The sequence below is a fragment of the Podarcis pityusensis genome, assembly GCF_964106645.2.
Source record: "Podarcis pityusensis genome assembly, chromosome: 10".
Taxonomy (NCBI): domain Eukaryota; kingdom Metazoa; phylum Chordata; class Lepidosauria; order Squamata; family Lacertidae; genus Podarcis; species Podarcis pityusensis.
The window spans coordinates 302,623-355,685 of NC_138035.1; the positions used below are offsets into that span (position 1 = coordinate 302,623).

Genomic DNA, 53,063 nt, shown 5'->3' on the forward strand with positions numbered 1-53,063 from the left:
TTTGGTTACAGCTGCACTGGCTGCCTGGCCCCTTCCAAGCCCAGTCCAAAGTGCTCTTTATGGCTCAGGACCCCGACACCTTCTGGAATGCCTCCCCAAATACATATCTGGGTGCCTAAACCTTCAGCTGAGGCCCCACTCCTTGCATCTTTAATATCTCGTTGGAAGCCGCGCAGAGTGGCTGGGGAAACCCAGCCAGATGGGCGGTGTATAAATAACAAATTATTATTATTATTATTATTATTATTATTATTATTATTATTATTGAAGAAGAAGAGAAGGGCCTTCTCAGTCACACCTCCTGCCTGTTTGATGCTCTCCCCAGTGAGGGCCACTTGACATATTTTTGGTGTCAGGTAAAAACTTACATTTCCCCCCAGGCTGCTGATGATCTTTTTGCTGTTGGTGTGCTGCCAAAACTTCCTGCTGCTGTTATGGTTTGTTTGTTTGTTTGAGTATATAAGCAGCGACCCATTTTAGTAAGCTTCTCCTAACCTAGGCTGACACTGAGTCCAACAGTTGAGGGTGCCTCACCTGGGAGTCAGCATCCTGAAGTCAGTGGGGTTTGCTGCAAAGCAGATGCATCCAGGACTCCAGACCGACAGCCGCCCCCCAGAGCACCTGCCCTCCCCTCCCCCTGACTAGTCTAAGCCTCTCCGTCTCCCGGGGGAATCTCGTAGAAATGAGCAGGCGTCGCCAATCTCTCAAGACTTTCTTTTGTCTGGCAGCTGGTTCTCTTCCAGTTGGATTGTGTGCAGAATGCAAGGCGGATTTGCAGCCAGCTCACCTGCCTCCTAACCCTTCAGCCGACAACACTGGGAGGCATCAAAGAACAGTGGCTGACTCAGTGTTGGCAGAAACAGAGAGGCTGGGAGCTCGATCTCGCCTGCCCTCCGTTCTTCTAAATCTGGCAAGTCGCCCTCCAGGAAGGGATCTGAAAGTGATCCAGGCTCTGGAAGGCAGCTGGCAAAAACGGAGACCCTCAGGTTGAAGCAAAGGCCAAGTTCCATAGAGACACATGGTTTTAGCCTTCCACCTTGCATATGTTGCAGTACGGAAAAGAGACACACTGAAAGCCTCGTAGTGTCAACACACATTTAGTATTCCTCACCCTCTGCTAACACTTTTGCATGTGGTCTTTTGTATTGATCCTGGACTTCTTGCCCTACTGCATGCAAAGGTTAAGTCTCTTTTGCAAGTCAGAGAGGATTTTAGGACAAAGCGTTCTAGGGCAACACTCGGAAGGAAAAGTTAAGTTGAGTTTTATGCCCCTCGCCCAGGACAACACTGGGCTTCTCCAGGCACTTCTGATCTCATTTAATTTGATTATGTACAAGGCTAAAGGCTAACTTTCTGGGGAGGGGGGCCCCTGGGGAATGTGCACATCTAGGTGCCCAACAGGAGACAGACCAGCAGAAAGGCCAGAGGGCCGGGGGGGCTGCTGCGAGGCTACAGAACTTGTGCAGCTGAATAGGTCACTTCAAGCCCAACTGCCTAAATCGGTGGGTCCTTGGGAAGTCTGAAACATCTGTCCTAATCCTGGCTCTCAAATGGCTACTGGTCCCGAGGGCCAGGCTCTGCCTCCCCAGTCAGAGGCAGCCGGGCTTCTGGTCACAAGGAGCTGGAAACCGCAGGAGGGGAGAGTTGCTGCTGCTGCTGCTGCTGCTGGGTTCCCCATTGGGCGTCTGGTTGGCACTGTGAGAACGGGATGCTGGACTAGATGGGCTCCATTGGACCTGATCCAGCAGCCAGGCTCATCTCATGTTCCTGACCACTTAGCGAACAGGCTCATTTTAAAGTGCCATGGGGAGGACTCAGGAATGTGACCAGCTGTGTACATGAAGCAAAGTGTTCCTGCACTTAAGCCTAGGTTGTTTATATACGTAATTCTTTGATAGCCAAATTGTAGTCTTTTGTCATTTTTTAATTCATTGGCGCGTTCTGTATTTTGCATTTTCCAATGCTGTGTATTTCAACGTTTGGGTGTGTGATGTAAGCTGCTTTGGGCACAGCCAGTGCCGGATTTACGTATAAGCTAAACAAGCTCTTGTTAGGGCCCCACTATGGGGGGGGGGGGAATTTAAAGGGACAAACAAAACTGGACGCACATTTCCAAAATATAAGATAAAAAACAAATAAAATCAAACCTCCATACAGCGTTTAGTGTTGTGTAGGCTCCTATGATGTCCATATTTTGTTATGTGCAAATGGCTTGAGATACCTATTAGGTCCATAGTATATATACAACGCAAAAAGCAGCGACCATTTCTTGTTGACAAAGCGCGGCTGGACATAGAAAGGGCTCCCTTACCTTCAGGAGCTGAGGGCCACATCCAAGCTCAATCCGGCCCTGCTCGACCGAGAGGGCGCAAGCTCCGGGAGGGAAGCGGGCGGGCAGAGAGACCCCGCGGACCCTCCGCCGCCTCCGCCGGAGGCCTAGTCTCCAAGAGAGCCGGCGGCGGAGGGACCCGGGGGCGGGCGGAGGAAGGAAGGGGCGGGCTCTGCCCCGCGGAGGGCCAATGGGCAGCCTCCCCGGCCGCCGGGCCCCGCGCATTGGCTGGCGGCGCCGGCGCCTGCTGGGGCGGCCGGGCTGGGTCGCATCCCGCCGCCCAGGCAAGATGGCGGCGGCGGCGGCGGCGGCGTCTGAGGAGGCGGCGGCGGCGGGAGGCGGCGCGGCCGGGCGGGGATGAGCCCCGGCGCCCTCGCGCCCCACGCCGCCCTCGCGCGCCTCGCCATGGCCCGCCTGGCCGACTACTTCGTGGTGGTGGCCTTCGCGCACGGGAAGCGCGGTGAGTCGGGGGGGGGAGCCGAGGCCCCGCGCGGGCAGACCGGGCCCGGCCCGCCAGGCTCCCGGGGCCCACAAGACCGGCGGGGAGGCCCGCTCGGAGCCCCCGGCCGGGACGGGAGCTGGGGAGGCTGGGGAGGGTGCCCCGGGGCCGCCGGGCGGGGCGGAAGGGCCTGCGCAGCGCCGCGCACCCGAGGGACGGAAGCGGCAGGCTCGGCCCCTCCTGGCCGCCTTCTCCTCGTGCCAATGAAGGCAAGCCAGCTGCCCGTCTCCTGGGAGCCGCCGCCTCGGGCCGGGAGGTTGGTTTGCTCGGCCCGCCGGACGGGGCCCCCCCCCGGGGCGGCAGCTGCACGCAGGTGCACGTGAGAACGCGAGGTTGGCAGGTGCACCGCCCACGTGGGAGCCTGCGCCGGATGCAGGTCACGGGAGAAGTCCCCCCAGCAGCTCCCGGTGCGCTGCGCGGATGTCTGGCGGGTTTGCATGGGAAGGGGCTGGGCGCCGAGGGGGAGATGCTCGGGGCAGGGATGGTGGAGCCCTTCTGGCAGAGGCGCTGCATCTCTACTTCTGCTTCCTGGTACCTGAGTCATCAGGTAGATCCTGGCCCGAGGAAGGCAGGTCTCTGCATGTCGAGCAGGTGAACCTGCTGCTTCTGGGTCTTGGGCTCCCTCCTCTGGGTGGCCCCGGGCCTCTCGCTGGGTCTTTCAGGGTCTCTTGCCTGCTTCCGCCTCTAGAATGCATTGCGTGGCAGCTGCAGAGGAGGGCTTTTCGCATTTAGGGTTCTGTTGCTGAAATTGCCTTGAGAGTTAGACGGAGGGGGTTTTTGTTGGGTTATTTTGGGCAACAGTCTCCTCCCACACGCCTGTTTCATACCGAAGGAAACGGGTTTCTGTGCTCTTCGGTCTTTCTGTGGCACAGTGATGTTTGACAGAGCTCCTTTTTGGAGGTATTCAAGGAAAGACTGAATCAACATCTTCCAGGGATGCTTCAGGTAAAGAGTCTGGAATTTCAGAGAGAAGGGCCTTGGAGGACCATTCATTGCAGCACATTTCCTTAGCAGGCAATCTTCTAGCTAAAACTTGATGTTTCAGTCTTCTCCCAGCTTCCTCTGGAAGCTTCCAAGGAAATATTTAAGTCAGTCTTTTACATTGCAATTCATACGTTTCTTAAACAGTTGCTATGACAATTAAATAGTAGTTACTAAGTACATTATTCAGCTGTGATTCCTGCTTTGGAGGGGATTGTAGATGATCCTTGGGGGTCCCTTCCAAGTCTATAATTCTGTGGAGCCTTTATAACATCTAGGAGTTTTATCCAGAGTCACTTGTATGAAGTTGGCTGTTTATTTTGAAATCAGTATTACAAAAAAACCCAAGTAAATAAAACCCATTCAAATTCTCCATAACATAAGCCACTCCAGCCTCAATCCAGCAGATGGGACAAAAATTACTCATGCAGCCCACGTGTGTTTTGCTCTATAGATATGTGTTAAGAAAGGGGAGCAATTGTGAAATCAAGGATTTCTGTTTGTCTCTTGGTACCCACGCAAGGACTTACTGCAAGATCGCTCACTGGAAGGCTGTCCAGAAATAAGAGCTGGTACTCACTGGCAGGAAAGAGAGAGGTGCGGTAGATGTGTGTGCTATTTGGCTGCCAGTGTCTAAATAGTCACAGTTTGCACATGGCATGGCATGTTTGTGATGCTTGACTTCAAAAGGTTTCCTCTTTTTGCCTCCATTTTTTTTTTAAGATAAGCAGATTCCATGGAAATGGATTCATTTGTAAGAGACGGACAGTGCAAGGGTTCGCTGATCTGCTTTTAGTCACAATTCAACACATTGGCCGTTACTTTTAAAGAATTGTGCGGCTGAGGTTTGTGAACAATTGGGGGTCTGCCTTCTCTGTGAGATCAGGAGGAAGCCCATCTCTGGTCCCGCCTGGGAGGGGGCCTGCTGCTCAGTGGCTGCACCTTGATGATGGGGCTCCTTGACCCTGGCAGTACGCCTGATCCCCTCCCTTATGAGGAACGGTTGAGGGAGCTGGGTATGTTTACTCTGGAAAAGAGACTGAGAGGAGATAGGGTAGCCACCTTCCAGTATCTGATGGGGCGTCACATGGAAGATGGAGGCAGCATATTTTCTCCTGCTCTGGAGGCGGCAGGATCCAAGTGAATGGCTTCAAGTGACAAAAAAGGAGACAAACAGCAGGAAGAACTTTCTGACAGTAAGAGCTATTCGACAGTGGAAAGGATTCCCTTGGTAGATGGTGCACTCTCCTTCCTTGGAGGTTTTTAAGAAGAGGTTGGATGGCCACCAGTAATCCAGTTTTCAGGCGCCATGTGGCACCTAAATTGTCTACCTGGCTTTCTAACACTGATCTACACCAGTTCCCAATTTGTTACGGGGCCAAGTTCAAGGTGTTACTATGGGTATATAAAGCCCTTAACAGAACAGCAATATATTCTCCAGAAAACTTTAATGGTTAGTTAAGCATGCTATCACTGAGTAAATTTTCATTTAATTATACACATCAAATTTAGATTCCCCCCAATATTTTCCCAGATTATTATAAGCTCTAGCCTTATTTCAGATGTCATGATATATCAAGATATCACAATGTTTAGCCGGCAATATATCATGATATTGAAAACCAGATATCGCCCAGCCCTAGAGTAGATGTGATCTTGTGGATGTAATCTTAGAGCCTCTGTCTATAACAGGGGTAGGCAACCTAAGGCCCGTGGGCCGGATGTGGCCCAATCGCCTTTTCAATCTGGTCCATGGACGGTCCAGGAATCAGCATGTTTTTACATGAGTAGAATGTGCCCTTTTATTTAAAATGCATCTCTGGGTTATTTGTGGGGCCTGCCTGGTGTTTTTACATGAGTAGAATGTGTGCTTTTATTTAAAATGCAACTCTGGGTTATTTGTGGGGCATAGGATTTCATCGTCGTCGTCCCCCCCCAGTATAGTCCAGCCATCACATGGTCTGAGGGACAGTGGACTGGCCCCCGGCTGAAAAAGGTTGCTGACCCCTGGTCTATAATCTTTGAGAATTCTTGGAAAACAGGTGAGGTCCTGTAGACTGGAGGCAGGCAAATGTTGTCCTCATCTTCAAAAAGGGGGAAATAGAAGATCCAGGTAACTACTGACTGGTGAGCTTGACAATGATATTGGGAAAGTTTCTGGAACAGATTATTAAAAAGATGGTCTGTGAGCACCTAGAAAAGGATGCTGTGATTACTCAGCATGGGGTTCCAAAAAACCAGTTATGCCAAACCAGTCTCATTATTTTTTGATGGAGTTGCAAGCTTGGTGGATCAGGGAAATGCGGTGGGTGTAGTGTGTCTCGATTTCAGTAAGGCTTTTGACAAAGTCCCCCATGATATTCTTGTGGCAAAGCTGGTAAAATCTGGGCTGGACGAAGTAACTGTTTGTAGCTGGTTGCCTGCCCAAAGCCAAAGAGTGGTCACTAATGATTCCTCATCATCCTGGAAAAAGTTGGGTGCCAAAGGTTTCTTTCCTGGGCCTGTTGTTGTAAGCAGGGTTCGAAATTATCAGGGTGCCAGGTGCATTTTGCATCTAAAGGTTCTCCATTTGCGAGCACCTCCAAAAGTCCGGGCGCCATTTTTTGCACCTGGTTGACACTCAAAGATTAGTGAAATGTATGTGCTTTGAAGGCTCGAAGTATATGTTAAGGATAGACTATATGTTACGGAGTTTTTAAATAAAGAGTAGAGTGCTTAGAAAACAGGAAGTATGGTATCAATATTTTTCAACACCGTTAAGCGTTCTGCTATAAATGTGATATTAACAATGTGTCACTTATGTGAATGCATATTAATTCATGCTTATCAAAATAATAAATAAAAAGTGTGACTAGACATTCTGTCCCAGAAGCCATTTGCCTCCTAACTTTTCTATCCCAGTGATTGTAAAGGATTTGGATGAAGGAATTGAGGTGATGCTCATATTTGCAGATGACACCAAACTGGGAGGGGCAGAAGACAGAATCAGGATTCACGATGACCGTAACGGATTGGAAAACTTGAATTTCAGTAGGCTGCTGTACTTGGACAGGAAGAACCAACTGCACAAATATAACATGGGGGACACGTGGCTTGCCAGTAGTACTTGTGAAAAGGACCTAGGGATCTAAGTGGACCACCAGCTTAACATGAGTCAACAGTGTGATGCAGCAGCGAAAAAAAGCTAAAACAATTCTAGGCTACATCAACAGAAGTCTAGTGTCCAGATCAAGGGAAATAATAGTACCACTCTGTTCTGCCTTAGTCACACCACACCTGGAGTACTACTGTGTCCAGTTCTGGGCACCACAATTTAAGAAGCATATTGACAATCTGGAATGTGTGCAGTGGAAGCTAAGCCTTAGGAGGAACAGTTGATGGAGTTGGGTATGTTTAGCCTGGAAAAAGGGAGACATGGGAGGAGATACGATAGCCATTTTCAAATATCTAAATATGGAAGGTGGAACAAGCTTGTTTTCTAATGCCCTGGAGGGGAGGACCCAAACCAATGGATTCAAGTTACAAGAAAGGTGATTCCAAGTGAACACCAGAAAGCACTGGGACAGTAGGAGCTGTTTGGCTGTGGAATGGTCTCCCTTAGGAGGTGGGGGTCTCCTCTTCCTTGGAGGTTTTTAAGCAGAAGTTGGGTGGCCATCTGTCATGGGTGCTTTAGCTGAGATTCCTGCATTGCAAGGGGTTGGACTAGATGACCCTTGGGATCCCATCCAACTCTACGGTTCTGTGATTGTAGACATTTACCGTACATGCTCATGTTCAGAGTTAATTTCAAAACTAGTTATTTTTAGAGACGCTTAATAACATTGGAAGTAAAAGGTAAAGGGGCCCCTGACCAATAGGTCCAGTCGTGACCGACTCTGGGGTTGCGGTGCTCATCTCGCTTTATTGGCTGAGGGAGCCGGCGTACAGTTTCCGGGTCATGTGGCCAGCATGACTAAGCTGCTTCTGGCGAACCAGAGCAGCACACGGAAACGCCGTTTACCTTCCCGCCGGAGTGGTACCTGTTTATCTACTTGCACTTTTGATGTGCTTTTGAACTGCTAGGTTGGCAGGAGCAGGGACCGAACAATGGGATCTCACCCCGTTGCGGGGATTTGAACCGCTGACCTTCTGATCGGCAAGTCCTAGGCTCTGTGGTTTAACCCACAGCGCCACCCACGTCCCTATTATTGGAAGTATACAATTTAAATAAAATTATTAGGGCTTTTTTTTCTTTTTACAAAACTGTACTTGTTTATTCATAACTGCCCGGATGCCACCCTTTTTAAATATGTAAATGACTCTTGTAGTTGGCATTTTATGAAGGTCTGACATCAGTGAGCCTTTTGCTGTGGAGGGCTCATGCCCTCTGCCTGTGTTTGGTGGTGTGAGCCTTAAGGAATTAGCAGCCCTTTGGCTCCTCACCTGTGGAGTAATTCAGGAAAGGCTGCCTTAGCCAGAGGCTTTGGTGAAACCAGCCTATGGAGGGCCAGGCCAATACTTCCGGCCAGGCTGTCTCCCTCGTGGGGTGGTGGGCTTGCTGGCATTATTCCTGCCCATAGCCACCCCTTCATTCCTGCCTTCTCATCCCCTCTTCCACCACATTGCTTTCTGCAGCATGTTCTGTTCTCTGCCCATAATGTTCCCGCGGCATTTATCCAAACTCCCCCACTTTCCTGGTCTGAGGGAAAATAACAGAGTAGCTCCTGGAAGCCACCTGCCTCCTGTCCCTTTGGTTCTTCCTCCTTGGCCACCCTGCCCTTTACTGGAGCATCCCTGAGCTTGCCAGCTCTGGCAATTTCGACTCCTGCAGCTTTCCCCAAGGCTTTTGTCGGTGCTTTTTCCAAATACGCTTCACATCACATCACATTATGCTTGTAATCCACAGTCTGGTACGTAGGAGGGCTTTATTTCATGTGGCAGGGCAGCCTTTGAGGTGGCAACTGTTCTATGGTATGTGTTTCTGATAGTAACTAGATCAGGGGTCAGCAACCTAAGGCCCATGGGCTGGAAGCGGCCTGCAGAGGTCGTTTGACCGGCCCACGAGCTGCCCCCGAACCGAGCTGCCTGCTCGTGCGCTGCGCTAAACTGGCACAGCATGGCGCGGGGCCTCGCTTCTGCAGTGCTGGAAATCACAGGTCCGCACACTCACAATCTGGCCCACGGAGGGATCGCTGTGGGACTGATCCGGCCCAGGCAAGATAAACCTTGCTAACCCCTGAACTAGATCGAGGCTGAAGGTGTTGATAGGGGATGCACACTTCCTGTTTTTTCCTCCTTGTTGGCTGATCAATCAACTTCTTGATGGGGCCCTGGCAGACAGAGCTTGCTCCCCGCCCCAATGAACTGGCAGCCCCCCACTTGTCCCAGGGGCCAGAGCATTGGGCATCAGGCCACCTCTTGTGCAGATGCCTGGATGTGTGGCTGTTCTGCACCAGGCAAAGGGGCACAGGGAAGCTTCCCCTGGGGGCATCCGGGCAGTAGACTTCCAAGGGGTGGGGTGGGGGGAGGCCTCAGTGTTGCTCTGACTCAGAGCGGGCTTTTGTACATTGAATGGAGCTGTGCCAAAGCAGCCACGTCTCTCTTTGGAAGAGCTGCCTTGTGGTTGAGGTTTGGCCTGCACTGTGTGGGAGTTTCTCAGTCAAATGTGTTCAATATGAGCATTTGGAGAAAAATGTCCTGCCAGTGTGTTCCTTACAGGGCTAGAGACCACGGTAGCCTGACTGCCTGGGAGCCTCAGCTCTCTGGAACCCCCTTGGTGGCCAGTTGCCCATTCCGCAGCAAGAGCTTGTTGGCCATTCAGAGTGGAGGGACTGGCCATGGCTCATAAGCCCAGGGTGTGTCCACGGGGAAGGGCAGGGGAGGGGTCGTCTGGCCAGGTGCCTGGCCTGAGTGTTCTGGAAAAGCGGAGCAGAAGGATCGGCTTGCAGCAGGCAGAGTCTGGAGGGCTCCACAGAGAGTTAGTCTGAGATCTGGTGCTGATCAGTGGTTCCCATGAAGTGCGACATTTCCCAAGTTCTGGGATGATGTGGATCCAGTGTGGGGTTGCCAGCAGACCCTTGGGGGAAGCACTTAAACATTCCAAAATGGCTTTCATAAGCCGGTGGTCCACAGGCCAGTGAAGTACGATGGGCTGAGGCTGGTGCTCTCTGCTTGCCTGCCTGCTTCCTCGGCGCTTGCAGCTGCAGCCTCCACGGCCTGAATCACAAGCAGCCTTTATGGGCAATTCTTCCTGTGCCACACAGTCAGGAGATGGCCTGGGCTTCCCTCCTCCTAGTGTCCTGATTTCTGCCAATTCTTGTGTGCCCTGCTGACTCTACGATACTATGGATGGCCTTCTGTCATGGATGCTTTAGCTGAGATTCCTGCCTTCCAGGGGTTGGACTAGATGACCCTCAGAGTCCATTCCAACTCTACTATTCTATGATAATACACAAGTCCAGTGTCATTTTGGGTTGTATTAGCAGGAATACTTTCCCAGTGGACAGTGCTGCTCTGCTCAGCACTGGTGCAGTTGGCCCTTTGGTAAACAGAGGCCAGGTTAGCCTCCCTGACCCAGGACCTCTATGTGCCCTTTCCCTGGGCATCAAGAGTCCTCTGACTCCATCTCGCCGGAGGTGCAGGTCAGCTCCTCTGATGCTCCTGCTAGTCTGGCTTGTGTATGGCCTTGCTGGGTGTCCTGGCGCTCACCATAGATGCCTTGCAAGGATGGGTCCAGGAGGCGCTGTGTTGAGGAGGCTCCAGCTGTTCTCGGAGGGCAGGTCCCAGAAGGTGGGGATGGTCATTTGCTTATGGGGTGCTGCACATTTCCACCTTGTTCTGCACTTGCTGATTGGTGTCAGGTGCCATAAGAAAGCTGCAGAGATAGCGCAGGATAGTACGCACCCCGGAAGTGATCTCTTTCAGCTTCTGCCTTCGGGAAGAAGGTATAAGGTTATAAAGACCAGGACTAGCTGCCTGAGAAACAGTTTCTACCCAAATGCAATTCTGGTTCTAAACGCAGTATAAGGAGTCTTTATAGTTTATTGTATTTTAAAATGGGGTTTCAGAGTTTTTAGGGGTTTTTGAATGTCTTATGTAGATTTTTCAATTTCATTGTTCAGTATGGGACAATGACAATAAAGATATTGTATCGTATTGTATTGTATCTTCCTGAGGAGCATGGGTGAGAAACAGGAATCCAATCCAGATTAGGGGGGAATGCTGTTAGCTGGGGATGGGGGGCAGGTGATCTTGGATTGGGAAAGTGGCCTGTCTCTCTCCGAGTCCTGAGGCTTACAGCTGGCAGAGCCTCTTCTTTGGGATGCTCTTGTCTGGGTTAAGGTTGCTTGTCTTTTTTTCTTTTTAAATTTATTTTTTATTGATTTTTCATTAATAACACTCAAATATGGCCCACATTATTACAATAGCAAATCATGCCAAATCATAATACAATTTATAAAGCCAATTATACATTCCAAATGAAACAAATTGGGGGACTTCCCGTGTTCTGATCATTTGGAGATAATTATTCCTAAATCCTGCACATAATCTCATATATAATCCAAATACAGCAATTCTGATCTTGATCCTTCTATTTTTGCAGCCACTGATGTAATGGTTGCTTTTCATGCTAGGCCCTCTGCTAGTGCGGAAAGAAGCAGCCGCTCACATTGCAGGCGGCCACTATGTGCAATGTTATTATGTGATAGTTGTACTCTAGCTCTGATGGTTGGTTTGCCATCTGAGTAACACACACACACAAAAGTGTAGACAGAACAGGATTGGGTCATGAAGTAGATGACAACTCAGAAGTCCTGGCTGCCTCTGGCCCTGATGCTGGCTCATCTGCATCAGCAACCTGGTTGCTCCTTGTGGTCTGGGTCACAACACAATTTCACAATTTTCTAGGAGCAGCCCCCACCCTAAGGGAGGTGTGGTGCTTCCAGCTGGATGGAGGCTTGGCTTCCTTATACCCTGTGTTAGGGGCTCAGATGTATAAGCTAGTTGCCAAATGGCACCTTCAATCTAGATAGAATTGCACCCTAAATCACAATAGAAATTCTAGGCGCCATTCTCTCCCTGTCCCCCTCAGTGGGATTTAGTAGTAGTATTTTTCTTTTCATTTCTATGAAAAAATCTCAAAGCAGTTAACAACACATTAAAACCCCAAACAAAACATTCCAGAATTAAACAAATTCAAGCTTCAAGGAAAATATTTCAGATCCTTCTCTGACTTTTGCTTGTATTTATCTACTTAATTTATATACAGTAGCTGCCCCATAACAGAAGCAGCGTTTGAAATTAGCCAGGCTTCAGGCACATTTTGCACCTGGCTTTCAACCCCTTGTGGTGCCTGACATCTCCACCATCTAGAGGTGCATGCCTGGGGATCCTTGGATTCTGGACTGTTTTCACACGCTAATACCCTATCCTGTAGAATTCTATCAGTTATATTTTATCTGCACAACCTGAATGAATTTCTGGAACCCACATGCTTTTCTGTGCAGCCTGAGCAGGAGCAGTCACCATTAAGAAAAAGAAGTCAGAGTAGGCCAATATATGTGCAGATTGTCCCTGGATTGTGTGACTTCTCTTCTTTCAGTTCTCAAAGCTCTTAACCTAGCTCAAGGTTGTCCTCTGAAGTAGCTAGATCTTTAACTGATAACCAACCACAGCCAGTCCATCATTTGAAAAATTAGAGCCATCTTGCCAAAAAATGGCAACTAGGCACCTCATTTTGGTGACTGAAACCTTGGCATAAGGAGTCATTTGGCATCTAGCTTATGTATCTGAGTTTCTGACACTGAACAGAAGTACTCCAGGAAGCCAGTGTGGTGGTGTGGTTAAAAGTGTTTGATTAGGACCTGGGAGATCAGAGTTCAAATCCACATCCAGTCATGAAGATGACTGAGTGACTCTGGGCCACTCACAGCCTCTTAATCCTTGCAATGACCCTGTGAGGTAGCTTCACCGCGGAGCTAGTGAACCATGTCTTCCTTGGAGAAAAAGGCGGGATATAAATGCTTCCCTGCTTAAGAAATCCGGAGGGGCCAACCAGATGGAGATGCCCGTTGCCAGCCTGGCACCCAGAGATCTCCCTGTGGTCACAGTTGGGGAATTTTGAACGCTGCATCACCACCACCATCTCCTCCTCAGTGATTTGCTGCAGAAAGCCAGCAATGAGCAGTGGGCAGCTCCTTCCTCCTGGAGGCCTCTGTCTGGGGCTGAGCTTAGAAGGCAGCCTTATACGAAACCACTGGTCCATCCAGCTCAGCATTTGCTACACTGACTGGCAGCAGTGGCTCTCCAGGGTTCCAGGCTCATGGTTTTCTTTCTTTCCCAGCCTGCCTGGAGCTGCTGTCAGGGGTTGAACCCGGGACCTTCTGCTCTGCCACGGGGCTTAGGTTACTTATGGAGTCTCTCTGCTGCACCCCCCCCCCCCGCCAAGCTGCTTTCAATCTCTGGAGCCTAAACTTGTCAGGACCTTGTTTTCTCTTGTGCTTCCTGGGGCCACGTCGACCTGCAGCCCCAGGAGTGGTGCTGCTCTGGGGGCCCCTCATTCCTTTGCTGGAGGCGGCAGACCTGCCTCAAGAGCAGCTGGGGGCTGAGCTGGTGTCAGTCTTGCCGTGCTGCTTGCCTGGCGCTGCCTTGCTGTCTTGCGGGGAGCAGGACGATCAGGAAGCTGAAGGGTTTTTGAGGCAGGCTTGGCGCATCAGTTTCTTCCTTATATAGAAGCAACATTTCGTACCTCCCTGGGCTGCGGTAATTGTGACTCACTTGGGATCTCAATGCTGCATTTTGGAAGGTCTGGATGCAAAAAGGGGTTTGGTTGCAGGTTCAGGAATTAGTTGTCAACTTTTTCAGACTTGGCGCCCGCCTTTAACCTCAACCGGCAACGCAGGACCCCCTCTTGACCTCAGGTGCCTGTTTTTATTCTTTCTCCCTCTGCCTGTGCATCTGCTCTTGGAAAAAATACTAGAAAATATCTGCACTACCCCAGTGAAGGGAAGGATCTTAGTGGAGAGCACTTGCATTGCATGCAAAAGGCCCCGGGTGCAATCTCAGTCAACTCAGGCTGGGAAAGGCTTCCTTCCTGCCAGTCAGTCTCATTGGACCAGTAGCCTCACTTGGTATAAGGGAGGTTCCCATATCACAGTAAGGGGGATCCATGAGGTGAAGGCCAGCGCTTTAGGAGGGTGTTGTGGTGAGCTTCCTGTCAAACCTGTGTGTCAACAGACTACCCCTTCCCCATGTCTGCATTCAGAGAAGTTTGAAGAAGTGAAACTGGCCCACTTCTTCACTTGCACAGTGATTCTGACAAGGGTCTTCAGAGTAATGTGCACATGAGAGAAAGGGACTTGCCCATACTGGGACGGGGAGCCCTTTTTAGGTTCACAAAGTCCGCATGCCATTATGGGCCATCTTCTGAGTGCTGCCGTGGGTGGGGCCAGAAGGGAGCAGAGCAGTGGGTGTGTGACCCTGGCCTTGGAACAGGAGGTTGCATTCTGGCCATGCAAAAGGTGGAGGTTTCCACACAGGCGAACACACCATCTATATCTCCGATCTCTTTCCAGGCAATGAGAGTTAGACCTTTTCCCGCCAGGCAAAAATCACTGCAGGTGGGAAGGAGTATGACTTGTGGACAGCCCTGAGGGCCAGATGGAGAGGCCTGGAGGGCCATATATACAGGGCCCTGCTCTATACTCTGCTTAGAAAACTGATCCTGCAGGCTCTGTGAGACCTGAATGGATGCTGTGGGGGTGGAAGGAAAGCAGTTCATGGTCCCCAGCTGCAGGGTTGTTCCATGTTTCTATTGTGTTACGTGAGCTTCGGAGAGCCTGGAAGGCTGAGTCTCCAGCGCTTTCTCTGGCAAGGGGCCCCCCTCTGATCTGTTTAGCATCTTGGAGAGTTGCAGCACGTTCAGCCCAGCTGCATCACTTGGGGGCCCTGAGATCACAGCTGGGGAGGGCGGGTGCTGCTGGGGTGGGAGGGCTCCAGGGTCAGTTGCATATTGAGCTGGCAGAAGGACCAGTGGCAAAGTTTGTGTTTCTTTAAAAATTATTTTTATTAAAGATTTTCTTGGTTTACAAAAGTATATGCCTTGTCTCTTTTTTTCAGGTTGCACAGTCTGTCTTACAAATTGGTTTCATTTGTTGTAAGACTTTATTGTTGGGTACATATAAGGTTGGGGAAGAAGTGGGGGAGAGGAGGAGGTGGGGAGGCTTATATTCCTTTGCATAGTGTCCTTGTGGGGTTTTGTGTCAGCATCAACTGGGTAGGTTCTCTTTTTGCTTATTACATTTCCTTGGTAGTGAGTGGTATGGTGGGGGCAGGTTGTCTGTGGTTGTCTGCAATGGGGTTTGTTGCATTTGTGAGGGGGTGGGAGTGCCTGTTGGGTCAGGTAAGCCAGATTGATTCATATGCTGCCAGTGGATTCTTCTTGTTGTCTTGTTGGGCTGGGCCAGTGGGAAAGTTGACTGCTAGCCCACGTCATGGGTGTCTGCTATGTTGCCTGGTCCTTAAGTCACTTATTTAAAGATTGTGTGTGTGCTGTGTCTTACAAGAGAATAAATAAGAGAAGAGTAACTCAAAGGAGGGAGGTAACCGGGTTGTGTAGTATATAGCAGGCACGTCCAACAGGTAGATCACCAGTGGATCACTGGCTGCCCCCGAAGAAGCACAACAACTTTGGCTCCCCTAAAACAAAAGCTCAACATTTTAGTCCTGCACCCCCCCCCCCCAAATAGGGCTTTCCTTCTCCCTAAAACTTTGACCTGAACCTCCAAAAAGGGGGTAGATCACTGCCAGTTTTTAACTCTGAGTAGATCACAGTCTCTTGGGAGTTGGCCACCCCTGGTATATAGATTAGTAACCAAATTCCTAGACTTACCATAGACTTATTTTAGGCTACGAGCTCCTGTCTCCAGGCAAGGATGCCTCAAGGGGAACTGCAGAACCATTGTTTCAGTTCACATGGTCAGACAATCCGGGGGTCAAGAATGCCGAGATCCGAGGTCCCATCATCCCTAGCTAACAGGACCAGTGGTCAGGGATGATGGGAACTGTAGTCCCAAAACAGCTGGAGGGCCAAGTTTGGCCATGCCTGGTTAAACTAACCATAGTTAATGTTAGCCACAGTTTATCAGGCTGGATGATACAACAGACCATGGTTAGCAAGACGCAGGAGTAGAGGCACATGAGGGAAGGAGGGGGCCTGACACTCGGTGTGGCTCATTCACATAATGCTATGCTAGGTGTGTTGCTTAAATGTGGCCTTGGTGTCAGTCAGCCTATGAACTGTGAAATCAGGGCCACTCCTTGTTGCTACACAGCGAAGGCCCTCCTTGTGTGTTTTGTGTTGGTCCTGCACCAAGAGGAAGGGGCAGAGCCTCTGCTTTGCTTGCAGAACATCCCAGGTTCAATCTCCAGCATCTCACAGCAGGACTGGAAGCTAATGCCTGTCTGAAATCCCAAAGAGCTGCTGCCAGTCAGTGTAGACACTACTGAGCTAGATGGACCAGTGGTCTGACTTGGCATAAGGCAGCTGCTTGTGTTGCCTTTCACCTCTCCTGCGCTGTTGAGCTGGTGGTAGGAGGCTGTCAGGATGGTGGGAGCTGCGTGAGCCACATTTCCTCTCTCAAAGCTGTCCTCGGTTGGGCAGATGGAGGGAAATGGACTCCTTGCCTACACTGGATTGGCAGAGCCTGTGGCTTGCTCTGCATCATCTGGCCTCCTTGGTAGCTGTGAGTGGAGGCGGTTGGTGTCATTTCAGCCTCTGTTTGTGTCAGGGCCTGTTTAGATTTCCAGCACCCAGAGAGACTGAAGCAGGCCGTGTGCTTCAGAGCATTTTGCGACCAGCTCTCTCGTCATGGTGGCTTATGAGTACTACTGGGTTCCCTCTTGAGACTCCCTCTTCCTGGGCTGAGAGCTCTGCTCAGCCTTCGCTTGAACTGTGCAGGCTGAAGCTGTTTGGCTGGTGGGATTTCTCCATGGACGTTGCAGCCTTTTGCATGTGTGTCTTCGGGGAGGAAGCTGAGTTGCACCAGTGCCCAGGGCCTGCAAGAAGTTCTGACCCTTTGTGGCAAACCACACCCACCTGTCAATCAATCATCTGCCACCATAAAACATCTGGCACCAAGATCTGCTGTCTTCATTTTAGAAAATGTTTTGCATTCAGAAAATACACTAGCAGAGTACAGAAACTGAACATATAAATAACACAGAACAGGATATTAAAGCAAAAACCCACAAGAATAAGACTGTAGAAATAAAATGGGCTCATTTTCAAAATGGCTGGGGAGAAACATTTGAACCTAGCACTTTTGGGGCATGCTTCACTCCTGTGGGAAGAGTGTGCCAGAGAGGGGAGGCTTGTGATCAGATCACAGCATGCTTTCCTGCAGGGGCACGTGGCACCGAGCCCTTATCAGCCTTTGGCAGTGACATGGACAATATGGGGGGGGCGCTGTTTGTGGCAGCTGCTTTGGCAGTAGACCCAGCCAATGATGTGAGCTTTATTCAGCTGAGAATTCCCACCTACCCTCCTCCTGGCCCTGGCAGCCAGCCTGATCTAGTATGAGGAACATACCCAGTGGTGGAAAGAACAGGAAATCTGTGTCACTTCTGTACAACCTCCCAGACACAATTCTCGAAAAATGCCAAATCATAGAATCGTGGAATATGATATTCAAATATCTAAAGGGCTGTCACGTGGAAAATGAAGCAAGCTTGTTTTCTCCTGCTCTGATGGATTCATCAAGTTACAAGAAAGGAGATTCCAGCTAAACACCAGGAAGAACTTTCTGACCATCAGAGCTGTTGGACAGTGGAATGGTCTCCCTTGGGAGGGGGTGGACTCCTCTTCCTGGGAGGTTTTTAAGCAGGCTTGGATGGCCATCTGCATGGATGCTTTAGCTGAGATTCCTGCACTGCTGGGGGTTGGATGACCCTTGGGGTTCCTTGCATCTCTATGATTCTCTTCAGAAGGTCCCAAGTTCAATCTGGAACGGCATCTCCAGGTAGATCTAGGGATGTTCCCTGCCTGAAACCCTGAAGAGGCTACCAGTCATTGGGCCAGGGGTAGTGAACTGGATCTGGCTGGTGGGCTGGATCTTTGTCTCCCCCATCCACTACCTGTCAATCGCTGTCTTTTGCTATGTGGATGGTCAGATGTTTTCCTCCATGAACTTCCCTTTGTCCCAGGGCTTGCAAAACATTGTGCCTGGGGCTTTTCAGGCGCTGCCCATCAGCTGATCAGGAGTGACAGTTGTAGGGCAGGGGTGTGTGGCTTAGTAAGGGCAAACTGGGGAGGCCTGGGAACCCTTAGTAGGGTCCCACTTCTGGGGCAGGCAGTGCTGGGCTAAGTGGAGAAGCTGGTTGAGTTGTTTTTAATTTAGTGATAGTATCCCTGTAATATTGGGTTGGGGCTGGGGTTGTTCTTTTTCTTTTGGTTATATATCTTGTGTTTTTATATTTTGATTTTGTTCTGTGAACCACCCTGAGACCTCTGGGTTTAGGGTGATATATAAATGGTGAGGATGAAGATAAATACAGTAAACCTCGGTTTTTGGACATCTTGGCTGTCGAATGTTTTGGAAGCCGAATGCTGAAAACCCCGGAGTGAATGCTTCCGTTTTCGAACATGCTTCGGAAGTTGAATGGCTTCCAAGGCGCACTTCTCTCTCTCTCTCTTTTTTTTTTTTAAATGATATTTATTGAGAATTTTTTAGAATTACAAAAAAGAAGAAAGCAAAAAAAGAAAGAGAAGAAAAAAGAAAAAAACAAAGAAAAAACAAACCACATCAAACAATACATATTCAAAAAACAAAAATACACAGCAAACACACAAAAACAAATCCATCATTCTCGAGTCCTCAACTTTCATTACCTTCTTTCTTTGACCTCCTCCTCCTCCCTTTTTTTGTATCCTAGTTGTGAATTGTCGCAGCAAATCCTTTCCATCTTTCATAATATTCTGTCATTACATTACCTTAATCTGTTTTCATCTTATCTTATAAAGAACCTTAAAGCTTAAAACTTAAATCTTATTTTTACCAACTTCTCATAACCATAATATTCTTACCTAATTCTTTAAACATTTTTGCTAAAGCCAAGTAATTTCGTTCCAACATTTTTCTAACATTCATCAATTTTATAAAAGAATCCCAGTAATAAAAAAAAGCAATAAAAACAATCCAATCTTCATCCAGCGTCCCTTCCTCCTGGTCACGGGTTTTGTCAATTCTTTTTATCCCATTAATCTAGCGCATTAACCTGGTAACCTTATATCCGAGGCCCTTAAGTCCCTTCCATGTCCCTTTCGCGGCTCTTCTTCATATTCTCCTTTCACTCGTGGCAACTCCAGCTTGGCAATGTTTTTGACCCTTTTCAACCAATCAGCCCCTTTTCCATAGTCCAGACTAAACTCCATGTGGTATTTAAAAACATGTTTCAGAATCCCTCCAAAATTAAGAGCCCCCACAGCCCCAAACACCTCACGGCCGATTGCCAGACTTGAAAGGTCCAAACATCCCTGCATAGGGGGGTCTATCCAACCCCCCATTTCCACACCAAACCAAACTTTGTCTTTCCAAATCTGGCTTTTTCCAAGTTCATTTGTCAAATCCAAAAGCTCATGTTCCTGCAGGGCCACAGCTCCCTCCATCTCTGGCGCCCAAGATTCAGCAACATCCTCTTCTCTCATCTGTTCTGTCAGGGCACACACTCCTGGTTTAATTCCTGGGTGGGCTCCATATAGTTTCCCACTGCCTGTTCAAAAATTCTGATCGCATCAGTCATCAAATCCGTCTTCTCATTTAATTGTTCCAGTAGGGCATTTGTTTTACAGAGAGCACACAACAGAGCTTCTGAATACATTGTCCTTCAAGGTCAAAAGTCTATTCCCACGATTGTAATCTGTAACAGCTGCAAGCTCCCTGGAATTGGTTACAGTTTCACAGTCTCCCTCTAGGGGGAAAACTTCTCTTAGTTCTTTCTTTTAAAAACAAATCTAGCAACAAAGTTTCCTTTTTAAGATATCTTGTCAATATTTGTTCCTTTAAAGTGCGAAAGTGAACAGTGGAATCACTATGTTTCTCTTCTTTTAGCTAACTGTCAAAAACGTTTGTCTCTGGTCAATGAGCTTCAAAAAGACGTCAGTCCTGACACCCCGCTCCAGGATCAAGACGGTGGAAAGTTACTTTACTTTAAACTCACTTCTGCAGGTTTAAACAGTCCAAAAAAAAGATCCCCCTTCTTCTCCTGCTTCCGAAGGGGGTTCAACAATTTTAAATGATGAAAGTTAATCTTTTAGAAGCGATTTTCTGAGCTCTAGTTTACCTTGTCTTTGCTTTAATCTGTCTACAAAGAAACGGAAGGCTGACTTCCTGTTTAGACCTTCCCGTTTCAGTGCCAAATTGAAGTAAGTTTTTAAGTCCAATTCCTTTCTGCTCGCAAGTCCTTATTTAAAGTCCAATTGTCCGAAATTTAAGTACTCACGGGTGATTATTTTAGAAGCCAAATTGTCCCAGGAAAAAGGCAGCGCTCTCCGACAACGGCTATGCGGCTTCGCTCCACGGAAGGAGCAGTTGACTCTCAGCACCGCGCCACTTTCCCCTCTTCGCTTCGGAGCCCGTTAGTGGGTTCCTTTGCGGGTTGGGGGGGTGCTAAGGGTGCCCGCCGAGTCCCATGGTCACAGGCTTCATCCGCCTGTGATTTTTGAAGGGGTCCCCGCTTCGCTGTAGCGGAAAAGACCCGTTTCGCATGGAGCTAGTCCCTCCAGATCAGAGGGAGTCCGCCATTGCCGATGGCGCCACCCCGGAAGTCCCCAAGGCGCACTTCTCAATTTCCCCCATTGAACTTGCTGACAGCCCTTTGATCCTCGGTTTTCGAACGTTTGAGGTTCCACTGTAATAATACAGTGGTACCTCGCAAGACGAATGCCTTGCAAGACAAAAAACTCGCTAGACGAAAGGTTTTTTTGTTTTTTGAGCTGCTTCGCAAGACGATTTTCCCTATGGGCTTGCTTCGCAAGATGGAAACGTCTTGCAAGTTTGTTTCCTTTTTCTTAGCACCGTTAATACAGTTGTGACTTGACTTTGAGAAGCAACTCATAGAACACGGTGTGGTAGCCTTTTTTGAGGTTTTTAAAGACTTTGGTGATTTTTGAAGCTTTCCAAAACTTTCCCGACACCGTGCTTCGCAAGACGAAAAAAATCGCAAGACGAAAAAACTCGCGGAACGAATTAATTTAGTCTTGCTAGGCACCACTGTAAATGAAGGATGGGTAGGAAATCAAATGAACAATAAATAACCCAACAAGTGTCATACTTTGTGTAAGACAGTTTCCTGTGTGCGCAAAGTGATCTGTTTGAAGTGATTGGCATATGTATGTAGAATCACAGAATCGTAGAGATGGAAGGGACCCTGAGGGTCATCTAGTCCAGCCACCTGCAATGCAGGAATCTCAACTCAAGCATTCATATGTATATGTATATTAAGCTTATAATGTGCTTGTAGTTTCATATGTTTTGTGTTTGTGTGTGAAAATGTTTATGGAAAAGATTCGTTGTTGAGTTTTGCAGTATTACCTTATTTTTATAAGTAAGTAAATACAAATTAATGCTTTAACATCAAATAATAGAAAGGTAGAATCCTTTGAAGGTGACTTGGTAACTGCCATTAATCCAGAATGCAGCTGCCAGGCTAGTGACTGGGAGTGGCCGCCTGGACCATAATACCACTGGCCCTAAAAGACCTACATTGGCTCCCAGGACGTTTCTGAGCACAATTCAAAGTGTTGCTGCTGACCTTTAACTCTCTAAATGGCTTTGGCCCTGTATGTTTGAAGGAGCATCTCCACCCCCATCGTTCAGCCTGGATACTGAGGTCCAGCTCCGAGGGTCTTCTGGCAGTTCCCTCATTGTGAGAAGTGAGGTTACAGGGAACCAGGCAAAGGGCCTTCTCGGTGGTGGCACCCGCCCTGTGGAACGCCCTCCCACCAGATACCACGTTCTGTAGACATCTGTATTGGGACTCTTAATGTCTGATGTATCGTGTTTTATATTCTGTTGGAAGTCACCCAGCATGGCAGGGGCAACCCAGTCAGATGGGCAGCGTACAAGTACAGTGGAATCTCTACTCACAACCACAATCCGTTCTGGAGGCCCATCCTTATGGCGAAACGGGTTGCTGGGAGAGGCGCCCTTGTGCACAGGCGCGGGTGGTGATTGCCCGCTTCTGAGCATTCGTGAACGGCGGCAAACCTGTCAGTTACTTCTGGGTTTGCCACGGTCACAACTTGGAATATCCGTGAGTGGAGGCGGTTGTAAGTAGAGGTTCTACTGTAATTAATAATAGTCATAGTGATAGTAATATTTATTGTTATTATCCTTCCCAATAAATTTCCTTTAAGCACAACAGACAGCTATGCAGGACAGTCCACATCCTGGCCCTGCGGAGGGAGGGCTTCCCCGAAGAGGCTGGCAGGCGCGAGTGTGTTGTTTCCTCTCCGCTTCTGGAGGAGGTGCCTCCAGTGAAACCTCAGGCACAATTCCTCTCTTTCCCTGCCCAGCCCAACATCCCAGTATGCAAATGCACATCTGAGGCCTAATGGGCTGGCATTAAGAGCATTTCAGTGCCCCTCCTAACCAGCGCAACCAGTGTCAGCAGCGGAGACAATGCGCACCCTGTTCCCTCCCTGCTGAGCGATGGAACGGACCTTCAAAATAATAGCCTGCCTATGGGAGAAGAAGAACAACAACAACTGTGCTGTGTGCCAAGCGGCTGAGAACTGGATCTGGCCCACTCCTCCATGGGCCAGCTTGGGGTCGGCCAGGCCAGTTGCTCCTGGCAACACATCCATTGAGCCCCCCAAGGCCCCCTTGGTGCCTCGGCCTTTCTGCTGCATGGGCAAAGCCTGGCTGCTGGCTCAAACCAAAGGCCCACCCAGCCCAACCTCCAGTTCTCACAGTGGCCAAGACCCTGGAAGCCCCAAGCCGGACCTGAGTGCAAACAGCGCACTTTTCTGCTCACAGCCCCCAGTGACTGTGTTCAGAGGCCCCCCTCCTGCCTCTGGTGCTGGAAGAAATGCAGAGCCATCACGATTGGAAGCCTTTGGTGGCCTGATCCAGACACATGAATTGGTTCACCCCTTGGAAAGCCATCCAAGCTGGTGGTCATTGCTACATCTTGTGGTAAGATGTGGTAAAAGAAATCCTTCCTTTTTCCTTGCCCTGCATCTCGCCACGTTCAGCTTCATTGGGTGGCCCCGCTGGGTTTTCATATGATGAGAGCTAGAAAAACACCTTCCTATCCAGTTTCTCCACACAGTACCTCTGTCATCCCCACCTTTACTCATTGAGTTATCCACCAAAACCCCCACGTTTTATTTTGTCAGCTCAGCCTCCACCAGAATATGTGAGGCTGGCATTATTTTGCTCCAATGTACCGTATTTTTCGCTCTATAAGACGCACCAGACCGCAAGACGCACCTAGTTTTTGGAGGAGGAAAACAAGAGGAAAAAAAATTCTGAATCCCAGAAGCCAGAACAGCAAGAGGGGTCGCTGCGCAGCGAAAGCAGCAATCCCTCTTACTGTTCTGGCTTCTGGGATAGCTGCGCAGCCTGCATTCGCTCTATAAGACGCACACACATTTCCCCTTACTTTTTAGGAGGGAAAAAGTGAGTCTTATAGAGCAAAAAATACGGTACATCACTTTACACTTGCCTTAGCTGAGCCACATTTGACATTTTACTCCCTTTTCAGTCAGCTTGTTGTGACATCATTGTTCATGAAGAATGCCAGCTGCCTAATGAAAGTCGGCTCTTTCCACACTAGGCTGGTCTTTAAGGCACTGTAGGATGTATTGCGTGCTAGTTCTTTTTATAGTAAACCTTTTTTTTTTTATTTCCTTTTTTTAAAAAATAATTTTTTATTAAGGTTTTAAACAAAGAAAAAAGAAAAGCAACACACACACACACACAAAAACAATACAAGATTTAACAGTAAAAACACAAAACATAACAATTAAAAACAAACTCTTTTCCATTCCCAATTTTAAATTACTTATTTTCTGGACTTCCCCATACCTCCCTCTTTTGTATTCCAATCTGCATTATTTGTCCAGCAGTTTCTTTTCCACTTTTTTAAACCCAATCTTTAATTTAATAAAATATTAATATATATAACTTCAACTTTTTTAAACATAATCCTTGTTCTTAATGTCATATACCTTTAAATTTTTCCCTTTTGTTATCAAATTTCCATTTCTTTAAACATCTTTAATCTTGATCTTTAATCATAATCTATCCTTAACTTTAACCTGTACAGCTGGAAACCGCTTATTTTCAATCCAACATCACTCTAACATTCCTTAATTTTGCAGTGTTTCTGAAGATAGTCTTTGAATTTCTTCCAGTCTTCCTCCATCGACTCTTCTCCCTGGTCACGGATTCTCTTTTTATAGTAAACCTATTGAAATTAGGTTTCTGTTACTAGCATCAATTCCCGTGGGTCTCCTTAGCTGCTTGGATCAGTCAGGGTGACCCCTTGCCCCTCTTGACCAATAAAAACTAGCAGGGAGGGGGCAGCTGGTTGGGCTGGGGAGGTCATTGATGCCTCCTTGTGACAGGGGGTGGTCTCTGCTTGCTTGAAGAAGGCAGTGGTGAAACCACTCCTCCCTGGATTTGGAAAATCAAAGTATTTACCTGCCAGTTGCTAATCTCCCCTTCTTGGGCAAGTTATTGAGCAGGTGGTTGCAGATCCTTTTCCGTTGGGGTTTTGGCACAGAAACTGCTTTGCTGACCCTGAGTGATGAGCTCTGTTGGGAGAGAGACGGGGGGAATGTGTTGATTCTTCTCAGTCTCTTGGTGGCTTTTGAATCCATTGATCATGATATCCTTCTGGAGCAGTTTTCCGAGTTAGGGGTGGGTGGCACTGCTTTATGGTGGTTCCAGTCCTACTTGAAGGTGTTGCTTGGGGAATGTTCTTTAGCCCCATGGAGCCTTCAATGTGGGGTTCCCCATGATTCGATTTTATCTCCTGTGCTGCTTAACATCTACATGAAACGGCTGAGTGGGGTCATCTGGAGTTTTAGAGTATGTTGTCAGCAATAAACATAGCTTGGCTTCTCCTTTACAACCGCAGACGTGGCAGTGGAAATGCTGGACCATTATCTTGCCTTGGGAACGGACTGGATGAGAGCCACCAAATGGAAGCTCAGTCCACATCCGATGGAGGCACTGCTAGTAGAAGGTTCCCTGGACCATTTGGATGGGAGGTTGCCTGCTCTTGATGGGGTTACGCTCCCTCCGAAGGAGCGGCTATGTTGCTTGGGGATCCTTCTGTTCCCTTTGGCTGGTGAACCAGCTGCACCCCTATCTGGACAGGGTTAGCTGAACTTTTGTCTACACTCTGGTAACCTTTAAGCCAGATTAATGCAACATGTTATACATGCTGCTGTGTCTGAATACAGTTTGGAAACTTCAGCTGGTGCAGAATTTGGTGACCAGGTTGCTCACTGGACAAGATGGTTTGAGCCTATGACATGGATCCTGGCCTGGCTGCACTGGCTGCCAATTAGTGCTGTGTTTGACCTATAAAGCCTTAGACGGCTCAGGTCCCTAATACCTCAAACTGGGGGGGGGGGGGGGAGGCATTGTTTTTGTTGGTTGCTAGGGCATGTATTTTTGTGTCACTGCCCTGTAATGAAGGGTGGTATAGAAATTTAATAAAGCAAAGCAAAGCAGAACAAACAACCTGGTGTGTTTGCTGCCACAGAACTGGGCTGCCTCTTCTGGAATTTGAGCACAATGCAGGTATCTGAAGAAAGTGTGTGAAGTATGTGCTCTGAGCACTGTTTAATGCAGCCTTTTCTATAAGTAGGCATTGCTGGCCATTGTTGCCAGGCCTGACTCTGCCCAGCAGGAACACAGGACCACACTGGGGACCAGAAGCCTCCAGGCTGAGAGTCCTCGCCAGCCAGTGGTGGCAGAGGTCTCTGTTTATTCCTGCTTGCGGTGTCTTTCCCCTTTGGACCAGGAGAGCCTATAAGTAGCATCTCTTGGCTTGCTTAGTCCTTGAAATAGAGCTGTGGGCGGCTGGTGGGAAGAGCAGGGCCCAAAATAGTCCTGCAGAGGGAGACACCCTGCAGGTCCCAAGCCCAGCTGCCCATCTATTGCTGGCCTTGACATCAGGCAGCCCAAACCCAAGCAACAACTTAAGTTCTCTTCAGTGGATATTTGAGAACGCAGCTGGATTTGCTGTTGTGCAGGTTCCTGTCCCTGAGTCTGGTGGGTAATTAGAGGGGACAAGTTTCCCTGACAAAATCTGGGCCTTGAGTGCCTCAGCTGGTGGGATGGCCGGCTCATCCTGGGATGTGCCGCATCACAACTGCTTCCTCTGAGTTGTGACTTGTGCAAGACCCTCCAGCCGTGCCCCTCCCCCTGCACTGCCTTCTGCCAGAGATGTCCCAGTTGGTGCTGGTTAGTGATGAGCTGTTAGGAGGGCTGAAGCATGGAAAGCAAGGCCAGCATTTGAATTTCAAAGGGCTGGTTTGAGAGCTAAAGCAGCTAATTAAAGAGGGATCATATTCCAAGGAACTGGCACTGTTGAGCATGAAGACAACTGTTTCTTTAAAGTTGCCTGGGTGGCAACAGCCTGAGAACCGAGAAAGGCAGGATCCGAAAGGGGACAGAAATGGGAAATAGGTTTGGGTATCCAGGAGGCTGGTGTAGTTTTTACAACACATGTCTGTAGTGTTCTCAAGTCATTATAGTATAACATAATGAAGAAGCTGGCGTTTCTAAATTATGGAAATCTAGAGAGCGGAGTGAGCAGTAGAAGGATGTTTGAGGGTGACAGAGGTGGAATGTACACACATATAAAAAACTGTGAAAATGCTTGTTTAAATAATGTTTTGAAAAATATATTGAATTTGCCATAGCTCACCGTCACTATCTAGTGTCACATTTGTTTATTGCACTTTACAACACACTTAAACCGTTTTATTTGCAGCTGTAAAGCTGATCCCGGAGAGACAAACGCAGTATTCACGGTGATTTTCCTGTGTTTTTTGAACTTTACCCAGGTGTGTCTTTTTCCACCTGTGGAGGAAGTGTGTGTGGCAAGCAATTGAACCCGTCTTTGGGGGTGGCAATGTTTTCCCTAGGCCAGAGCTTTACAAGCTGTGTGTCATGTGACACGTTAGTGTGTTGGCTGCAGTGTGTAGGTGTGTTGTGCGAACACTCCTGGCGCTCCTCCTGGGGCTGAGAAAGGGTTAGTTTAACCTCTGGTTTGATAGTAAAACTGAATTGCTGTGTCATGAAATGATGCATGTCTAAAAAGTGTGTCACCCACATGAAAAGTTTGGGACGCTCTGCCCTAGGTCTTGTCTCACCAGCCTTGCCGTGCTCAAGGGAGCCAGGTGAGGTCAGGGCCCGGCTCCCAGCCAGGCAGAGGGGGCTCCTGAGCTGCCCTCTGCTGATCCAGACTCCTGACTGCGTTTACAGGCTTTTTATGGTCTGCCTACTTAAGAGTAAGGGGGAGGCAGCATCAGTGGGGGAATTTGGGGTTCTTGCCCACCATTTCCACTGCAGGAGTGTGGGCCTTGTCTTCTGCAGACTCCCTCCTTCCTTGTCTACTTTCATGTTGAGGGTGGTTGCACCAGCAGGGACAACCTTTTGGTCAGAGCCGTGTCTGCTGTGCTCTCTGGCTCTCGGACTCAACAGCTTCTTGCGTGCTCTGGTCCTGCTCATGTCTGAAGCTTCTTGTTTGCCTCCTCTTTTGCAGGGAGTGGAGATGGCCAGGGGCAGATCCTGCAGCGCTTTCCAGAGAAGGACTGGGAGGACAACCCTTTCCCCCAAGGCATTGAACTGGTGAGTAGGGGGGCTGAGGGCGGCTGCAGATCCCAGAGTCTGGCATTCCCAGATCTCAGCTCTGTCCTCCCCATCTCACGGCATACAGGGGGTTAAAGGGAAACAGGAGAAGTGCTTGCACCGGGGTTGGGGGGCTGCAGCTTCCTTGTTATTGTTATTGTTATTGTTATTATTTGTGCATTTTCCAGAATTTGATATATACGGCTTACAGATATTCTACCATACTTTGCTGTGTATAGCATGACCCCATGTATAAGACACCCTCTATTTTGGGGGATTAAAAATTAAGAAAATGGGGGGAGATTGCCCAGAGTTGTGGAGCTTTTTTTAAGGGGGGAATGCCAATAATCACTCAACCGCCTGCCCGACGCTGGCACTCGCACGTGTCACAACAGCCTCCTGACGTCTGTCCCCTCGCCAGCAGAAGCAGCCTATTGCCCGCCCAATTGCTGCAGCAACATCCAGTCAACACCAACCCTTGCGTCAGACACCAATAAGACGCTCCAGACCATCTCCGGCTTGCGTAATCAAACAATCACATGTCCCCCATAGGCACGACCCATGTATAAGACGACCCCCAAATTTAAACATAATATTTCAATAAAAAACCTAGTCTTATACACGGAAAAGTACGGTATCTCTTATCTCAAAACTTCCCATCCCATCCCTCTGTGGTTTCCTAGTTGTTCCTAGTTATGTTGCATATCTTCTTACATCAACCATTTTCAGTTTAGAACCTAGTTGTTGTTTCTGCTTCTCACATATCTAGTCCTACCTGAAGGTTTAATTGACCATTGTACCTCTTTAAATGTTCTCCAAAGAGATCAAGATTAGAAATGGATAAGGGAGGAGTGGAAATACCTTAGGCTGCATGCAGCTTCCTTTGTGCCTGCCCACTGGCCAGGCTGGCTGGAGATGAGGAGAGGTGAAGCCCACCAGTGTCTGTCCTTGGAGCTGTACAGATAAAGCCTGTCGCTAGGCCAGGCTCTTGAAAGCCCCGCTCCTCCTCCTCTTCCTCCTCCTCCTCCTGCCTAATACCAGCCCTGAGCCCCCACTGAGCCTCTTTTTTGGTCCAGAGATGCCTCTCCAGCTTTGCGAATGTTCTTCTCATCATCGTGTCACAAAACCAAAGAGTGGCAGGCCCAAGTCTTATCTGTCCTCACCCCCATGGGCTAGCCCACCTGCTTGTCAATCATTGTCATGTGGTTTGTTCCACCCACCTGCCAAAGGTTGCCCTGAAACCACCTTGGAAGACAGCTTCCCCCTGTTTTTAATGCAAACAGCTTGGTGCTCCTGGAGGAAGGGGGCTGGGGCTGGGGCAGGGGGCTTGCTTTGCTTCTGGAGCAGAAAGTGTTCTGTCTTGAACTGGAAGGGCAAAGCTCTGTTTTAACAGCAGTTCCAATGCAAATCACTTCATACTGCAGTTCCCTCTGCCCATTGGGTGACTGGCAGCGGGAGCGCACTGGGCTCTGGCATACCTTAAGCCTTTGTAGCTACATCAGTTCCTGACCCACACCTGGTGTCACCTGTGACGGCAGGTAGGCCTGGACCTGAGCCCAAGAGCATTGTCCTCCCCTGCAGTTTCTAGCAACTGGTGTTCAGAAGCATTTCTTCCTCTGACTGGAGGGCACAGCATAGCCATTGAGGCGAGTAGCCATTGGTAGCCCTCTCTTCTTCAATGAATTTGCCTAATCCTTCTTTAAAGCTGTCCAAGCTGGTGGCCATCCCTGCCTGGGGACGCCAGTTTTGCTGGCAGATTTCAAGCCACCTCCTTCAGGGTGCAGAAAACGGAGTGACATTTCATAAATGGTTGACGTTAGCCCATTACTTCATCTTTATATTTGGTCTCTTGCAGTTCAAGCTAATAGTTTGAAATGTTACAACTGAGTTTTGAAATAAAGTTTTGAAAATTAAGGAGATGGGAAGCAATGTTAGGTCTGAGTGGTTGCAGAAAGGTTACAGATCAGAAGGAGATTAAGCTCCCCTCTTCCTTTAAGCTGAAATCTTTGCTTGCTCCAGTTGATTCACATATATGAGGGAACGGAAGCGGAGTTCTCCCTCAGAGAGACAGGCAGGCTTTCTCCACACCTTTTGGCTTTGTGCTAACCATAACAAACCAGAAAGCCCCAGTATCACTCCATTCACTTTCAGAGCAGGGAGCTCTTTGTCACCACCATTGTCTTGCCAGCTGGATTTCGTTAGGCCTCTTTGTAGATTATTCCTTCTCTTCCTTACCACCAACATTTTCTGTACTTTAAACACAAACAGAAGGCTTTCACATTTTTCTCCATCACCCGCGACGTGTAGCAGCTCTCTGTACAGTGGTACCTTGGGTTACAAATGCTTTGGGTCACAAACACTTCGGGTTACAAACTCCGCTAACCCAGAAGTAGTACCTCAGGTTGTGAACTTTACCCCAGGATGAGAACGGAAATCACGCGCTGGTGGCGTGGCGACAGTTTTGGGTTACAAATTACAAATTAAGTTTGTAACCCAAGCTACCACAGTATTTGTGTCCACAATGTTTGCATTTTAGTGGCAGTTGAGATCATAAGGATTCTATTCCAGCTGCTGAATTCGGGCAGCTCTTCCTGAGTCTTATTCCTCGGATGCCAGCTTGTAGGCCACACAACCTACGGTGCTCTTCCACGTTTGCCAGTCTTCCATCCCGAGGCCGTTTGCCTCAAGCCCTTCCTTTCTCTGGCTGCCCCTCCCTGCTGGCTGTGGGCATTGGCAAGAGGGACACGGGAAACACTCTCTGCGGCTTGGCTGAACTCGGGAAGCCTTTGTGGCCGCATCTCCAGCCCTGAAGAGTCTATGCCGAGGGGCCTGGGACGGTTTGCCTTCCACAATACTCTGCTGGGTACTGTTTATTTCTGTTGCTGCCCTGATGGAGGGAAGACAGGGAGGAGGGACGGGTTGCTGGAGGCATCAGCACGGTGGGTGGGGTGGGTTTGCCGTCTTGGGCCAGGCTTGCGAGGGGATGGGCAGGTGTGGGCTGGTGTCTGCTGCACCTGCAGTGTGCCCCAGAGGGTGGGGCCGGCCGGCCAGGTGTCACAGCCAGCTGAGGACGCCTGGCGTTGCCCTCGCCCAGGAGGCCAGCAGACAGAAAGAGCTCTCTGGGGTGGAGCCACCACTCCCAAGTCCTCCTGGGAACCTGGGCTTGCCTGTCTGTGGGCAAACCCCTCAGAGCCTTTTTCAGAGTTGCTTCGGGAGCTTCCTTGTGAGTAAGTACTGTGTTCAGGGGACACCCCTGCCCCACCCTCTGCAAGGTCTGTACGGGAAATGGAGAACCTCTGGCCAGGGGACACGGAGTTTGCATCCTGCCTCTGAAGGTGAACAAAGGGCGCAGGCTGGCTTCTCCTCTGCCTCTTGGCTCCAGGGGGCAGCCGTGGGGCTCTGCTTGGTTGGGGACCAGGGGTCTGGGGCTCCTGCAGGGATGGGGCACCCTGAGCCCCCCCTGCACTGGGAAGAGAGGCCTGCTCAGCTGCCTCCTTGTCTTTGCTCTTGCAGTTTTGCCAGCCAAGCGGGTGGCAGCTCTTCAGTGAGAGAAACCCCCCGACCTTCTTCATTGCTGTCCTGACCGACATCAACTCGGAGCGGCATTACTGTGCCTGCTTCACCTTCTGGGAGGCGGTTGAGAGCAGCCAGGTAAGAGGGGGCAGTGGGCTTCCCTGGGTCTTTGCGGCACTCGCAGGGCAGACCTGCCTCTGAGGACGAGGCCCACAAAGCCTGATGGGCAGTGGCACCAGCCTCGTGCAGGCGGCTGCCCTCAGCCAGCTGGACTGCCTGACCCCTTTCTCTCCTGCCAGCTGCAGAACCACCTTCGGAACGAGGAGGAGGAGGGGGAGGTGGCCACCCTCATCCAGCCAGCCCAGCTCTTCGCCCCAAAGAGTTTGGTGCTTGTCTCCCGCTTGGACCACGCAGAAGTCTTCCGGGTAAGGGTGGGGGGGGGGCATTGGAGGCTAGAGAAGCCTCTGCCTGGGGGACTCCACCATGGGCCAAGCCCTCTGCTCCTCTGCTCCCTGAGTGGCCAGCCCATGGCCTCCCGGGCGCTGCCCGCCAGGGGCAACTGATGGGAAGGGCCGGCCATGTGGAGTCCTTCCATGTTGAGCTGCCATTTCTTTGCTGTCTTTATAGCTCTGCTCCTAAACGCCACAGAAGGTGAAGCTGCCTCCTGGCCCCGTCTTCTGCCTTGGGGCTGAAGCTCTCCCAGTTGGGGGGGGGACTCCCTATTTTGAGCAGGTCTCTTTTTGCTTTTGTCCCTGGCCAATGACCAACCAGAATGCCAACTTATCCTGTTTCACTTGCAGAACTGCCTGGGGCTGGTTTACACCATCTTTGTGGACGGACTGAACACCTCCCTGGAGACCGTCATCGGGAGCCTCCTGACCTGCACCATCCCCATCACAGGAGGGGCCCAGGTGGGTTCCTGATGCCCCCTGGCATTTCCACCAGGCAAGATGGAGCCCTGTGAGTGCTGGGGAGCAGCCCAACCCCAGGCCCCTCCAGCTCCGTGGACTGATGTGGCCAGGGGTCCCAAGCAGCCGACTGCTGAGCTCCAAGGGGAGGTTAGGTAGCGCTCCCTTGCGTGCCTGGGCTGCCGAGGATGGCGCCTCCTCTCTGCTTCTTGTGCATCGCAGGGAGTGATCAGGCGGAAGAGACCTGGCTGGAGAGGGGCAGTGCCTTTCAAGCAGCTTCATGGGGCTGGCTGGGTGAGCTCTTCCCAGGCCCTCAGCCCTCTCCCTGGCAAGGGGGCTGAGACCTCTTCTGATCACAGCTTGCCAGGCGCCCTGTGGGCAGGGAGAGCTTGCACAGCTGGCAGCATGCTGGGAGGATGGTTCTGGCTTTGTGGATCCTGCTCCAAGCTGGCTGGGCAGCCCGTGCCTCTCCTGTGGGGTGCCCCCTTGTGCTCTTGGCTTGCTGTGTCCCGCTTGGCGCGCTGCCTCTCCCTCTCGTGTGGCTGTCTGCCTGTCTGCCCGCCCGCTGCCCGCCTGTCCGTCTGCTGCACCGTGTTTCTAATTTTCTGTGCTGTTTCTGTCTGTCTCTATCTCAGCCTGACACGGAGGACGAAGGAGCGGTATGCACAACTTTTCTCTCCTCGGGGCTGCCTCCTTCTGTGGGAGGAGGCGGCGGCGGCGTTTTGGGGGCTGAGGTGGTGCTGCTCAGTGTGTCCCTCTCCGGAAAGATCAGCGCACAGCTCTCTGCCCACGAATTGGGGAGGGGGCAGGAACTGAGAGAGAACAGAAAAGGAGGGGAGAAGAGCAAGGGTCCTGCCTTGGGGGGGGGGGAGGCTTCATAGGCCAGCCTTGAATGCCGAGTCCACAGCCCAGCACCTGCTTCACATGTAGGCTGACAAGGTCCTTCTGCAGTGCCTGGACATATGTGCCACCATCTGCCTGTCCTCTTCTCTGTGTCTCTTTGTCCGTCTCTCTTTCTCACTGTCTTCTTGGTGCAAGTGCTCTTCAGCCCAGGCTTTGAGAGCCCCTTCCTGGCAGCGGGCCTGCAGTTGGCCCTGGGGGCAGGCAGCTCCCTCCCCATGTGCCCCCCTTGGGGGAGGGGTTTCTTGGGGGCACTTCCTGCCGGTCTGCCTTCTGGATTCCAAGGGAGGAGCGAAGGGCTTCTTGCTCCCGGAAGCCACTTCCAGGTCTTCTGCTGGGCCGTCCCTGACCCTGACTGACCGCTGGCCGTGGGGATTGTGTTTGTCTCTTCCAGAGGACAATCTCTCTGGGCGCAGGTGACAGGCAGGTGATTCAGACGCCCATCAACGATTCCCTTCCCATCAGCAACTGCAGCGTGGCCCTGCTCTTCCGACAGCTCGGTGAGACCCCCCTCTGGCCACTTGGGAGGGCGTCCATGTCTCTGGAGAGATGGTGGGGCTCTGGCTGGGCCTTGGGCGCAGGGCTGGCCCAGCTGGCAGGGGCCTCTCCAACTCCTTCCTTCCTTCCTTCCTTCCCTTCCTTCCAGGGATCACCAATGTGCTGTGCCTCTTCTGCGCGGCCCTCACAGAGCACAAGATCCTGTTTCTCTCCAGCAGTTACCAGAGGCTGACGGATGCCTGCCGGGCCCTTCTGGCTCTCCTCTTCCCCCTGAAGTACAGGTGAGCGAAGGGAGCTGCGGGCGCCAGGAGCAGCCGCTGGCTCACCTGCAAGGAGGGTGGGGGAGGGGAGGGGGGCTCCCTGGAGAGGGTGCCTTTCGTTGCCACGTCTGCCGGCCTGCATTGGTGCCTTCTTGGTTCCAGCTTCACGTACGTGCCCATCCTGCCCGCTCAGCTCTTGGAGGTCCTCACCACACCAACCCCTTTCATAATTGGCGTGAGCTCCATCTTCCAGGCAGAGACACAGGAGCTGGTGAGTCCCTGAGCTCCGCAGAGGAAAGGAGGGAAGGAGGACTCTGGGGGAAAGCAGAGGCCAGGCTTGCCAGGGGTGTCATCCCATTCCCCGTTCTTCTCTTGGGAACTTCCCCTTCTCTCTCCCCCTCGCTCAAAGAGAGTGTTCTCTCCTGGGGTGACAGGTGGGTTTGTCTTGGGTGTCGGAAACAGATTCTCCTCCCGAAGGAGCCCCCTCAGACCCCCAACTCCTCCCTTCCTTGGGCCGGGGCCAAAGGGGTCTCTTGGCAGCCTGGCCTCTGTCCTTGCCCTCCTTGCCCCTTGTGGACTCTGCCATTGCTCCCTGACTTTTCCCAGCTGGATGTGATCATCGCTGACCTGGATGGTGGAACGGTGACTGTCCCCGAGTGCATCCATATCTCTCTGCTGCCTGAGCCGCTTCTCCATCAGACGCGGGAAGCCCTGTCCATGGTGAGTGCTGCCCCTTGGCTCCTGACAAGAGGCCTGAAGACCCTCCGCCTTGGGCTTCATGGCCAGCAGGCAGCCGGGGGGTGGGTGACAGAGATCCATGGCAGGTGGTCATGTGGGAATCTGGCACCACCAAGTGTTGCTTAAAGCTGCAGGGGGGCTGCATCCTGAACCCACAAGGCCAAGAGGCCAAGGACTCGTCAGGGGATGAACTCGCCATCTGAGTGGAGGCTCATGCAATGAGTATTATTAATGATAAATCATGGAATGGAAAAGTGAGAATCTGGATGCTGGGGGGGGGGGAGGTAAAGTGGAACCCTTCTGGTTTTCTCCATGGAGTGGTGTTTTGGAGGAGAGAAGCTCCCCCCACATTATTTGTAAAAACGGGGTGTGTCCGTATGATTCACACAGAATCATAGAGTTGGAAAGGATCCCGAGGGTCCGGCATCCATGAGAGATGACCATCTGTCAAGAAGCCTGGGAACTGATTCTCCAAGTAATAGGGAGAGAGAGAAGGAGTGATTCTGCTCTTGGGCTTGCAAGTGGGGGCCCAGGGGAAGGAGGGGTGCGTGGCTGGAGGCTGAGCCCCTTCCCAGCTGTCTGGGGGCATCCTGCCCTTGTTTCTCTGTGCAGGTCTTGGACCCAGAGTTGGAGATTGCAGACCTGGCCTTCCCCCCATCGCCCACCATCTCTGCATCCTCCCTCAAGATGCAGGTAAGTGGTGCAGGCTGCTGGGGGGGGGGGCACCTGGCTTGGCCTGACTCCTCCTCAGAGAAGTTCCCAGTGGCCTCAAGGCCCAGAGCACTGGAGCTGGCAATCAGCCCCCACAGAGCCAGGGTAGCCAATTGAGACCGCGTGCAGCAGCCGTGAAAAAGGCAGACTCCCTCCGAGGGTTCTGGTCAGCCACTCTGAAACAGGATGCTGGACTAGATGTACCCAGCAGCAGCAGCAGGCTCTTCTTGTGTTCTTACGGGTGGGGCCTGCAGAGCCCCTTCACTGCCCCACAGGGCAGAGCTGCCACAGCCAGGAACAGCCAGCCAGGGGAAGGCGTGAGCACCCATTATGGAGGGGCAGCAGTTGGTGCTCAGAGCCCCCCCCCCCCCGTCCTCTGGCAGGAGCTGCCCTCCTCATCCAGCGCTCCCTGCTTGACCCTTTCCCCTTCCTCCGTCTTGGGCTGCAGGACAAGGAGATCCGGGCCGTCTTCCTCCGCTTATTTGCACAACTGCTCCAGGGCTACCGCTGGTGCCTGCACATCATCCGCATCCACCCGGAGCCAGTCATTCGCTTTCACAAGGTAGCCAAGGCGGGGGGCGGAGGAGGGTTGTGTTGCGGGGTTTCAGCTTCTGGGGTGGGTTGCACAACATGAAGAACAGCTTAAAACCAAAGACAAGTCACAGAAGTCCAGTGGCTCAGGGGTACAAACCAGAGGCAGGAGTCTCTTTGCGAGGGCCCACAGAGAGCAGGAGCCCCCCTTCAGGAAGGCTGCTGCCCCCGCTCTGCAGGCTAGGCTGGCAAACCTTGTCCTTCCGGAGTGTGGACCAGCGCCATGAGGTCGGTCCTAAGCAGCCGGCCTGCTCTGCAGACCATCCCTCTTGCCTTTGGGGCACATGTGGAAGATCCTCTTTCAGTCAGTGTCTCTCCTGGATTTGAAATGGCTTTTGAGATCTGCGGCTGTTCTGCCTGTGCTTTGATTGAGATGCTTCCCAGGAAGCGATTCCTCCGCAAGACCCACAAGTGCCTCTTCCTCTCCCTCGGTCTAGGCAGCCTTCCTGGGGCAGAGGGGGCTGGTGGAAGACGACTTCCTCCCCAAGGTACTGGAGGGCATGGCCTTCGCTGGCTTTGTGACGGAGAGGGGCCCCCCCTACCGAGACATTGACGTGTTTGACGAGGTGAGGAGTGGTGGCTGGAGGAGATCTCCCCCTGGGCCCTCCGGGGCCACAAGGCCTGGGCCTGCTGGGCAGCCCAGTCACCCCGTCCCCCTCTCCTCCCGCCCTTCCTCTCTCTTAGCTGGTGGCCAATGAGGCGAAGCGGATGCAGGCGGACGAAGGGAGCCGGGCCAGGGTGCTGCGCCACATCAAGGAACTGGCAGAGCACCTGTACAAAAACGTACGTGGGTGTTGTGTGTGGGGATGATGCCCCCAGCTTGGGGTAATTCTGTCCCTTCGTCCCTGGCACACGGCGGAGCAGGGGGCGGGGGCCAGCTGGCACCACAGACTTTGCGGGAATCCCTTCCTGCCCCATCCAGCAGCCCCTCTTCTCCCCCACGGCAGCTGAGCAGGGCTCTGCTGCTGCTCCCTGCCCTTCAGCCAGACTGGATGGAGGCTCTGCAGTTGAGCCTGGGAGGCAGGGCCTCCTTCCGAGCCTGCTTGCTTACCCCCCTCCCTGGCTTGGCTTGCCCAGGAGAACCCGTATCCTGCCGTGACGATGCACAAAGTGCAGAAGCCCACGGAAGGCTGCCACCTGCGCCTGCACCAGCGGCCTTTTCCTCGCCTGGATGAGGGCACCATCCAGTGGATCGTTGACCAGGCAACAGCCAAGCTGCAAACGGCTCCCCCCTTAGTCAAGGCAGAGAAGAAGTGCATGGTGCCGTCTGGGCCCCCCCTGGGTATGTGGAGCGCTCAGAGTCTCGCCCCTGCCTCTAGGTGGTGCTGTGGGCAGGGAAGTCTTGTGGGTTGCGTGGGTCCCTGGACACGCTTGTCTGCTCCTTGGAGAGCAGTCAGCAGCAGCAGTGCCAGCGGACCCTCTCTCTGGGCACCCTGGGGGTGCTCTCTGTGTCTCTGACTTGGAGCGTCTTAAGCCAGGGCTCCAAAAGGACCCGTGCGTGCGATCCCCGGAGGAGTTCATGGCAGCCTAATAGGCCTGCGCTTTGGGCCCCACCCTGCTGCCCTCTTCTTCCCTCCCTGAGCCTTTCACAGCGCTGTGGTGCTGTCCTGCATAGGCTCCTCTTCCTGCTCCACCCCCGTGCAGGGGTGTGTCCAATATGGAGCAGAGAAAGGGCTGGCATCTCCTTTTGGCCTGACGAGCATCTTCCTTCTCCCCCCAGGGGCCATCATGGACCGCAATGGCATCATCTTGGCCAACAGCGCCCGCCGGCTGGAGGTGGTCAGGAACTGCATCTCCTACGTCTTTGAGAGCAAGATGCTGGAGGCCAAGAAGGTGAGCTCCTGGGAGCCTTTCAGCCCCTGTCCCCAAGAGGGGGCTGCCGAGGAGGCAGAATCCAGCTCTTCTGGACATCTTCTTCTGCCCACTTACATTGGAGATTGTTTGGAGGCAAAGCAGTTGCCGCTGCTGCTTCTCCACTGACTGGCAGGTTTCCCTTGGGCGCCTCCGTGTGCTGCCAGGCCTCCCCTTGCACTTGGTGGGAAATGAAAAGCCAGCCCCTCCCTCTCCGTCTCTCGGCTTCCTTGTATGGATGATTTGGAGCCTCGCTTTGGGGGGGTTGGTACTGTGTGTGTGTGTGTGTGTGTGTTCAGTAGGTCCCTGGGCAGCGCAGGGTGGGCTGGCCGTGCCCCTTTGGCCCCCACCTCAGCACTGCTCTTGCCGCCTTGCAGCTCCTTCCGGCCGTCCTCCGTGCCATGAAGAGCCGGGCTGCCCGCCACTGCCTGACCCAAGAGCTGAACCTCCACGTGCAGCAGAACCGGGCTGTGCTGGACCACCAGCAGTTTGACTTCATCGTCCGCATGATGAACTGCTGCTTGCAGGTGGGCTGGGGCCCAGGGAGGGAGCGGCCGGGCCTGGGGGGCTCAGGCTCTGGACTCTCTGGGGTCCCATGCTGACTTCCCCTCCTGTCCGCCTCAGGACTGCAGCGCTTCAGACGAACACGGGGTGGCGGCTGCCCTCTTGCCCTTGGTGACCGCCTTCTGCCGCGTGAGTAGCCCTTGGGCGTGCAGGGCTGGTGGGGAGAGGACTCCCTCGGGTCCAGATGGCATCTTGGGGGGGGAGGCAGCCAGGCTGGCCCAATATGGAGGTGGCTGGGCTGGTGAGGCTGGCATCGGTTCCCACCTGGGCATGGCGGAGAGCTTGTGGCCTTTACGCAGGCTGCCTCCTCTTCTTCCCACCCCAGAAACTGAGCCCAGGGATCACCCAGTTTGCCTACAGCTGTGTGCAGGAGCACCTGGTGTGGACCAACATCCAGTTCTGGGAGGCCATGTTCTACTCTGACGTGCAGAACCACATCCGGGCTCTGTACCTGGAGGGAATTGAGGACGAGGGGGAGAACCACGTGGAGAAGGTGAGGAAAGAAGCCGGGGGAAAGGGGGCTTGGGGCGGTGGGGGGGGGAATGTGCCCGCATTCTGTGGACAATGCTTTTCCTGGTCCCCCTCTCAGGCAAGTGAGGAAGGGCCGCCGCAAGAGGAGAAGTCGGCCCTGGAGATTGCGGCTGAGCAATGTCGCCTGTGGCCCACCGTGAGCCGGGAGAAGCAGCAGGAGCTGATCCAGAAGGAGGAGAGCACCGTCTTCAGCCAGGCCATCCACTACGCCAACCGCATGAGCTACCTGCTTCTGCCCCTCGACACCAGCAAGAACCGGCTCCTGCGCGGCTCCGGCCTGGGCGATGCTGAGAGCGTCAGCAACAGCTTCATCACCAACAGGTAGCCTGAGGGGCTGGGCAGGCCAGGCTGCTGAAGGGAGGCGCCAGGAGGGGGAGAGGGGGCGTCCCAGCCATGGGTCCTGGCCCCAGAGGAGCTCAGCCTCCCTTCTGCCCCGCCAGCATCGCAGGAAGCGTGGCCGACAGCTACGACACGGAGAGCGGCTTTGAGGACGCAGAGAGCTCCGACGTGGCCAACTACGTGGTGCGCTTCATCAACCGCTTTGTGGACAAGGTCTGCACCGAGAGCGGCGTCACCAACGAGCACCTCAAGGGGCTGCATGTCATGATCCCCGGTAGGTGCTGTGCCCCCCACCCTCGGGAGCCATGTGGTCAGCGGGGGGAGGCGGCATCGCAGGGCCTCCTCTCTCTCTCTCTCTCTTTTTTTTTTTTTAAATAATTTTTATTAAGGTTTCAATCAAAAATTGAACAACAAAGAAAGAAAAGAAAAACATAAAAAAGATACACAAATACACAATACAAATCTCAGAAAGAAAAAAAAAACACGAAAAGCAAGAATCAACAATAAAAAGAAACATAACAATTAAAAACAATATCTCTTTTCCATTTCCGTTTTTGAATTTACTTATTTTCTGGACTTCCTCATACCTCCCTCTTTGCAATTCCAATCCAAATTGTTTGTCCAGCAATTTCTTTTCCACTTTTTTAATCCCAATCTTTAATTTTAATATAATATTAAAATATATAACTTCAGATTAGAGAACTGGGCCAAAACAAACAAGATGAATTTTAACAGGGAGAAATGTAAAGTATTGCACTTGGGCAAAAAAAATGAGAGGCACAAATACAAGATGGGGGACACCTGGCTTGAGAGCAGTACATGTGAAAAGGATCTAGGAGTCTTGGTTGACCACAAACTTGACATGAGCCAACAGTGTGACGCGGCAGCTAAAAAAGCCAATGCAATTCTGGGCTGCATCAATAGGAGTATAGCATCTAGATCAAGGGAAGTAATAGTGCCACTGTATTCTGCTCTGGTCAGACCTCACCTGGAGTACTGTGTCCAGTTCTGGGCACCACAGTTCAAGAAGGACACTGACAAACTGGAACGTGTCCAGAGGAGGGCAACCAAAATGGTCAAAGGCCTGGAAACGATGCCTTATGAGGAACGGCTAAGGGAGCTGGGCATGTTTAGCCTGGAGAAGAGGAGGTTAAGGGGTGATATGATAGCCATGTTCAAATATATAAAAGGATGTCACATAGAGGAGGGAGAAAGGTTGTTTTCTGCTGCTCCAGAGAAGCGGACACGGAGCAATGGATCCAAACTACAAGAAAGAAGATTCCACCTAAACATTAGGAAGAACTTCCTGACAGTAAGAGCTGTTCGACAGTGGAATTTGCTGCCAAGGAGTGTGGTGGAGTCTCCTTCTTTGGAGGTCTTTAAGCAGAGGCTTGACAACCATATGTCAGGAGTGCTCTGATGGTGTTTCCTGCTTGGCAGGGGGTTGGACTCGATGGCCCTTGTGGTCTCTTCCAACTCTATGATTCTATGATTCTATGAACTTCTTTAAACCTAATCTTTGGTCTTAATGTAATATAACATTAAAATTTTACCTCTTAATTGTCAAATTTCCATTTCCTTAAACATCTTTAATCCTAATCTTTAATCTTAGTCTATCATTAACTTTAACCTGTACAGCTGGAAACCGCTTATTTTCAGTCCAACATCACTCTAACATTCTTTAATTTTGCAATGTTTCTGAAGATAGTCTTTGAATTTCTTCCAATCTTCCTCCACCGACTCTTCTCCCTGGTCACGGATTCTACCAGTCATTTCCGCCAGTTCCATATAGTCCATAAGTTTCATCTGCCATTCCTCCAGCGTGGGAAGTTCTTGTGTCTTCCAATACTTTGCAATAAGTATTCTTGCTGCTGTTGTTGCATACATAAAGAAAGTTCTATCCTTTTTTAACACCATTTGGCCGACTATGCCCAGGAGAAAGGCCTCTGGTTTCTTGGGGAAGGTATACTTAAATACCTTTTTTAATTCATTATATATCATTTCCCAGAAAGCCTTAATCTTTGGGCACGTCCACCAAAGGTGAAAAAATGTACCTTCAGTTTCTTTACATTTCCAACATTTGTTATCGGGCAAATGATAAATTTTTGCAAGCTTGACTGGGGTTATGTACCACCTGTATATCATTTTCATAATATTCTCTCTTAAGGCATTACATGCCGTAAATTTCATACCTGTGGTCCATAACTGTTCCCAGTCAGCAAACATAATGTTATGTCCAACGTCTTGTGCCCATTTAATCATAGCCGATTTTACCGTTTCATCCTGAGTATTCCATTTCAGCAGCAAGTTGTACATTCTTGACAAATTCTTAGTTTTGGGTTCTAACAATTCTGTTTCTAATTTGGATCTTTCCACCTGGAAGCCAATTTTCTTGTCCAATTTAAATGCCTCCATTATCTGAAAATAATGAAGCCAGTCTCGCACTTTGTTTTTTAACTTTTCAAAACTCTGCAATTTCAGTCTATCTCCGTCTTGTTCCAAAATTTCCCAATATTTCGGCCATTTGACCTCCATATTGACCTTTCTCAAGGCTTTCGCTTCCACTGGTGACAGCCACCTTGGGGTTTTGTTTTCTAACAAATCCTTATATCTTATCCAAACATTAAATAGCGCTTTCCTGACAATGTGGTTTCTAAATGCTTTATGTGCTTTGACCTTATCACACCATAAATATGCATGCCATCCAAATACATTGTTAAAACCTTCCAAGTCCAGAATGTCAGTATTTTCAAGAAGTAGCCATTCTTTCAACCAGCAGAAGGCTGCTGATTCATAGTAAAGTTTGAGGTCTGGCAGGGCCTCTCTCTTCGCCTGTGACCCTCCCTCCTCCCTCCCCCCAGACATTGTCCAGATGCACATTGAGACCCTGGACGCCGTGCAGAGGGAAAGCAAGAGGCTCCCCCCAATACAGAAGGTGAGGGTGGTCCCCCCCCATGGGGGTCCTGAGCGAGAAGGAAGTGTGGGGAGGGGCTGTTCCACTCAGGAGCTCTGGGGTCAGGGCAGGGGGACTGCTTCCCAGTCCGTCCGTCCATCTGCCCAGCCTTGACTCCATCCCCGCTTTCCCTTGGCTTCTTGCAGCCCAAGCTGCTCCGGCCCAGCCTGCTGATGGGCGAAGAGAGCGTGATGGAGGGGCTGCGCGTCTACCTCATGCCGGACGGCAGGGAAGAGGCATCTGGAGGGGCTGTGGGGGGACCCCCCCTGCTTCCAGCCGAAGGGGCCATTTTCCTCACCACCTACCGCGTCATCTTCAAGGGCACCCCGACAGATCCACTAGGTGAGAGCCGGACGGGCGGGATATTATTCTGGGGAGGGCGGGAGCTCTCTCTGCTGCTCTTCCTCCTCCTTGGGGGCCTTGCTGAGCCGCCCAGCTCTGTTTGAGCCCCCTGGGCTGACGCTGCCTCTTTCTTGGCTCCTCCCCAGTCGGGGAGCAGGTGGTGGTCCGCTCCTTCCCCATCGCTTCCCTGACCAAAGAGGAGAAGATCACGGTCCAGGCCCAGGCGGACCAGTTCATCACGGAGGGCTGCGCTCAGCTCCAGCTGCGCTCCTGCACATTCCAGGTGAGCCCTGGGGGTGGGGGGGGAGGCACCTGGGACCCCCTCCCCAGAGGAGGGCAGGCAGCCGTTCTCTGAGCTGGGGTCAGCTTGGCCCAGTTCCGCCAGCCCTGACCCTGCCTTGCCTTGGCCCACAGTTGCTGCGCATTGCCTTTGACGAGGAGGTGGCCTCCGAGAGTGCAGAGACCTTCCGGAAGCATCTCAATAAGCTGCGCTACCCCCAGCAGGCCTCCGACACCTTTGCCTTCACCGTGGGCCACCTGAGCAAGGCAGCCCTGCAGCCCAAAGTCAAGGAGAAGAACCCGTCCCTCAGGTGCGAGCAGAAGCCCAAGGAGCACGGCTCGGGTTTGGGGGAGGGAGACTTGGTGGGGCTGGATGGTGCTCCCTATAGGGCCTTGGCTTTAGGCTGGGTCTGGGGAGAGCTGGCCAGTCCCAGCTCCTGCTTGCAGTCCATGCAAGGGTATCGCTGGTCTCTGGGATGAATCCCCTTCCTTTTTAGTGACCAGCGCCCAGCTGGGGGCAGAATGCTGCAAGCTCTGCTGGTGGGTGTTGTTTCCTTGGGGCATGTGGGGCCCCTGAGCCGCAGGAGGAGGCAGCAGCAGGGCACTGAGCAGGGGCTGCAGCTGCTCCCCCAGAGGCTCCTCCCTCCCGGCTGTTGCTGTTGTCACCGCACACAGCCAGCCCCCTGTCCCCTCCAACCCTTGGGGGCCCTTTTTGGCTCTGCTTCTCCGAAGGTGGTAGAGGGTCCGGGGGACATTGCCCCCATGTGGCTCTCCCCAGCCTGCACTGGCTGGCTGCTGTTCCAGGGCCTGCTTAGGACTGAAAGGAGCAGCTTCCTTTTGCCACACCCAGCTGTCCACCTTGCCTGCAGGGGCCGCGCTGCCCTTTCTCCTGGCCTCTTCACCCTCTCCCGTCTCCTTGCCCCTCACCCCCCAGCCTTGCTCTTCTCCTGCTGCTGGTGCTGCCGGCTGGGCCTGGGTTGGGGGGAGGCCCTGAAGGGGTTTCTCTTGCACCCCCGCCAAGCTTGCGCTTGAGCTCACTGGCTGCTCTCACCCTCTTCCTGCTTTAGGACCATCTCCAGGAACCTGGTGAAGAACGCCAAGAGGACGATCGGCCGCCAGTATGTGACGCGCAAGAAGTACACGCCGCCTCCCTGGGAGGCCCGGGGCAACCAGCAGCACTTCCTGGAGGACAACGAGGACGAGATCTCAGGTACGGACGGCCCTTGCCTGGGGGGGAGGGGGGGATCCTCTTCCTGAGCTTTGCCCAACCCTGCCTGGCTGCCTGCAGTGTCCGAAGACGTGGACCGCAGCACCTTGACCCCGTCCACCACCATCCGGCCCTCGGACAAGATGACCATGAGCCACCTGGTGGAGCGCGCCTGTTGCCGGGACTACCAGCGCCTGGGCCTGGGGACGCTCAGCAACAGCCTGACCCGCTCCAAGAACGAGCCCTTCCGCATCTCCACCGTCAACCGCATGTACGCCATCTGCCGCAGGTGAGCCAGGGCGCCTGGCGGGGGGGGGGGACGGGACTCCATGGGGGGCCCTTGCCAGACACGGCAGGCGATGCTCCCCAGAAGACAGCTGAGGGGAGGCCTGGGATTCAGAGTCTGGCCACGGGATCAGGAGGAGTTGAGGAGCAGCGTCTCTGGGCCACCCCACCCCCCTTGGTAGCCTGGCGTTGGCAGGCTGGAGGAGGACAGTGGGCCGCTTGGCTAGAAGAGGGTCCTGCACCCTCCTCCTTTAGCCTCCCTGTGAAGGTCCTGGGCGATGGACGGGCAGAAGGACAGGGCACCTTGTGCTACTCAGTCACCCAGAGTCCGTCCATCTGTTAGCCTCAAGGAGCAAGTTGGGCAAGTTCTGACAAGGGAGATTCACAGATTGGATGCCAAGGGGTGTGTCTGTCCATGGCCCAAGGTTCTTCCTCCAGCTGGGGATGCTCTGCCCGCTCCCTTCCCCCCTTCTTGAGGAGGGGCACTCGGGGGCAGCCCAGGCTCTCTGGGTCTCTAGCTGGGGTTTCTGCAGTGCACAGTCATGAAAAGGGGTGGGTGCGTCTGGAAAAGGTTGGCTCTGGTCCTGCCTTGGGGGCTGGGCTCTGCTGGGTCTCCCTTGCCTGGAATGAAAGGCTCTCTGGCCACCTGCCTAATCCCTCTGACTGCACTCTGAGGCCCCAATCCAGAGGCTACGTGATGGTGACCAGGGAACAGGCCTTCTCTGCAGGGAAACGTTTTCTGCCCAGGCCCTGTTTCCTCTTCCTCTGCACCACCATTTCCTGGCCTTCTCTCAACTGGGGCACCGAAGTGGGGCTGCAAATGCCATTTTGCCTCTTGAAATGGCAGCACGGCGCCTTCTGGGGCAGGGGGTCCTGACCCAGAGCGTCTCCACTGGGAGATCACCACCCAGAAGGTTGCAAGGAAGTGTTTGGGTGGACTGCAGCAGCCCCTCTTCTTCTCAAAAATAATACTTAAGAATAATAACTTCCTTCCTTCCATCCATCCCTCTCTCTCTTCCCCGCAGCTACCCTGGGCTGCTCATTGTCCCACAGAGCATCCAAGACAACGCCATCCAGCGGATCTCGCGCTGCTACCGCCAGAACCGCTTCCCAGTGGTCTGCTGGCGGAACTCGCGCACCAAGGCGGTCCTCCTGCGCTCAGGCGGGCTGCATGGGAAGGGCATGGCGGGCCTCTTCAAGTCCCAGAACGCTCCTGCCACAGGTACAGCGGCCTCCCCCCTCCCCGCCTGGCCTCCCTCCTCCCGAGGAGGCCCTGAGGATGACCCCTTCCCTGCTGCTCTTTGCAGGCCCCTCTCAGGCCGACTCCACCAGCCTGGAGCAAGAGAAGTACCTGCAGGCCGTCATCAACTCCATGCCTCACTACGCCGACAGCGGCGGCCGCAACACGCTCAGCGGCTTCACCTCGGCCCACATGAGCAGCGCAGGTGAGGGCCTGGGGGGGGGGCTGCCCTGGGCTCAGAGGCAGCCGCGGCAGGTGGGGTCCTGGGCCTGCAGGGCGGGAGAGAGCTTCCCCTCCACCACCAGGCCATGGGGCCACAGGCCCAGGTGAGTCTTGTCCATGTGCAGCTGTTGTGTCGCCTCCACACCATCCTTGCTGGTGAATCAGTGAGGGCCCTTGCCATCCCCATCAGCCCCCCCCCTCCATTTGTCGTCTGAGCCATCCTGGAGAGAAGAGCCCCAGCCGGCCCTCTGGAGCCAAGCAGCCCTTGGCTCTGCTGGGAGCATCAGCCTCAGGACAGGCCAGAGCTGAATTTTGGCTGAGCTGGGAGAGGCCATTGGGCACGTTGTGGGAGGGGCCAGTGCCCCCCCCCCCCGTTCCCTGTCGGATTTTGGGTGGGGACGCCCCAGGGAGAGAAGAGGCCTTTCAGCTCCGGGGCTGGCTTGCTTTCCTTGGGTGTGGAACGTCCACCTTCTGTTGGTGCTACAGATTCTTCTGAGAAGCGGCAGCCCAAGCTGGGATCTCTTATGAAGCAGGTGATGGGAGGGAAGGACGAAGGGCCGCTTAGCCGCGGAGGTGAGATGCTGCGTGCGGCCCCCGTAGAGTAGCCACGGAAGGGCCGTCTGGCTCCAGGGGGGCTGGGCTGGGTCTTCTCCAGGCAGCCAGCGGACGGAGGGGGCCTGGTCACCCCAGGGCTGTTGCTCACAGCCGCCGCCTCTGGCTGCCTCCCTCCGTCTTGCCTGCCCATCTGTCTTGCCCTCTCCGTTGGGGACAAACATCCGTCTGCCATCCATCGCTGCTGCCTCTCTTCCTCCCCCCCTCGCTGAGATGCCTCTCCGTCCTGTCCTCTCTCAGGCCTAGGTCACAGAGGTAGGCTCATTACCCTCTCCAGCCCCAAGAGCCTGGCATCAAAGGGACACCTCTCCCCCCGAGGTATTGTATGGGGCACTAACCTCAGGGACGTGGCATTCACACTGCTAACTCGCCCCACTGGTGCCCACCCCCAGGCAGGCAGGCAGTCTAACCCACCCTCTGTGCTAACCCTTCCGCAGCCTCACAGCATGCTCTTCCGCCTGGCTTGGCCTGCCTCTCGGCCCCTCCTAGGTAAGGATGGGCCGGCCGGGGGCGCTGCGCCCATCTCCAGTGCAGCCCGCCCTGGGTGGGTGTGGCTGGGGCCGTCTTCCCTGGCCTAGAGCTCCGGCTGGGAGGGGGCAGCAGGCTCCAGGGTCAGCCTGCAGGAGAGAGCGGAGTCTCGGGCGCCACCTGACACCCCCTCCCTTGCAGGCAAGTGGGGCAGCATCCGCGCCAGCGGGCGCATGAGCAGCTATGCTCTCAACATGGAGGTTGGCTCCCGCCTGGCCGGCAAGGAGCTGCTGAGCACGCAAGCCAACGGGTCCCCCTCCGAGGCCAGCTTCCTGCGCCAGCATCGCGCCTCCCTCTACATCATCGGAGACAAGTCCCAGCTCCGGGTATGGTTCTCTTGGGCACCCATCAGAGGGGCAGCGGCTGGGAAGGGGGGCTATGGGGCCCCTTCCTGATGGCCTCTCTTGATCCCATCCAGGGCGTGAAGCCGGACCCTTTGCAGCACTGGGAGGTGGTGCCCATCGAGGTCTTTGATGCCCGGCAAGTCAAGACCAGCTTCAAGAAGCTGATGAAGGCCTGTGTGCCAGGCAGCCCCTCCGCCGAGCCCGGCCAGACCTACCTGCGCTCCCTGGAGGAGTCCGAGTGGCTGATCCAGGTCAGTGGCCAGCTGGACGCTCGAGGGAGGAGGCTCTTCTCTCGGCTGTAGTTGCCTCCGGCCTCCTGGTCCCAAAGACCCCAGAGCGGTCAAGGCAGAGGAGGACTTGGGGTGGGGGGAGGCCTTTGAGATTCACCAGGTAAGGAACAAAGTCCTCGCTGCTCGTCCATCCGTTTCTGAGGTCAGCAAAGATTTGGCAGGCAGAAACTCCGCGTTCTGGTCGCCAGGCCCTGGAGCTGCAAGTAGGCCCTGGCTGCCGAGTCTCGTTTCCGTCACAGGAACCACGTTGTCCATCCGCAGCCCAGGAGCCCCTCGCCTTAACCAGGCAGGCAGGGGGCAGTTTCCAGGTTTCCTGTGAGTCAGAACTGGAGTAGCTTAGCAAGCTCCGGAGTTTAGTAAAATTGTTAAAAGAGCAGCAAATTAAAAAGACCCCCCCCCCCCAAAAAAGGTCAAGGTATATGGAAGGTATATATTTCCCAGCGGAGTGGTGGTGAGGCTGGGTGTTGCACAAGCAGAAAGCGGAGTGTGGCGTTTCAGCCTGCAGCTGCCAGGAAGGCTCTGGAGGTTTCTGAGGTGGGTCTGCAGGAGCTTCTGCAAGAGGTTTGTCCCATTGAAGGTCAGGGGGAGGTTGGCACTTGCTGCGCACCTTTGAAGGTTTGCTCCAGGTGCGCTGCCTCCGCCCGCCACATTCTGGGATCCTGCTTTCCTCCCCAGATTCACAAGATTCTGCAGATCTCTGTGCTGGTGGTGGAGCTGCTGGACACGGGCTCCTCTGTGCTGGTCAGCCTGGAGGACGGCTGGGACATCACCACCCAGGTCAGCCTCCTTCCCTCTCCCCCCCCCCCAGCACTTGCCCTGGAGGCCGGCCGTGACCCCCCCTCTGCCCCCCAGGTGGTGTCTCTGGTGCAGCTCCTGTCCGACCCCTATTACCGCACCATGGAGGGCTTCCGGCTGCTGGTGGAGAAGGAGTGGCTCTCCTTTGGGCACCGCTTCAGCCACCGAGGGGCACAGACCTTGGCCAGCCAGAGCAGCGGCTTCACGCCCATCTTCCTTCAGTTCCTGGACTGTGTGCATCAGGTGAGGAGAGCAGCCAAGCCCCTGGGGGAGGAGGGCCGCCCCAGCCCTCTTTGTCCCTGGGGGGAGGTGTGCTGGTCACCCCCCAGAAATGCTTCCAAGGGGGAGACCCCTGGGAGGAGGGGCCCTGTGGCCTCTTCCTGCCCCCCCCACTCTCCTGCTGCCTCTCCCCCCACAGATCCACCTGCAGTTCCCCATGGAGTTTGAGTTCAGCCAGTACTACCTGAAGTTCCTCAGCTACCACTCGGTCTCCAGCCGCTTCCGCACTTTCCTGCTGGACTCCGACTACGAGCGGCTGGAGCTGGGTAAGGAGCCCCTGGGGCCTGGGGAGGGGGGGCCCTTGTGGCCCCTGGGACAGTGGCAGGAGCCAAAGGCTGTGCTTCCTTGGCAGGGCTGCTGTACGAAGAGAAAGGGGAGCGCAAGGGGCCCCAGCTCTTTCGCTCCATTTGGGACTACCTGGATCGGCTGAACAAGAAGACGCCAGCCTTCTTCAACTACATGTATGCCCCGGAGGACGGGGAGGTGAGCAGCCATGGGTCGGGGGCAGCGGGGCCCGGCTGGGGGGTGCTGGGGCCCACCAGCCGCCCCATCAAAGGCTTCCCTGCTGGGGGTCCTGCCTTGGGCGCCGCTGGCGGGTGCCAAGTGTGGCCTTTGGGGCAGTGACTCCTCGGCTCTTTCCTTCCGTTAGGTTTTGCGCCCGTACAGCAACGTCTCGAATCTGAAGGTGTGGGACTACTACACGCAGGAGACCCTGTCGGAAGGACCCTCCTACGACTGGGAGCTGGTGCAGAGCCAGACGGACCCTGTGGAGGAGGCCGCCCAGCCAGACACCAGCGCCCCACAGAGCCGGCGCAAGATCGTCTGGCCCTGCTATGACAACCGCAGCCGCACTGAGCCAGACGCCATCTCCCGGCTGCTGGAGGTCAGTGGGGGCCTTGGGCGAGAAGCAGAGTCGGCAGCCGTGGGCGGGGGGTGCAGTTAGGACAAGGGCAACTGGGCCTGCTTTGGTTCTGGAGTCTTCCCCTTCCTGGTCCTTCTTGGCCACCTGGACTCAAAGCTGGGAGTCACTGTGGGAATCTTGTTTTCTTCAAGGCAGGTTTCCTGCCTTTATGGCTGTAGAGGTGAACTTGAGAACATGCCGTTGCCGTCCATTTTCCCCTGCTGCTCTTGATGCCGCAGGAACCCCTTTTACCTTGGCCCCCCAACTGCCCCTTCTCTGTCTCTCGCAGGAGCTGCAGAACCTGGAGATGGAGCTGGGGCAGGTCCCTGAGCGCTGGAAGGACCTCTGGGACAAAGCAAAGGCCTCTCAGCGGTCGGAGGTGCCGGCGGACCCCAGCGGCCGAGTAAGGGCTCTGGGCTGGGGGGCTGAGGGGCTGGGGATCTTTGCCCACCCTGCGCAGAGCCCTCCTCTGACGGAAGGAGCTTCCTTTGCCCCCAGGTGGCGGCTGGCTCCTTGCTGATGGCCTCCAGCCTGTCGCACCAGCGGCGCTCCTTCGGAGTCTACCTGCAGGAGAGCGGCCGCGGCAGCTCCACCATCAACCTGAGCCTGGACAGCGACAGCAGCAGCGCCTCCACCCCCTCCAGCGGGAAGCAGGGGGGCCGCAGGAGCACCAGCACCCTCTACAGCCAGTTCCAGACGGCGGAGAGCGAGAATCGGTGCGGGAGCTGGCCCTTGGGGGGCTGGCAGAGGGAGGCGGGGGTCTTGGTCTTTGCTTGCCCCTCTTCCCCCACTGACCCCTCTGCCCTCCGCAGGTCCTACGAGGGGACACTGTACAAGAAAGGAGCCTTCATGAAGCCCTGGAAGCCTCGCTGGTTTGTGCTGGATAAAACCAAGCACCAGGTGGGTGGCTGCAGGCGGGCGAGGGGAATGGGAGGGGGCCTTCTCCTGGGGGGCTCTGACCTTCAGCCCTCCTTCCTTGCAGCTGCGCTATTACGACAGCCGCCTGGACCTGGAGTGCAAAGGCGTCATTGACCTGGCGGAGGTGGAGTCGATCACACCAGGCACCCCCACCATGGGGGCCCCCAAGATGGTGGAGGAGAAGGCTTTCTTTGACGTGAGTGGCTTCTCCCCATGGCTGCCCAAGGGGGGGGGGGAGTCGTTTTGGCCCCTTCCTCCCACAGGGAGGGAGGAAGGCTGGCTGGTGTTCCAGAGGCAGACCTTTGTGCTCCCTCTTCTCCCCTCGCAGGTGAAGACCACAAAGCGTGTTTACTATTTCTGCGCCCAGGATGTGCAGCTGGCCCAGCAGTGGATCGACCGCATCCAGAGCTGCTTGTCTGATGCCTGAGGCTGCCCTGAGGCTGCAAGTGAAGCCGGCGCCAGGGCTGGACCAGGACGGGGCAGGACTGGATGAGGTGCTGTGGGGCGCAGAGTAGAGGCCCCCTTGGGACCCCCATCCGACTGCTTGGCAGGGGAGTTGGGGTCTGCCTGCTCCCTTTGCCTAAGAGATGCATTGGCAGGTCAGGTTGGGGGGAGTGACGTGGTCAGCAGGGCCCCCAAAGCAGATGGGTCTGGCCACTGTCAGTTTTCCCCCATCAGCATCCACAGGCAGTGGCAGATGTGCCAAACCGCCTTGCTTCCACCCCCCCTAGCCCCACACCGGCTGCCCAGGGGTGCCCCCTGCCAGGGAAGGCAGCGGTGGGGAGATTGGCAACCTGCCGGAGCAGCGGAAGGGAGCAGAAACAGTGTTAGGGCCTCCAGCGCCCCTGTCCCGGCTTGGAGGTTTGGAGCCCCTGGGACTTTGGGGCAGAGGGGTGGGGTAGGGATTCTGACCCTCCTTGCCTCCCCTTGCAAACCACAAGCTCCCCTGGTACTGCTGAGGCTGCAGTTAGAAAGGGACTCTGTCCTGGGGAGAAGTGCCAGGCGAAGAAGGGGGTTGGCCAGGCTCCCCCCCCGGGGGGGGGGGGCGAGTGTCTTGCTGCACTCCCAGCTCTTGGTTCCCTCTGTGGCATCCTTGCAGAGGGTTGTGAGTCTGGCTGCTGGGGGCAGCTCAGCACCTGCAACTGCCCCTCCAATTGTGTGTCCTGCACTGACCCCCCCCCCCCCAAAGCAGATCATGCAGCCTGCTTTCCTGCCAGAGCAGGCAGGGCCTCCTTCCCCTGGAGCTCCAGTTTGGCCTGGCAGCCCCCGCCCCCCACATTTTCAAAGGCAAAGGGGCGCCCTTTCCTGTCCCCGAAGCGTTGTACATAGTCTGGAGCCCCAGCTGCCCCTTTGCCTTTCCCCCCTTTTTTATTTGTACAATAAAGGCTGTGGCTGGTGTGCATCGGAGGGTTTTGTAAGTTCCTTGAGCAGTTGTAGATTACTGAAGTTTCTGTACATTGTGTCAAACCTGCAGAGTTCTTGTATTGTATTGTGCCTAGAGGAAAAAATATATGGAGAGAAAAAAAAACTAATGGAATTTAATAATAAAAAAGAAATACACAACATGTTGATTGTTGTGAGTCTCATGCAGCACTTGAAGCAGGAGGCTTGTCCTGGCAGAGGAAAGCCAGCCGAGGGGGGGGACTGGTTGCGTTCAGGGCGGCATCAACGCTCCTTGGCAGGGCGGGGGGCTGCCTGCTATCCTGAAAGAAGCTAGAGCTTCTCCTTAAGCTGCCAAGCCTGACAACACTCCATGTTTGGATTAAGGCGGTGGAGCAACTTCAGTCGTTTCTGGAGCAGACGGATTATCTTGACTCATTTCCATCTGGTGTCAGGGCTGGTTTGGGGACTGAGTTGGCCAGCATTGCCTGATGGAGGACCTTTAGCAGGAAAGAGGCGCCAGGGCCACCCTGCCTCACCTGCTCTCCCTCTCGGAGGATTTCAAAGGGAACATCTCACCTAAATGAAGCTGTAAGGCGTGGGGGGGGGGAGGGGTCCTCAGTGTGCTGGTGCTGCCCAGCTCTGTTTCCCCATTACATCTGATTTAGTAAAGGCTGGGAAAGACCAGGACCAGTTCCTGGATACACAGTTGAACTGGATGAGAGCCGGTCAGCTGAGACTGAAGCCTTGGCGGACAGAGGCTTGTGGGACTGTGGTTGGGGGGTGCTTGGATGCGGGAGACAGGCCAGTTGGCTGCCTTGAAGGAGCAGCTATGTCCTGACTCATTGTCATGGGAGACTTAGGTGGCCTCTATGGCAAGGTGTGCTTTTTATCAGCCATTCCTTAATAACAGTTGACCACTATGGTTCATGTGCTGGCAACCTCAGGACTGGATTACTGTGCATGCTCTGCCCTTGGCCCTGACCCAGATGCTTCAGCTGGTGCAGAATGCTGTGGCTGCTCAGTGATGAGAACGCCACCAACCTGAGACCGGCACTGGCTTCCCACCTGCTAGCGGGTCACGTTCTTGTGCACTTAGTGTCCAAAGCCCTGAATAACATAGACCAGGGTGGTCCAACTTCTCAGACCAAGTGGACTGCAAGGGTACCTGGACACTGACCCCATGGGCCACATGATGGAATTAAATTTCCATATCATAAATTAAAAGTGTTTGCAATATAGTTAAGCTGCACAAATAATATATTTAATTGAATCTATACAAGTAAATATACAATTAATAGATTTAAAATATGTATTAAACAAAATTTAATATACAAACATATGTTTGCACTTTTGTTAACGCAGCCACTGAGTCCTTGTCAGGATAAAAACATAGGGTATAAATAAGTTCTTCCTGTTGTTT

At 53.2% G+C, this 53,063-nt stretch overlaps 1 protein-coding gene across 9 annotated transcripts; it reads left to right on the top strand.

The window, feature by feature from the left end:
• Positions 1 to 2,637: 2,637 nt before the first annotated feature.
• On the top strand, positions 2,638 to 51,825 carry SBF1 (SET binding factor 1). 9 transcript variants are annotated; one of them, XM_081022597.1, is made up of 43 exons: positions 2,638 to 2,789; positions 27,576 to 27,661; positions 31,175 to 31,312; positions 31,474 to 31,599; positions 31,975 to 32,085; positions 32,718 to 32,741; positions 33,377 to 33,482; positions 33,629 to 33,761; positions 33,903 to 34,011; positions 34,347 to 34,460; positions 35,091 to 35,171; positions 35,638 to 35,751; positions 36,218 to 36,346; positions 36,465 to 36,563; positions 36,858 to 37,062; positions 37,501 to 37,613; positions 38,009 to 38,158; positions 38,256 to 38,324; positions 38,521 to 38,688; positions 38,785 to 39,047; positions 39,167 to 39,339; positions 41,927 to 42,000; positions 42,165 to 42,360; positions 42,507 to 42,643; positions 42,775 to 42,950; positions 43,707 to 43,849; positions 43,928 to 44,135; positions 45,157 to 45,353; positions 45,439 to 45,576; positions 46,080 to 46,166; positions 46,446 to 46,523; positions 46,875 to 47,059; positions 47,152 to 47,328; positions 48,043 to 48,144; positions 48,220 to 48,405; positions 48,581 to 48,707; positions 48,794 to 48,924; positions 49,091 to 49,324; positions 49,632 to 49,745; positions 49,841 to 50,058; positions 50,155 to 50,242; positions 50,325 to 50,500; positions 50,536 to 51,825. In XM_081022597.1, exons 1-43 carry the CDS (start codon positions 2,687 to 2,689, stop codon positions 50,678 to 50,680), a joined length of 5,931 nt encoding a protein of 1,976 aa, XP_080878723.1. In that variant the 5' UTR covers positions 2,638 to 2,686; the 3' UTR covers positions 50,681 to 51,825. The 9 variants fall into 9 exon arrangements, with proteins under 9 accessions (XP_080878723.1, XP_080878728.1, XP_080878726.1 ...); XM_081022602.1 differs by having other exon boundaries at positions 50,325 to 50,456; positions 50,589 to 51,825; XM_081022600.1 differs by having other exon boundaries at positions 50,325 to 50,497; positions 50,532 to 50,627.
• Positions 51,826 to 53,063: the final 1,238 nt, after the last annotated feature.

What these genes read in the sequence shown, in the direction of transcription:
- SBF1 (XM_081022597.1), top strand. Translation starts at nt 2,687, where the DNA reads ATGAGCCCCGGCGCCCTCGCGCCCCACGCCGCCCTCGCGCGCCTCGCC. An exon ending in TCCCCCAAGGCATTGAACTG is followed by an intron (nt 27,662 to 31,174) that starts GTGAGTAGGGGG and finishes TTGCTCTTGCAG; the next exon opens with TTTTGCCAGCCAAGCGGGTG. An exon ending in GGGACACCTCTCCCCCCGAG is followed by an intron (nt 46,524 to 46,874) that starts GTATTGTATGGG and finishes CCTCCCTTGCAG; the next exon opens with GCAAGTGGGGCAGCATCCGC.